Source organism: Rhamphochromis sp. 'chilingali' (assembly GCF_963969265.1).
Source record: "Rhamphochromis sp. 'chilingali' genome assembly, chromosome: 4".
Taxonomy (NCBI): domain Eukaryota; kingdom Metazoa; phylum Chordata; class Actinopteri; order Cichliformes; family Cichlidae; genus Rhamphochromis; species Rhamphochromis sp. 'chilingali'.
The window spans coordinates 11,107,541-11,163,419 of record NC_137948.1 but is presented as its reverse complement, the minus strand read 5'-3'; the positions used below and the strand labels follow the sequence as shown (position 1 = coordinate 11,163,419).

Below are 55,879 nucleotides of genomic sequence, written 5' to 3'. Positions count from 1 at the left end.
AAATCTCATATTATTGCTCATATTATTGTTTTGCCTCTTTTGAACCCAAATATTCACCAGTATGTAAAAATAATCACACAAGTGGTCTGATCAAAACGTGTTGAGTAACTTTACAGGACATATTTGGCTGGGCTTCATGGATTTATTTTTTTTTACAGTAACAATCTGACATATTTAATATAGTGGATATGATATCCTCTATTTTAGGATTTCACTGACAGGGAAAGAAAAGAAAGCAAAATATATCCTGCCTTTACCCTCAGAACAAATGTAATTCTCTGTGCCACATTAACCATTAAAAGAAGGGCAGAGCATCGTTAATGATCCTCCACAGTGGTTATCATTTAAAGGCGGTGGCATTTATATAATGGTCAGTTGATGCTGTGGGGTTCAAAGTATGCTAAAAACAAACAAAAAAGGAAAAAAATAACTTAATACCAATATATATCCAAAAGCAGCCTGGATTTAGCAGGGGTTTTTTGGTTTTCATTCTCTTAAATTCATGTGTAAATTCTGACCATAAGCACATTTTTCCATATTTTTTATTTTTTGCATTTCTATTCATCCATCCATTATTTTTCCCTTATCCAGTTATATGTGTCCTCCAGTCTGAAGTATGCCGTTTACACTAATAGTTCAAGTTCAAGTTCAAAGTTTATTCGCCACATGCAGTGGAATGAACCCGCATATTGTGATATGCAATTGAACATAATGAAATAGAGCACATTTTACATACAAACATGTTGGACTCCTTACAGTTTGCCTGAAGGGCAAAGAGGGGAGTGAAGTATACTCCTGCTGCTCTATTAAATCTGTTATGTATTGCACACAGACTCCTACCTAATTTTAATGTGTGTTTTTTTTTTTTTTTTTTAGCAAAGTGTGTTGGCTCACTGCATTTTTTTTTAAACAGAAACAAAAGAGTCTTGGCTAATGAAACTAAGGGCTGTGTGTGGGCACCACTTTTGTTTGATTTATGGTCTAACAGCAGCCGGATCAATCAGATATCAATATTTTCAATAATCAATAATTTTCATTTTACTTTTTCATAAGATTTAATTCAGGCTATTTATCTGGCATAATGTGTCTTTGTTTTGCACACCAGGACTTCTGGTAATCAGAGTTTCGTTTGTTCAGTAATAACGAAAGTAGGCCACAGGGTAGATTGTGCACAGACAAACAGCAGCTTTGTAAACTCACACAAGGACTTTTCTATTTAATTATTAAGCCTAACCCTCTATACATCAACTGAGTGATTATTTGTATTTGTCAAAGCAAATAAACCAAATATTACCTACTTTTGGTTGTAAGCTTAGTGACTTGTGCTAAAAAAAAAAAACAAAGCAAAAAATATAGGATAGGAATATATAGGAGATAGGAAAATATAGAGGCAAGGCAAGGCAAGTTTATTTATATAGCACAATTCAACAACAAGGTGATTCAAAGTGCTTTACAGAGACATTAAAAAACAAAAACAATAAAAAGAATGATTTAAAATTGATTAAAAAAACAGTAGATAAAATCAGTAGTTAAAATATAAGTTTTGAAATTTAAGCTTAAAAGTGTGGATTTGGAGCTTTATTCAAATGCAGCTGAGAATAGGTGAGTCTTCAACCTGGATTCAAATAAACTGAGTGTTTCAGCTGATCTGAGGCTTTCTGGGAGTTTGTTCCAGATATAAGGAGCATAAAAGCTGAATGCAGCTTCTCCGTGTCTGGTTAAAAAACTGGATCAGATGACCTGAGGGATCTGGAAGGTTCATACTGGGTCAGGAGGTCACTGATGTATTTTGGTCCTAAACCATTCAGAGCTTTATAGACCAGCATCAGAACTTTAAAGTCTATCCTCTGACGGACAGGCAGCCAGTGTAAAGACCTCAGAGCTGGACTGATGTGGTCCACTTTTTTGGTCTTAGTGAGGACTCGAGCAGCAGAGTTCTGAATGAGCTGTAGATGTCTGACTGATTTTTTAGGTAGACCTGTAAAGATGCTGTTACAGTAGCCAAGCCTACTAAAGATGAATGCATGGACTAGTTTTTCCAGGTTCTGTTGAGGTCCTGAGGGGAAAAAAGCAAAAAAAAGGGGGAGTGTGTTTCTGATTGGTGCAGAGAGGACATGTGACCAGGCTCATTTGAATACGACAGGTGAGTGGGGCAGAATACTTTCAGTATGCTTCGAACACGTCGACATCTGTCTCTCAGACTATGAGCATTCTCGGTTTCCGGGAGCGTGTTACTTTGAACAGGGTGCCACTACAACGTTGATCGTCTCACCTGGATACCCATTAACCGGCAGGTAAATACCAAATTTCATCCTTGGCCTATGAACGCAGCTGTAACCCCAACGGTCTGAGCTTCCTCGTGAGGCTGCACGCGCTCCTTCATTCCTTTGGCTGTAAGCGGTTTCACCTGTCACAGTTCAGAGAAACAGCGGGCTCACCTGAGCCGGAAGGACACCGGTTAAACAGGTGTTTCGGGATCTGTGACATCCCGCCCTGGGCAGAGACATACGTCAGCCCGTGGCAATGTTAAACTTTGGTGGGTGTGTCAGTGTCTGTTGGTCTAAGTGGTTTATGGGGAGCAGACTTTTTACACTTTGCAGACTGAGGTTTAAGATTGGGAGTTGTTCGGCATCTCCTGTCTATACATATATGGACATTTATGGTGAGTTCGGGACATTTTCTTAACTACCTTTTCAGTGTGTAATGCTTAATCTTCCACGGATTTTTTTTTAGAATAGTTTTTTGTAGCCTAGTGTCCCAGTCTGGTATGATTAAGGATTTTCTATGAGGGCCATAGATCCAATTACAGCAAAGTCCATACACTGGATTTGCTCATTGATGCTTTAAAAGTGCGAGTGAGAACTAGGTTAGGCCCAATTTGACCTATTTTTATATTCCGAATAATAGGTTTATTATCACGTAACAAAACCAAAGAAGGCAAACATTCCTCACATTTGAGAACCTGGAAACAATGAAAGCGCAATAAAAAATTCAGTTCCTGTTGTTAATATTGGCCACTACTAACACAGTATTGTTAGTAGAATAGCACTCTAAATTAATAAGCTGGTTGCACAGTATTCTGGGAAGAAAAAGCAAATCTAAATTGCTTCCCTTTCTGCTAACTTTCAGTGGCTGAGGTCCTTGTTTGCATAGTGGTAATAATACACTCCCAAGGAATGTAGTGGAAGTCAGTACAATGGCATTCCTGTAACATGAAGTTTGCGGGGGGTTTTGGCTTGTAAACCACACATTTTGGTGTGTGTCTGTATGTCATAATTATACCTCAAGTTGATCAAGTAGTTTTGTATTAGACTAAATTGGTTAAACAGCAATGCTTTAGTGTATGTTTTTTTTTTCTTGATTAGTTTATTAGTTTATTAGTATTTCAAAATCATGCGATTCTTGCCATGAAAATATAATCGCAAACATGAGCTCATCCAACACTTTGTGATAAGCTCTTTCTTTTGGTATTCCAAGTGGTTATGGAATGAAAGAGGAAGATTTCCTTGAAAGGTATGTGCCTGTCATGTCACACAGGTTTTCTGGCTGCGGTGTTTTAAATTGAAGTACATTTGAGACTAAGTATCTCTCTCTTTCCTCCCACAATCTAAAGACATGCAGTTAGGTTCACTGATGATTTTACATTGCCTGTAAGTGTGAATGTGAGTGTGGATGATTTTGTCTTCTTGTGTTAGCCCTGCGACAGATTAGTGACCTGTCCAGGGTGTACTCTGCCTCTCACCCTATGGTAGCTGGGATAGGCTCCAGCACTCCAGCTACCTTGAATTGGATTCAGGCATTCAGCAGGTTGGATGGATGTGCTGCAGCTTGGGATTTTTTTGTAAACAGTTTAAACCCTTCTTACAATTTGTTTTTCAGGCAAATAATGACTTGTGATCACAAACTCGTAAATACAAAGTGTTAAACATGACAGTCTCTTCTATTTTACATATATGTTTTAAATGTATCTGATCTGCCACAACAGTAAAAGTCCTGATGTGTAAAGTGGAACAATAATGTCTTTGCAGTGTGGGGCACAGCTGGGAAGGCCTTGGGTCCTGGCACTTATGTAAATGTTATGTTTACTTATAGCATCCACCAAAGCATTGGCACAGATCAAGCACTCTCCAATGTCCTGGTGCACAGGACACATGACCCAAAAGACACAGTATTAAGGAGGTGTCTTTAATGTTACGGCTGAATGATATATATATATATAATTTTTTAATGCTCCACAGTTACATGGTGCAAATGTAAGAACAGATCCTGCAGACCTGAATGATCCTTTCTACTCTACTGGGAGGTGAGCTCATTTTAAACACTCTCAACTTATTTTTCAACTGACCCAATATGCGGTTTTCCTCTCAGCTGATCATTAATCATACAGTCTAAATTAACATTTTCACTTTTGTTTGTTTCTGGTTAAAGAAACAAAAAACAAACAAAAAAAAACTGTTGTGCATCCCCACTAGGGTGCCTGAATTCAGTAACTGAGGTAACTGCCCTCCAGTGCGCAAATGTGAAACACTTGTTGGAACAACTGACCCTTAGAGGTTGTAACAACTTCTTTCATGTTGATGTTATAAATTACGTATTGATGACTTTAAAAGTTTGTGATTTCTCTCCTCAGCATGGCCACGGAGGTGTCGATCTCACCCATGGTGCCAGTGTTTGTCTCCACCGTGCTGTCCCTGCTCAGCTTGACTACGCTGTTGCTACTTTGCGTCATTAGGAAAAAAAGAAGCATGGAGGGAACATACAAGCCCAGTGCGGTGGAGAAGAAACAGTCAAGGTCAGCGGGTTGTGAAAAACCTGGCTTGCCCCTACCATTGCCCAAAGAAGAACGTCTGATATGAGTCCTCACATACTTTGTCACTTTGTAAGGCTATGAACTTATAACTGATAGCTTCCTGTGATCCTGTGCTTAGAGATCATCATGTTTTGCAGCAGCAGTTTGTAAGTAAACTAAACACTATTTGTGCTGCAGCTTCTAATAGCCAGTGACAACAAAAGACTGATCAGACCTCTAAATTTATTCTATCATTTGTTTCACTGCACGAAGAGAAGAGAGAGGTTTGTGCATTGCAATGTAAACAAGTCACTCCCTTTTATTCCGCCACATGAGCAAGGAACATGAGTTAAATAACACTTTGTATTTGTACGCAGGTTAGTATTTTTTCTGTGCGGCCTGTTCTGTGTATTTATATATAAAAATGTATATTTTTACACGTTTTTTGCATTTATAAGAAATATTGATTTAAAAGATTGACTGTGATGCACTTTCATATAACTTAGGAAAAGCTCAACTTAATCTAAAACAAATCAAAATGCATGTTTCACAAGGTGTTATGTAAATAAACTGCAATGTGCACACCAAGTATTCCTGCTTGTTGCCCATCGTCTTGGAGCGTTGAAGCAGTTTTTAAAGTATTTATTTTATTCAAGTTCAGGTTATTCAGATCGTAAGTGAAATGGTCGCAAAATGTAAATACCCAGAATGCGTCAGTTTTTATTAAAGAATCTGATGGATAGCATGCCTTTTCCACACAAATCCCAGCAGGCAACAGGAAAAACATTTTTCATGCATTTTTCTTACTTTCTTCTTATTTATTTCAGCCATGCTGTCTTAATTCTAAGTAATTAACCATTTCACCAAGTATAAAATATACAAGCAATAAAATGTGTTTACATACTAAGAAAACAGCCAGTTTGTAAGAGTGTGGCAGTATTGTTTTTGTTATTGTAGAGAGACGGCCTTTAAAAAGTCCAAAACTACTTAAAATGGGAACATTGTTCTTTTTTTCATTACTTTGTGTTTGTATACACTGCAGCTTGTTATATTCATAAATACTAATGCACAAAATGTTCATCTGAAACTTATCCCCAAGTGCAACATTCACCCTCATTTGAGTAACATTTGCTACAATTTACAGAGGTCAGCCTTTAAATAACACTACATTGTTGACTTTTATTTCATAATTTATATTTTCAGTAAAACCAAATGGGCTTGGGATTAAGAGTAACGGAGAGGCAGGGGAAATGCAGAGAGAAACCAAATGTATCAATTTAATTGGATTTTAAGTAACAAAAACTAGAATGTAACCAGCATTGTTTAAGCTTCAAATCTCTTCTTCAGTTCTGACACTTTGACTGGAGGTCGTTCTTCCTCTTCAGCTTCCTCCGTGCGGTTGTTTGTTTCTGATGTATTTGAGTCACATGGCATTTGTGCATTCTCCCTGTTTCTGAACACAGTGCAAGGTTTCCCAGGTTCAGTGAAGGCCTTAACCCTGGACTTTACCTGGAAGCTTTGGGTGGATCCTTGAGACTGAAAGCGTGCTGCAGCAGATAGCACTTTAGGAGGAGAGGGGGTCTGCTTCACCTCTTGCTCCAGTTTTTCTGTAGCTACTTCAATCTTTTTTTCTTGAACTGATGTAGGGTTAGGGTCAACAGCAGGAATCTGAGGCCCAGGAGAGACTGTAGTATCTGGAACGGCCTCCTTCCCTTGATTTTGCTCTTCTTCAACAGAGTTGGGATGTTTAGGATTTGGGTTTATAAGTTTGCTTAAAGATCCTCTTACCACCTCATTTTTCTCCAGTTGGCTCTCTTTTTCTTCTTCTCTTGCTTTTGGACTTTCATGTGTTTCTCTTTCCATCTCAGGTTCTGCAATTACCTCCTCTGTCTGATTTTGCTCATCCTCTTTGTTTTCTTTTAAGCCTTCATCGCTCTTGGCACATATTTCATTAACCGGGTCCTCCCATAAACTTACACCCTCTCCCGGATCTTGTTTCTCTATATTTTCCTCTAACTTTACTTCCTTAAACTTATTTTGATCATCAGTTTCCTCTGCTTGATTCCCATTTATTGCTCCTGTCACTTCTTCCTGTTTTTCTCCGTCCTGCCTCTGTCCATTTTTTGGCTCTTCTGTTTTGTTTTCTGACTGCATATTCATATTCTCCAACCCTTCCTCCTCTGGTACACTAGTGTCCATGCATGGCCAGTCAGTGTCTGCTGTCAGGTCTGATAACTCCTCTGTTGTTTCCAGATTCCAGCTGTGCAAGCTGCCACTGCCACTGATGGACAGAGACAAGCTCTCTTGGCTTGGATTGGTTGGAACACGCTGGAAAACACAGACAGATCAGAAATTGCATTCACTTGTGTGTGTGTTAGGGACACGTGTACCCGTTTTCTTACCCGTGTGATAAAGTCATGGCTGTCTGGCCCAAACAGATCCAGGCTGCGGGTGCCGTACAGCAGGCCACGGTCATGGGAGCTACGAGAGCTCAGTGTATCAAAGATCTCCCCAAGAAGATCCATCTCTTCTTCATCACACAGCAGTGCATCTTCCTCCTCCTCATCTTCTTCTTCTTCATCCTTCTGGAGCTCAGAGTCAGGCTCAGTCCTGGACCCAGACATAGCTCTGAAATGATAGCAACAAACAAAACGGTATGAACAAAAATTCTCCACTGTAAAGACACAGTATATTATCCAAATGATAATTAGTGCCCGATGCTCTTCTAACATATTCTTGGAGTTCTACACAGTTTTCTTTCCACATGCTGTTTGATAAACTCTTCTCCGCAGTTTATTATTTAGGTCTTCAGAGAGTTGCTTAGATATGAAGGCTTGGTTTTGACTATGTGAATTGATGGATTGTCCATAAACCACATGTCTTTCTAAACCCTTCCTAACCTGTAAAATTGAATGTTAAACTTAGAGTTTTACAAACATCTAAAATGTAATTAAAACATACAATTCACATCAAAACACATGTGTGGATTGTAAAAGTCTGAATGTTAATGTAATAATATTTAGTTATTTATACACTTGTTTTTACTTGCAGAGTACAGCTTTAAGGACTTGATATTTCCATTTAGGGCTGGGCGATATGGCCTAAAATCCATATCACGGTATAATTTGAAGCATGTGTGGTAACGATATATATCGCGATATATTCTTTTCTTCTGTATAACGTATTTTACACACTATAAGGTTCACTTAAAATCCTTTAATTTTCTCAAAAATCGACAGTGTGCCTTATGTCAGAATTCTGGTTGTGCTTACTGACCGTGAACTGATTTTATGTAGTACACGGCGCGCAGAAATCTGTCAAAAACGTTTTAGTACGACTTTGGTAAGCTATGAAGGTGCACCGCTTGATGGATTGTTGGAGTATTACGGCTACCGTAGTCAGGAGCCTCGCGGAGTAATCTGGGCCCTACACTGCGGCATCACTGAGAGTTAAAAACTGTCTATATTCTTTCATCTTAAATCAAATGATCAGCTGCTGCTTTACCAGGTGTAACAATTAAGTTTAACATCCAGGCATCCATGAAAACAGAATGTATTAAATTTAACGGAGTTAGAAGTTAGCAGGACATTAGCTCGCTAGCTCCGACCTAAACATGATATGACATGTTCTGACTGAGAGATTTCTGGAGAAATTCAAACGTACAGCTCTGCTATCACTTCCAACATAAATGAAGACAGAAAACTAAACAGCAGTGATGTTTGTAGGTTTACTGAAGTCGGACTAGCTGGTATGTATGGTGGTATGGATGTGCTACGTGATCGCTAGCAAAACAGCTATGTTAGCATAACATTAGCACAGTGAAGCTGACGGATGGCCGCTAATGTTTTTCCACTCGATAAAAGTTAACGTGAGGGTTTCTGATGGTTAGGGACAAATGCAATTGCATGGCAGGATGATATAAACGGACCAAACTTCAGTCAGGAGAACAATTGAGATAATCCATGCACAATACGAGGTTAGTCATTAATATACTGCAACAACATTGGAATAGAGCAGCTGCGAGAGAATTCAGCAGTAATGAATCAATGGTAGGGAAGTGGAGGAAGCACAGTTTTTGGCTTTCCCCATATTCCAAAAGTGCTTTGTCTCTTTGCTATTACTGCCGCCAGGCATAATTTGCAGATGATGTTGTTTGCAGCGGCTGCAATGCTTTTGACCAAAACAGGCGCAGCTTGATGACACCATCAACATGCGCTATCGCGGTAGAGCGATATAGTCAAAATCTCTATCGTTGGCCAAATTTATATCATTTCTACCATATACCATTTATACCGCCCACCCCTATTTCCATTTTATTTATTTAAAGTCAAAAAATTGGCAAAAGGGAAGGAGTCTGAATCCTGTTTGATCTGGTTTTATCCGTTTTTGTTTTAAACCCTAATCTGAAAAGCAGTTGGTGAATGGTACATTCACTCTATTACTTTGTGTTCCTGTCATGTTCTCCTTAAACCTCTCACTGTCTCAGTGGTGTCCAAAAATGGTGTGTGTTTCATAAATAACTGGGAAACATTCTGGAGAAATCCTGGTCTTGTGTGGAGAACTCCATCCCATCCGTCTCTCCTAGACTTTTCAAAAGTAGACTGGGAGGCAGAGCTTTCAGCTATCCCTCTTCTACAGAACCAGCTCCCAGTTTGGAGACAGCACACAGATTATTTATTAGGCTGCTGGGGGACATCCTGTGATACACTGAGCGTTTCTTTTTTACTCACTTTTTTTTTTTTAAATTACTCCTTTATAAACAGGACTACTGTATTTAATCATTGGTAATTATTGCACTCTGTCTTTTTCTCTCATAGTGTTTCTTTTATGCTGCCCCTACCTGACTTCCTGGGAGGTTTCTTCCTGTTAAAAGGGAGTTTTTCTTTCCCACTATTGCCATTTGGCAAGGAGCTGTGTGGTTGCTGGGGTTTCTTATTAATATTGTAGATTCTTTACCTTACAATATAAAGTGCCAAGAGACAACTGTTGTTGTGAATTTGCACTACATAAATTGAACTGAACAAGTACAGCTACATTTAGTACAGCTAGGCAGTTAATACAATGCTGGCTTAAGCTGTAACAGCCTCAGTGTATTCTAAAACACTCTGTAGATGAGTGAATATATTTCATCACAGCTTACCCATCCCATGTATCTTCACTGTCTTTCATGATGTCCTTGTCTCTAGGAGTCTTAGATTTATGAGCAGGTCGACGGGGACGTGACTGACATGATGGAACAACAAAGCAAAGGTTTGGTAATACAATTTTTCCACAAGAAAACCATTCAGATGTTATAAGAATAATATAAAACAATACAGAAGCAAATGAGGTCACAGGGTTATATTTATATTATATCTTGACTGGCCACTTTATTAGGTTCACCTTGCTAGTACTGGGTTAGACTCCTTTTTGCTTTCATAACTTCAACAAGGTGCTGTAAACATTCCTCAGAGAATTTGGTCTGTATTGACATGATAATATCCTGCAGTTACTGCAGATCTGTTGGCTGCACACAAGTGCTGGAAATCCATCTCACTACATCCCTGAGATCCTCTATTGGATTGAGATCTGGTGACTGTGCAGGCAATTTTAGCCTGAACTGTTGAAAAAAGGCAGGATGGATCCATGCTTCATGGTGTTTATGCGCAATTCTGACCTTACCATCCAAATGTTGCAGTAGAAATGAAGACTCATCAGATTAGTCAAGGCCTTTCCAATCATCTCTTTCCCAATTTTGGTGAGTCTGTAAATTGTAGCCTCAGTTTCCTGTTCTTAACTGACAGGAATAATACCGTGTGGTCATGTTCTGCTGTAAGATTTTTTTTTTAATCTGCTTTAATGTTTAATGTATTGTTATTTCAGACATGCTTTTCTGCATACCTTGGGTGTAATAAAAGGTTATTTGAATAATGGCTGCCCTCCTCTCAGCTTTAAGCAATGTGGCGATGTGACAACAACAAGCAATTTTTACGTGGAGCATTGTGACTCTCTAAATATTTTCTCTTTGTCAGACCATTAAAACTGGACAGACAGCTGTGTGGTTTCTGAAACACTGGGGTACCCATCTGACACCAATCTACGCCATCTATAAAGCCACTTAAACCATCTTCCTCTTCTATTCTCATCCTGGGTTTAAACTTCAGCTGGTCATCTTGATCACTTTTACATGCCTAAATGCAATGAGGTGTACCTAATAAAGCCAGTGAGTGTAGATATCTAGATTTTAAAAGAGTGATTTTTTTTTTTTTTTTTTTTTTTTTTTTCAGATGTGGGTTTGGTGCATGAGATTAAATTGTGGTATCTCACCCTCCCGAAGTGCTGTGTGATTGGTAGGCGGTTCTGCAGGCAGTCAGATTGGGCACGGCGGTGTGATACTGATCCACCTCTCTGAAGGGTGTGCTCTTCATCATTAACCTACATCAAACACAAAACAAAAGTTTATTAAAAACACAGTATAATTTTTATCCATCAAAGCATTTGCCCACATGAACATGCGCTCACCTTATGTATCAGCAGGTTTTTCAGACCTGACTTGGCAAGAACTTTGGCCTAGAAGAGATAAGCAGATAAACAGATTAGTAGCAGACCTACAGCAGCGCAACATAATCATAGTATTAGTTCAGAATAATAATTTAAAAAAAAAAAACACCTCAACACTGTACTCACTCTCATGTTTGCTTTGGACTTCATGTTGAGGATGAGAGCACCTCCTCCTTTCTGTCAAAAGTACAAATGCAAGAATTTTTGCCAAGATGATGCCAAATGCATTAGTGTTTCTTTGAAGATTAAGTGAACTTACCTTTAAATTACCAACTAACTGTTGATAGGATTTACCTCTTCCTACATAAAGAAATAATTTCATAAGCAAGCAATGAAAAAAATGGACATACACATGCACAACCACACAGGTAAAGATACAGATACACACCTGCTGTGGATTCACACTTTATAATCTCCTCCTCAAAGAGATCATCTGGTTCATTTTTATTATTCAGAATATCCAGACGAGCATCGATGAACTGAAAAAACGAACAAATATACAGCATCAATAAAACAGCTCACTCATTTATAGTGACATGAAGATGCTTGGCCTGACTTCACGCCAAATTCAAAATCTTTTTTGTTAATTATGTAAAAAATAATGATTATTATTATTTTTAAAAAATAGTAATCTGTTTAGCATAACACAATCTATCAAATTACACATCTCTATCAATGGCTGTTATACAATCACCTCGAACATTTTCTAAATCTCTGTCCAACCACTGCTCAGCTACTATTACAATTGCATTAAGTGTACAGCAGAGGGCAGTGTTTACCTGTTTGAAGCACTGCAAATGAACAGCACTCTGAAGAAACTGCTTCATACTCGGAGATTTGTGATCTGAAAACAGGTTTTCGCAGAAACATATTTCTCCTTCCTGCAATAAGCAACACATAGAGACGGCCATGAACAACAAAAGAAGAATTACTCCTAAAAATAAATACTGATATAACAGATGTGCAGAGCTGCAGAATACTTAGAGAATTTAAATTAAACATGTTGGGAAATGTGGAAATAAAAGTGCCTAAATTGATTTTCTAAATACATATATAAATACCGATATGTATTTCATGTATGACAGACCTCATTAGGCTGCAGTGCATCCCTGTAGCCTCCAAAGAGCAGAGCCTGAGCCTTCAGGAAGGCCTGAGAAACACCACATCCAGGTGACACCGCTTGGCGCTTCAAACACATCTTCAATCCGGACATCTGGACACATACAGCATCTGTATTTATATCTGTAATATGTTTATTAATATATATGCGCTCAGGGGCTTAAAAACTATTTGAGCAACTCGACAATCTTGCATGGTGTAAATTTTGTTCTTTTAGCACAGTTTCTGGGCCCAGTATGTCCCTGCTCAGAGATAAAACTTTGTGATTTTCCAGTACCCAAGGCAGTCTAAAAAGCACTGATTGGTCCAACTGTAATGTATACTGTGAATTAAATGTATTTAAACCATAACTAGTAAACTATGTTTATTAGTGGTCTTATTTGTCTCATGTTCTTCACATGTAAACACTATTTCAAATGTGTTAAGAGGACTCTTGTTTCCTTTTTATAGGTTTTGAGCCTAGTTTTCATCATAACACCTGTCCCCTAAGTAGCATCATTATATTCTATTGTCATTTTTACCACTAAAAGGGAGGTGAAATCAAGAGAATATGCTGGGGAATTGTCCAAACCTGCCCGTCCTTACTTTAGTACATAACGTGAGTTAGTTCGCTTCAGAAATGTTTAAAATAGTTGGATGGGATATCAAACGTGTGCAATTATATCTATCTCTCGCTGTGCTTTGATACCAGTTTCCCATAAAAAAATTGACAGTGATGTTTCCTGCTTTATTCGCTTGCTTATTACAGTTCACCATTGTGAACAGTGTTGTCGGCCACTGAGTCCCCCCCAAAAAATATAACCGCTGACATGAAAGCCTAATTTCTGCTATTCAGTACTGAAGAAATTTCAACTTACAAAATTATGCTAAATTGTAAAATGCTTAGCTATGTCCCTAATGAAACCTCGGTAACTTTGTGAAAAACATAAAAGTTTCTGTTTTTCACTTTTTCAGATTTTAGTATAGAAATTTCAGTTTTTAAGATTACAGCTTAAAACAAAAATGTCTGGGCAATAAGCTACCAGAACTTTTAATGTGATTTTATTTCTTTCACTTTAAGTCTGAAGAGTCGTGCCGACAGATTTCCTTTTTTTTCTTCATCGTGGAAAAACAAAGTTAAATATGTAATTGACACTGACAGAAAGGGGAGTTTCATTGATCTAGCTCGCTTAAGATCAAAGTAGGCTATATGCGGTCCACCATGTAAAATGAGTTTCACACCCCTGAAATAGTCCAGTGTTTGATTTCAGCCAGGATGCTGCCTGATTGTCAGATTTTGTAGCAGGCAAATCAAGTTTACCAGACAGTCATCTAAGCTATTCTCACATGGGTCCAGTTGAAGATTATGAATGTTGAAGATCAAAGTAGCGTGTAGGGCTGCAGTGAATGGGCGAAAATAGTTAGTGAAATCACACTTTCCTGCTTAAAATAAAAAAGTGTGGAAACAAAAGAAGCAGCTTATGCATCATCACACAAACTAAGACTATTTATTACCACATCTGAAGGTATCCTTTTATGGTCATCAAAAGGGGTTTCCAGGGTGTTAGTATCCACATTCAGAATAACAACTTCCTCCAACCCACGACTCCTCACCCTCTGTCAGACAGACAGTAACAGATTAGGCTTCAATATCTCAAGACAAATCTGACAGATTTGGAGGATTTGAGTTTAGCAGTGGCTTTATATTGAAGTATAAGGTCAGCAGTTTACCTCAGATAGACTGCTGTGGACTCCTATCAGGTAAGGCATGGGTGCACTGTGACCATTAAAAAACAAATATCAATTAAACAGCTGTGGGCAGGAAGGCAGATTTGTAGATAGATAGGTAGGCAGTTAAACACGTAAACAGACAAATCTCACCAGCAGTAGTCCAGTAAGTGCGGTGGCAGGACAGGTATGAAGATGTGTTGCCAGTACATGGGGTATAGCACAGCACTGAGTGCATGCACACAGGATGTCAGCTAAACGCACAAAATGGAGAAAAGCTTTAGCACACAAATCTTCCTGTGTGGTTTGACACATGCCAAAAATAGTGGTCAAGGTATGACTACAAAACTATAGATTCAAACATGTTCTAGCTGCTCTACGTCTGACTTCCAGTTACATGGATTCAGCAGATACTAGTGTTGCTACTGACTTTAATGGCAGCTGACCAAACATAGTTGTACAATCATAAAGGGAAAGCACAGCCCCTCTCCATCCTAAGCTTTAACATATCAGAACATTAAACATAACCTGATGAACATCAACAAGCAACATGACCTGCCATTATTTATTTACAACAAACTAAGCTTAAACGTAGAAGCATTGTGTGAAAAACTATGTATGTTGTTAAATTAAGGGTTAAGTAGCCTGCAGATGTTGCTTCATCATCAACAAAATCAGAAGTTTGGGCAGTTTGTTGGAGTGGAGTATTTAAGTGTGTATTAATACAATGCCAAAAAACATAAGACATCATCAATGATCATAGTGAGGCAGCTATTACTGCCCATGAGCTTGGGGAGACTTATGTGGCCATTTCCAAACAATTTGACATCCATTACTCAACAATGAGACACGAGAAATGAAAAATATTATTCACAAGTGGAAAACACTTAAGACAACTCCCAGTCTTCCCGTGAGTTAAAGAAAATTTACTCCATGATAAGACGATGCTACAATCCCAACAACTGGTCTAAGACTTTACACGCCTCAGGTAACATGTTATGTTAAGTTCATGGCAGAACAATTTGAAGTATGGCTTGTTTGGAAGGGTTGCCAGGACAATGCCTCGCCTCTGTAAAAAGAACATGACGGCATGAGTGCAAAACTGCACCTAAACAAACCACAAGACTTCTGAAACAATGTCCTTTGGACAGAGTAGACATAACTGGAGATGTTTGGCCACAACACTGCATACCAACCCAAACACAAACACATTATAGCAACTATCAAGCACAGAGATAAAATTGATGATTAGAGCTTTTTTGCAGCTGCAGGGCATGGGAACTTTGCGGTCACTGAGAGGACAAAATTAGCCAAAACTGGGTTATGGAACCGAACAACAGTACATGCGCAGTAGAATGGATAAAAAATAAAAGAGTGAAGGTGTTGTCATGGCCCAATCAAACTCCAGCACAAATTTTAATTAACTGAAGCAATGTTGTATAGAAGTCTGGGCCAAAACTCCTCCACAATCATGTGAGAGACTGACAAAGTCATACATAAAATAATTCCTTCAAGTTATTGCTGACAAAAGTGGTTAAACAATCTCTTGAATCACTGAGTATAGTTCGTTTTTCACACACGCTGCTTCTGCATTTTGGCATTTAATATCCTCTTGAGATCCGACCTACTCATCATGTCCTCTGTAGTGGACAAAAACAGTTCAACTGAAAGATACTTTTGTTTCCTCGGTTCTCTGGAGGATATGGCATGTGTTTTTGTTCGTCTGAGCTGGTAATTATATCATTTTAAGACCTGATAAGGCCTAGTTACTTTTCATTATGCTTGATGTGTGAAAATTAATTCATGTTAGTCATGTACCATGGATGGATGGGTTAGGGGGATGGGAGTTCTCTTTTATACCACAAAGTTGATGTAAATACATTTAAAGTAAAGCAATGGATAAAAGAGAATTGTGTAATTTACAGTGCTGAGTTTGCTGGCAAAGATGAGGATGCGTCTCTCAAACAGCATACTGGCATACAGCTGAAGCAGGTTCCCCACGTCTACTGCCACAATCAACTCGGTCAAGTTCCTCTGGTGTATAAAACAAGAAACAGATAGAAATATTAGCTTGAAGTGGGGAAAGGCGTGTTCACATAATCCATCACTGCTTGTTGAAATTTAAAATTTAGCCTTAAATTTTTAACCTAACCATGCTTACGTTTTCAGGTATGGAAGGGAGACTTCTGGGGTCTGGAGCGATGAAGTATGGAACCTGCCAAAACATATGAAATAAAACATTGCTCATACTTTATCAACACTATCAGTAATCCTTGAGATAATATCTCTGAAATTTTTGGGAAGTGTTTTTGCATTTAGCAACACGGTTTAGTATGCTGATTAGTGTCTTCCACATCATATATGCACACATCAAAGGTTATAGACATATAATTTAGTATTTCATTCCAAAATTCCCTCTACAGCAATCAATTACACATGCACACACAGTTATGTTAGCTAAAAAATAATCACTGACTGTATATAAAAGATGGATGTAGCTTCATGGTCTTAAAAATGAAGCCAGTGGGGGGAGGGTGGGGGCAGCGGACAATGGCACATCTGGCTGCAAAATGAAATCATTTATGTAGGATTCTTTTTGAAAGTCATTCTGTTACTTACTCAATGCATGACCTCAGAGAACATGTTTCTAATAGGTTTGTGGCCACAATCACCAGTTTCACATCATCTTTAATAGTTTTAGGTTTAGTTGCATTTTGTATTTGTCAGGAACTTTGCACAAACTTACTGACCTCACATGCCATTACCATATTTAGTTACTACCTATGTTCCACTTGCAGTCCCTAGGCAAGTAAACAATATTTAACAGGCTATAAGATACAAGTATATGTCTGAGATGCACGATACAAGCAATATAATCAAGTATACACAGCAAGCCTTAAAACTCTCCTCCCCCAACCCAACCACCCATAAAGCAGGCACATACAGCACTGATTAAGCATATAAATGCAAATACATATCTGAGGCTGATACAAAGCATCATAATCAAATATAAATCCTAAAGTCACCTAGGAATCCAATATAATAATAAAAATAATCAGCATATGGTTTGGCATTTGGCTAGTATTTGACAAGACACTATTTTACAAGCGTGGAGATTCTCATAGGGTGTTGTTGAAAAACTAGGACACTGATGAAAAATGATTAGCCTGAAGTTTCACAACAGAAGTCAACAAACCAATGGTTTGTTGGTTTGCGACAGCACGGTGTTTTTGTCCATCCTTTATATACAGCCTCTGACTCAACTCAAATCTCAACTCTTGAAATCCTTCATGAGATTTAAACTTAATTTTGTTGCTCTTTAAGATTAGCATTTTTCTGCAAAAGCAATGTATTTAAATTGACTTAACTCAACTAACATTTAGAACTACATAAAAAAATGCTACTAATGTAACACCTGCTTTTTCCATTGTAATCATAAGAGTTTCCCCATCAACCAGGACTGAAACTTTCTAAATATATTCTCCATTGCAAATGCAAAGGAATTGCACAAGGTGAGTAAATGTGTTTTTCAGGTAACCAATTTATTTTGGAATGAAACTCAAAAAAGCACAAACATTCATAAAATAAAACCTGTTACAGCTTTCGGCCACACAGAGGCATTTCTTATAAGACAAAACAGTTGTTGGGGTCAGTAACATAATGGCATGTTTATGGCTTTTGGATTAATAAACAAATTGTTCCAAAGGCTATAAGGAATGCCAGATATTAGTGCATGTTGTGCATGCTTTGGTTTAAACACAAGGTTTTAGTCTGCAGCTGTAGCCACCAAGCACAGACAACTGTAGTTTTCCAGCAGGAGTTAGTCTGTATCTACAAAGCTGTGATTCCAGACCACATGAACTCCTGTGGGACTCACCCCCTTTTGTCTCTCTGAGTGTCCAACAGGATGGGACACTTCTGTGCTGACCAAAACCTGCTCTCCCTCAGAAAAAAACAACAACACACTAACCACTGACAGAAAACAGCAGTATAGTTTTGTGTGACTCCAAGTTCTTGTTGGCTAATTAGAGACTTACCATCTGCAGGGTGACGGATCCAGCAGCCAGTGGAAGGGGCTGGTTGTAGAGTGATGCCAAAAGAACTTTCATTTCACTGGTCTGTTGAAGAGATGAAGTGGTCATGTTAAGCATACTGAAATAGATGCTACATGGACACAGATGGACGAAGCCTCTTGCTTGGAAATGTGAAGCTAATGTAGAACTGCTTTAAACCTGCATTCTTTTATTTGATACAGAATTATTCAAGAATCCTGTGAGAGTCGAATACAATACAGCAAGTATATTTGCTACGTGTAACTATGTTGTAGTTGACAAGTTACTACCATAAGAGTATTCACTGTCCTTGGTTTCTCAGTCAAATCCTTGTGTAGGAAAATGGAAATGGACAAAACGCTCAGCTATTAGTCTCAATATACGATCTTACAAACCAACAAATGCTTTGTCCATCTTTTATTAACAGTTTAACTGCGGTTAAGAGACAAGTGGGAGAAGATAAATATTACACATGAGAATCTTACCTGCCCTTTTGAGAGATAGTCAGCCAAGTTGTTGAGTAGTTTGTAAAACACTTCAAACCATGGAAGATAGCTGTAATAACATTGATAAAAATAACACAACCACAACACTTTTTAACAACGGTATCCTGAAAATGAAAGTAATGCAAATAGAATTGGTGTTAAAATATTTTTAACACATGTTGAAATGTACCTTAGAATGCAAAGGCAGGTATGTGTGCTGTTGGTGAGACGGCAAAAGCCAAAGCGTTGACATCCCTCAAGGTCAGTTAGAACAAAAGTAAAGTGCTGCACAGCCACCCCATCTCTCACTCTGAGTAGACAAATGTAGAGAGAAGACAACATATGAAACACAAATGATACAGAAATGCAGTCTGAAGTAAACCAACAAGTTTATTCTACTCACCTTTGTATATCATACGGGAAGCAGAACCTGGGCAATGTTTGACAGGACTCCTAGAAAGTGGGAAACAATTTTGAAACAGGACAAATAATCTAGATGCATACTGTGATCTCTGTCAGGGTGCATAGCAGAAAGTAATCTAACTACAGCTTGGCCACACAAGTGGAGCACTTTAATTCATTAAATTTCAATTTGGAAGTGCTTTTGTTGTTGTAAAGATTTAAAAAAAAATTGTGGGGCATGAACCTTTTTTGTGCTTGTTTTCAGGCCTGAGTGGGGGAGGGGGGCATGCCATCGAAGTTTAGAGGACCAGTAAGTTAACAAGCACATACAATGTTATGTTATGATATGATTTTAAGGTGTTCCCCTATTGTAGATGAGAATGTCAGTAAGCTGATGTTTCAGGAATTTAACTGAAACAAGAAGTAAAGCTTCATATTGAACAACTTAAAACACTGGTTCTCACTTTGTGTAAAAAAAACCCCCACAAACAAAACAAAGGCTATTTTTTTTTATTTAAAGCATAAATATTATTACGTTTGTTCACAAGGGCAGGAAAACACAAGCTACCTCATCATTGAAGTCTTCTGGAAACTGAAACAGCAGTCCAGGATCTGTAACATTAAAATAAGTGAGTGGACAAATACTAATGCTAATTCTACATTTAAAATGTATTTAGAAGTTATTTTGTAGCAGCCTTTTAAAAGTTTAGAAAATAACTATGATGAAAATAAAGAAAATAATGAGGTAAAAGTAGTGGCAAATGATTCCAAATGTATAAATATAATGCTTTTTAAACATTATTTAGCATTTAAGGTCTTCTGCACATGCTCAGCTGCTCAGTCAGAGGGATCACTACACCATCTTTCTATGTAGTTCATGTTTGACTACACAGGCTGTGTGGGTTTTTTTGATCACATGACAGGAAGCATGAACAATTCTCAGTGCAAGCAGAAACACCTTTATAAAGACTAGCGGTGACGTTTTAATGATTTTATAATACATAAATAAAAAACATCTTTTATTTTTGAAGCCAAGTGCTTGAAATTCAAATCGGTGCTGTGTGTCATGTAGGAAAATGACAAAAGGTAGGTTTATACAGTTACAGAAAATAATGGAAGAGCAATTTTAATCAACTTGTCCAGTGCTGACAAATCACTCTGCGTAGCTAAGTTGCTCTGCAACAGATGATAAACCACAGAGGCCTCACCTTTGTCTCTGGCTACAGGGCAAGTTGCTTCAAAGAACCAGTAGAAGGTTCGCTCAGGGTTTTGTCTGACAGGAAAGAGATTTAAGAGCAATGACACAAATTTATTCTTAAAACCCATTAACCACCAAATATAGTCATATACATGTTGAGACAGTGCTTCGAATTGACACCACGTCTAGCATAAATTTTCTCAAAACGAAGAAGATTCTGAGCATAAACAAAAATAAACCAGGTGTAATGTTGAGAACAAATCAACAGCCAAGTAATACAAACGAGTCATATGTGTGAACGAAAGAGGAACTTTTCTCTTTGCTGTGAACAAGAACAAATGTACCGTGAAGCATATGGCAACAGATAGAAGGCGACAGAACTGCTACAGGAAACTTCCTGTGCAGTTGCGAGAGGAAGTAATAGAAACCGCAAGAACAGACTGACGGGCATACTGATGGTGATGGAAGTCGACACACAAAAATGACATAATTACTTACTTCAGTCTGGAGCCCATACTGTCCAAATGCGACTGTGTCCATGTGTGGCATCCAAGAGGAGAGAGGTCTTCAGCAGGTGTACTAGTTGACAACCATACCTCTGATGTAACAGTGACAGAGACTGCAACAGTAACAGCAGCCTGCTCAATCAGCACTGGAATGACAGAACACTTCCTGATCTATGTCAGTATGTGTGGTTTTCGTGTGTGAATGACGTCTGCTATAAGACCACCTATCAAAATTCAGGCCATTTATAGACACTTGGCTTAAAATTCCTTTATCTTTTAATGTTTTTTGTTCTTCATGCATTTTAAATGCAAATTTGACTTTTAACAAAAACCACATATTCACATTAGCAGCTGCAAAAGTAAAGAACTTACAAAAAACTTTGGGAAATTTGCATATTTAAGTTTTTAAAATGGATAAGTCTTTACTTTAACATTAGAACAGTTGCCAGGAACCTGTTGATAAATCACTCTGTATTAAACCTTTCCCCGAGTGCCAACGTAATGGCAGCCTTTACTGAGGAACTGAAAGGTGCTGGTTTCACTTTAGTATAAATCATATAGCCGACATAGAAAGCTAAATATGTTTCTTGATACTGCTCACATAAGCAGGAATTAGAACTGAACACCATAACAAAATACTGAAGTAGTGAGGCGACAATAACACATGCACATCCTGCTCAGACAAGAACCACACTCACAAATGTCATACTGCCTCCTTGTGTTGCTGCAGCCACACTGCCTAAATCTGTTGTAGGGCTCCATTTTGATTTACTTCCTGTGACATCGAGGCTGAAAGTTAAAATCAAGTTCTTTCTCTTCCAGACTGAAGTATTATTTTAATAATAGTGTATCAGAGTGAACTTGTGTGAATGTGTGTGTGTGTGAATGGGTGGATGACTGGGTGTGTAAAGCGCTTTGGGGTCCTTAGGGACTATGTAAAGCGCTATACAAATACAGGCCATTTACCAACTTCAAATGTGAGAGAAAAAAGTAAATACACAAATGGATATTTTTCCCACAAATGTATTTTAATCAATGTCAAATTACACAAGTCATAATATTTGAATGAAGTGAATGTGTTCCAGGTATGCAATTGTTTAACCGATGATAATTAACAAACACTAAGCAAAACAAACCCTCCAAAATAAAAACAATTTAACAAATAACCCACAAGCACACATCTGTGTTAGCTACCTCTAAAAGAGCACTGTGTTTACATGTTTAAAGTGTGAGTCCTACTCTGGCAGGAAAGGGGGACAGGGGTCAAGAGATATGAGGAGAAGAGGCAGACAGAAACGGGAAGAACTAAGAAAATACAGGAACAAGAAAACTGGGAAAGGACAGTGCTCTAGGAAAAGAAAAAGAGAGCAGAGTAGGACCGGAATGAGCGGATGGATGGTTGGATGGAGTCATGAGTGCAGATGAGAAACAATGAGTGACTTCAGCCTTAGGCCACCTCCTCCTCTCCCTCCTCCTCAAACTCTCCCTCCTCGGCTGTAGCATCCTGGTACTGCTGGTACTCGGACACCAAGTCGTTCATGTTGCTCTCCGCTTCAGTGAACTCCATCTCATCCATACCCTCGCCAGTGTACCAGTGGAGGAAGGCCTTGCGGCGGAACATGGCCGTGAACTGCTCAGAGATGCGTTTGAACAGCTCCTGGATAGCAGTGCTGTTGCCGATAAAGGTCGCGGCCATCTTGAGGCCACGGGGCGGGATGTCGCACACGGCTGTCTTGACGTTGTTGGGGATCCACTCCACGAAGTAGCTGCTGTTTTTATTCTGCACATTCAGCATCTGCTCATCCACCTCCTTCATGGACATGCGCCCTCGGAACACAGCGGCCACGGTGAGGTAGCGGCCGTGGCGTGGGTCGCAGGCGGCCATCATGTTCTTGGCATCGAACATCTGCTGAGTGAGTTCGGGCACAGAGAGGGCTCTGTACTGCTGGCTACCCCTGCTGGTGAGGGGAGCAAAGCCGGGCATGAAGAAGTGCAGACGAGGGAAGGGAACCATGTTGACAGCCAGCTTGCGGAGGTCAGCGTTGAGCTGACCGGGGAAACGAAGGCAAGTCGTGACCCCACTCATGGTGGCGGAGACCAGGTGGTTAAGGTCTCCGTAAGTGGGAGTGGTGAGCTTGAGGGTGCGGAAGCAGATGTCATACAGGGCCTCGTTGTCAATGCAGTAAGTCTCGTCTGTGTTTTCAACCAGCTGGTGGACAGACAGTGTGGCGTTGTAGGGCTCCACCACTGTGTCTGACACCTGGAGACAGAAAAGGCAAAGATCAGGAAAACCAAAGGGAGACAAACGGATGCCAGCAAAGATGGTTTGCATAATCACTCTACCTTAGGAGAGGGCACCACACTGAAGGTGTTCATGATACGATCTGGATACTCCTCACGGATCTTGCTGATTAGCAGAGTTCCCATACCAGAGCCAGTACCGCCACCCAGAGAGTGTGTGAGCTGGAAGCCCTGAAGGCAGTCGCAGCTCTCAGCCTCCTTCCTCACCACATCCAGAACAGAGTCCACCAGCTCGGCTCCCTCCGTGTAGTGGCCCTTCGCCCAGTTATTACCCGCTCCACTCTGACCTGGAAGGAACAAGTTCATTGTGATCGGCTGAGCTAGGGTTTGTTTGTCTAGAAGTATATTTAGCTATCAAAATGTCAAAGTTTGTTATTTAAACTGTTTACTTGTCAAAGCCAGTACTTCAGCTATCATTATATTCTGTATAATCAATAAGGCATGTAATTATGTGTGTTTTTGTGTGTGTCTGTGTGGTTTATCCCATACCAAAGACAAAGTTGTCTGGCCTGAAGATCTGTCCGAAAGGCCCAGAGCGGACAGAGTCCATAGTGCCTGGTTCCAGATCTACTAAGATGGCCCTCGGCACATATTTTCCACCTGCAATACAAAGTCACGTGTTAAAAATGGTCAAATATAGACCATTCGAAAGCAAAGATCGACACATACAGTGAATAGCTGCCTTTCAAAAGTTCCAACCTGAAGCTTCATTGTAGTAGACGTTGATTCTATCCAGCTGCAGGTCACTGTCTCCGTGGTAGGTTCCTGTTGGGTCGATGCCATGCTCATCACTGATCACCTCCCAGAACTGCAGACAGGTCGATTAGAGACAGACAAGCCAGACAGCAGTTAAATGCGTGCTGTGGCAGTGTCGAGACATTCAAATGCCGACAGCTAAATTCAACGCTATTTATATCCTGCTGTACTTGTTAAACCATAGAAGCTCAACCACGTGATTAATTGCTTAGAAGATTGACAACAAATTTAATCAAAGGGCAAATATTAAAGAGTAAATATTTCCTAAGGTGTGACGTGTGCTGCTTTTGCTCTGTTCTGATGGTATTTGGGAATAATGAATTGAAAAATTAGAAAAAAAAAATCAGAATTAAAATCATTATCCTTGTTAGTATTTTTATCAATCCAACCTCAGAATCTTGTGTAATACATTTCTCAAGCCATCTTACATCTTTGGTTCACAGACACCTTTAAAGGACAGGTTTAAAAGATGGGTAATACAATATCAGCCTAAAGCGCTACTTATTATTATAATTAAATATGATTGCATATGTGGAAAAAAAAATTGCACGGCAGCACGTCTGCCGGTGTTCCTGTCAATTCGCTGTCTGAGCCACACCCCTCTCAGTGTGTCCCCCCCCCCCCCAACACACACACACACACACACACACACACGATTGCTGTCAGTTCATTCATTAAATTCCCGAATAATGATTTGTCAGCCTAAATCAATATATTCTCACACACAGATAAGCTTCATCCAGCATGCTGTGTTACACCGATAACACCCCGTGGTCCCCGTTTATGTGCTGTCGTTCATTTAAAAGTGCATCAAGTGACAATAATGGGGACGTCTCGACTTGCCACCGCCCATCCTGAGGGATGCTTTTGTACGCTTATTCAAGACTTTCCACCCCACTATGTTGACCTATTTAGTATTTCCTGTGAGCAGCATGACCTCTTGCTTGGATACACGTCAGCAGCAGCAAGGATAAACTTGTGTTTCGTTACATAAAACCGACTACAGTTAACAGGTAGACGACATGCCAACAAGGATCCGTTTGTTTTTCTCACCTTGGCTCCAATCTGGTTCCCGCACTGCCCGGCCTGCAGGTGCACAATCTCACGCATTTTGTCGCTGCGGTGTGGGGTGTCTCACAGAGAGCTGCTGCTGGAGAAACAGGGGGAAGCTTGCGGTGGGCTCCGGATTTGCAATTGAACAGTCCTGGCCCTCCAGGATCAGTCGGCAGTCTGGCTGAATGGCGGAGGAGCTGTGGCTGCGGTTTAAGCTCCTCGTCCCCTCCCTCCGTCCGCGGCTGCGCCGTTCCTCCGGTGCTGCAGCATGACGTCATCTCCATGACAACGGGAACCGGGCACAGCCGGAAAATTTGGCTTGCCTGTGCTGGCTGGTTAGCTGGAAGTTGAAAAACGAGGATAATACACCGTTTGTTGTTTCGGTGGCATGCCTGTGAGAGATAACACTGCACAGAATAAACTACAGAGATTGAGTCCTAAAGATCGAGTCAAATGTTAAAGGCCGACACCAAGGGTAAAGTCTAGGTTAGCTTGCATCATGTAAAAGGAATAATGAATTAAATGTAGCCTGAGAGTGATCAAAACGTAGATGAAAATGGGTAAGATGGGTGACAAATACAGTTTTGCATGTTGCACTGCTTGTTTAGCACAACTGAGCAACAGTGTGTGTTTGTCTGTGTGTTAGCATTCAGTACCAATTTCCTGGGTAATAAAGAATAACGGTGCTCAGAGATCTACTTGCTGGGACTTGCAGAAAGAGTTCAGCTGCACTGAGCCAAGATCAAGTCATAAGCTCTTTTGTGGCTCACAATCCATAATCCAGTAAACTCTCCCTCTGACCCCCAACCTTTTGCTCTCTTTAAAAACTTCAGGGGCTTTAACTAGTTAAATGGTCTCTGATTTTGCTCTTATAGGTCACTAGTTAACTTGTCAATAACTTGAAAATGTCAGTGTGTCAGCATTAGCAGCACATCCTGAGGGTCAGCTACTTTTCAATATAATATATTACTGTAGTCACATTGGATTATGATTTAATTTACAGGGTGTATTGTGTCATAGTAAATTAAGTGAATAAATTATAACATAAAGGTTGAAAAAAATCTCGATAATTGTGCACAGGGTTTTAAGTCAGACATGAAGAAACTGAGCACTTAACCTATGTTGGATAACAGGCCACCAATCACAAAACACAAGTTTGCCAGCATTTTCAGATATGGCCTTATGCATAGCCCCATTCACCATCCATTCAACGTTGATTTATTCAATGGGATGATCCTGGCTCTTGGTTAAGCTAATCGAGGTTTGGTTCTTCAAAGGCACAAGAGAATTAGGTTACCAAAACAGAACTCAGTCACCTGAGATAATTGCATGCTGTTGTGATCACTGAGTGAAGTACACCAAAAATGCAACCATAAAAGTACAGACCGTTGCTGCAGTAATTCACGTTTCATTGTTTTTAACGCTTTTTTTTCACTTCAGCTATTTGTAAATCCATTCCTCTCCATGGTTGGCCGATTGACCACTAACGGCACAACCAGGAGTAGTCCACAGACTGGCTGTACCACATACTTTTATTTCTGCCTCCACTGATAGCAAACACTATACGTAGACAAGCAGCTTGCGACTCCCTGTGGACTTCCTTTCCGCTCCCCCACTCAAGCACAAAATCGAACATAAGCCTTTTGCAGCATAACTAAGGTATGTTTCCGGCTCATCTGATCCTAACAAAATGTCAAGCTTCATTGAGGCCTTTATGAAGCCACAGTATCCAGAGTCATACACCATGAGGATCAATATGTTGGCACCTAGCACTGTACAGTAAATACCACCATCACCACCACCATCACCACCATCTACAGTAAATACTGTCTTCAGTCCCTGGATAGGAAAAAATCTGTTAAGTTTAAATGTAATTAAGAAATGGTAAGATAAAAGATGTTTTTCGGGAACTATTGTTAAATGTTCAGTTTCTATGCCATACGTCAGGACAAGATCAAGAATGCGATTAAAACTTAGTACATATATATGATATAATCTTATCCTATATATTCAGAGATGGTACCAGTGCATCGCATTTATCCTGTTTGTGTCATATCAAAAGTCTGTGATTGCATTTCTTTTGTTCGTACTGCAGCTATGTTATCGAAGTGCACCAATCAAAATACATTCTTTGTGCAAGAATGAAACAGTTTTTATATTAGATGCTTAACTTCTTCCTTTAATCTTGTGTAAATAAACTTTCTCCAGAGTAGGTTAGACCATATGAATATGCAGTTGTCACAACCAATCTGTAATAGCCAAACCCATGGCCACACTTTAAAGTCGGTAACTTCTATGTATTTTTATTTTTTTATTTGAACACAATAACACACTTAAGTTTCAATAAGTTTATTGTTTGGTTTGGATACATTTCTTCTTCGAAATGAGCCAGCTGAAGTGGTTCAGGCATCTGACAAGGATGCCTCCTGGGTGAGGTGTTCCGGGCATGTCCCACCGGGAGGAGGCCCCGGGGCAGACCCAGGAAACACTGGAGAAATTATATCTCTCGGCTGGCCTGGGAATGCCTTGGTGTTCCCCCGGATAAGCTGGAGGAGGTGGCTGGGGAGATCGAGGTCTGGGCTTCTCTGCTTAGACTGCTGACCCCACGACCAAGAAGATGGATGGATGGACATTTCTTCTATTTGTAAGCGTGCACATTTAGTTTACTTATGTATTCATAATAGTTCATTACTTTGTTTGTTTGTTTTTATTTCTTACCTGCCATGATCCCTGGGAGTTGTCAGACAAAAGGCAGTGGCTTGGGTTTGAAGCTGTTAAATACAAGAGGGCTAGTTGGACCGTACCACCACTTCCTGCTGAGGGGGAGAATGTGTGCTTTCTTTAATTAAAAACAAAGTATTTGTACTTAATTAAATATTTGAGATTAGGGTTCAGTAGTTTTGATTGTCTTCTTTAGTGTTTAGTTTATTAACAAACCAGACTGTACTGCATCTTTTGTTGTTTGCGATTGTGTTTTGTGTAGTTACCCCTCGTGTGTCATAGTGGTCTGATCAGACATTATATATATATATATATATATATCCCTGTGTGTCATTTCTTGTATAGGTCAGTTGTGTTTGTTTGGGCAGTCATTTGGTTTGTTAAGTTCAGTTTTTGCCTGAGTTTAGTTTCGTTTCTTTGACCTCTTATATGAGTTCAACATTTATTACTTTTGTAAATATAATTTTTGGGGTTAAATAAATGAAAACCCTAATTTTCTAATAATTCCTGACTCCTCCTGCTTTTTCAGCTCGGTCCATCACAGAATCCAACAACTACTGTGAAGAATCAAATAATTCAGGATCATGCTACATCACATCTGTTCGATCTTATTAAAATGTACAATGAACAGGCATCAGATTTGGAAATCCAAAATATGTTTTCACTTCCAAGAAATAAATGAATAAATAAAAATGAAAAAAGTTGATTTATGGTTATTTCATGCACACGAAAATAATCCCTCAGAGATGAAGGAAGTAAAGCTCCAATAAAATTTTTTTGAACTTCTTACACAATGTCTCAGCAAACACTATATTGTGAATGTCATACTAACATTGGGCTGAACTTTAAATGATGTTGCCACTGAAGTTCAATAAAAGCACTATCATTTTGAAACTTCTGTGGATGCTTTTGGCATGCCACATTGTCATTGCTAGAAGTAGCTGTAAGAAGATGGCCGTAAGGAGATACTGCACACATGGCTGGCTTCATTATTCACACGCATTCAGTCCATGACTGATGGTCTTAAGGGCTCATGGTTTGCCAAGAAAACATTTTCCACACCATTACACCACTACCAAGCAGCCTGACTGTTGACACAAGGACACATGAGGTCATGTTGTTGATGCCAAATTTGAGTCATACCCATCTGTAGCCTGAGCAGAAGGAAAACGTCATCAGACCATAGTATATTTTTTTCATCTGCCTTGTTTGGATGGACATGTGCCACTACAGCCTTAGAGCCTTGGTTCCTGGAACACAGGACTTAAACCTGAAATCTTAAGACTTCTGGTGTTGTTTGCTTATTTGAGGTTGAATATGTTAGATGTGCATTTTTTCTGTAGTTGCTGTAGTCATTATACGGGTTGTGAGCATCTCTGTCAACACAAATGTTTAACAATCATACCACAGTCAAAGCTCACATGAGATGGCATGATGAGACCATTAACCCCTGTTCTCATCACTAAGGCTACAAAGCTTTTATTTTCCTTCCCTCCTCTCTGTACATCTTAGCTTCTCCAATAAGAGATGGAAGCGGAAGTGTTGATGAAGAGATCCAGACAGAATTCAACAACATCAACAACATGATAAATCTTTTCTCCTTAATTTAAACATGATGTTTGGCACAGCGCCATCACCTGTGGATTTTCTTTGTTTTTGTTATAGCCTAATGCTGAATGCAGGACTGTCCATGACAACTAGGCCACAATATGAGGAGAATGTGCAGATATATGTACATCTTTTTATTTTACAATGTAGGGGAGAAGTTTGATCATGCAGCTGATAAACTTAACTAAAAATAAGTTACACATACAAAATACATTTAGTCCTGTTTGCATAATGATCAGTGATGTGCAACACTGCAAATTTTAGTAATGATCCAATACCAAGTAAATACAGTATTGCTGAGACTGATACAGATACTGTTAAACTGTAAAGGCAACTTAAGGAAAGCAGTGTCATGACTTATGAGAAGAAAGAGGCTGAGACATTTTTTCATAGTGCACGTTTGAGGTATATTCATTTATTAATATTGTTAGATATGCTAGAATCTACTTTTCATCTGTAATCCATGGCAGCTCAAAATCAGAGACAGCAGGTTAGAAAACTACAGTTTAAAAAAACAAAATCAAAATGAACAACAGATTGACTCAGTTGTCAAACTCAAAGAGTCAGAGGACGGTATCCATGTAGTGGAAGACATTGTGCATCTGTAGGCTGCCAACCCAGTCAACATTTAGAAATGGTACCTGTGTTTTTTAATTAATAAACAAATACATCATACATTTCTAATATGCCCATTTAGGTGGGCTGAGCCAAAACCTGTTCATAGTTAGAGCTGGTCAGGCTCATTATAGGAACTTAGGTATTCATTAATGTAACACACAGAGATTGGTTTCCTAGTCACGGGCAGGAGGACAGATGAGATGAAAGGGTAATTAAAAAAAGCTCTAACTAAAACTCTTGACTTATATTTGCATGATGTCATGCATTGTATTGTTGCCAAGAGTGATGAGATACTAGGCCTTCTTCATAGCAGACTTGTAACACTAGACACAGTTCAGGTGTATTAATGTTTCTGCATTCCAAGCAGTGCAGGTTCTTGTGTTTGCATGTGCTGTTATGAACTGGAATATCTAGTGGAACTGAGCCATCATTAATTCCATTTGGTTATGTCGTGTTGTGGCATTTGAAACTGTGAAAATGGTATACTGAACGAAGACGAAGGTTTACATGTGCCTAGAATATGGTGAGTGCACATAGCTTTCACAGTACATTGCACTGTCCTGTTCTGATGGATTTCCTCTTTTCTTCTAAAAGTTTTCTGGTTTGAATGTCATTTGTACAAAAAGTATGGAATCATTTTATAAAATTACTCCTAAGTGTATTGTATTCATTGTTTGATGTTTCTCCCTGCAGTAGAATTCCTAAGAAACATTACATGACGTCAGTGTCTTCAGTGGCAGCTTTGGGGCTGAACATTTGTCCATCATTAGGAAGCAGCTTGTTTTGTTTGTGCTGTTGCCCATAGAGACAGGAAGTTAGAAAACAGAGACTGGAAGGAAATAGAAGCTGTATGAGATACTCTGCAAAAGGAATGCATTCCTCAACCTTTTGTTTTTCCAACAGTCATAGTTTTCTAAAGAAAATGCTGAATGTGAATGAGGTGGTGAAATCTGGTGAGAAATGGCACTTAGAATCAATTGTGATAAGCTGCATGAAGACTGGGTTCAAGATACTATTGGGAAACGCATGAGAATATAAATATTATGGCTAGTTTGGTTGTTGTAGGTCCTTTTGTGCTTCACATTGTCTGTCTTTCCCTCAGATGACCTTCAGCTACATGATTCTCACTGGTCAATAACATTTCAGTTACCCGTCAGTGAGGCAACCAAAGCCAGGAACACACTGAAACAAAGCCAACAGACTAACAAATAACATCAGCCTGGATCATTGGTTAGCTTTGATTACATGGTTTAATCTAACCTTTGGTCTAACCTTGTTTGTCTGGGTTTATTAGAGTTTGTGAAAACAGCTGCTTGCAGTTTCTAGAAAAAGGGTTGTATACTATAACTGCAGAGATAGTGCTCATTCATTGGGTTTCATATGTGAGCCTGTCCAGATTGTTACTGGATCAGATGTTAATATAAAATTAATGATTACTATATATCATGTTACCTTTTGCATGTTTTTTGTAACACACCTGAAAGTAGTCAGGCGATTAGAGGATCATCAGGGGGTCCTTTTGTCCCTCTGTAGGGGTTACTCCCACTAGGTTTATATCTGGGACTCTCCACCATTTGACCTTAGAACTGAAGAAGCTTCTCGGATGAGAGGTGAAACGTCTTCAAGCAGCTTAAAGAAGTCCAGACGCTTTTCTGTGCAAGCTCCTTTGACTACGATGACCTGGATGACTGAGAACCTTCACAGACACCTGAAAGTACTGTTATCCTCTTTTTCTTTTTTTGCCAACCTACAATGCACTCCATTCAATGTTTCTGATGTCCTTTTATTGCCATTATTATTATTGCCCAAAGGTGATGCTAGATTATTAATTAAATTGTTAACAGTTAGGTTTACTGCAGTCTTAACGGTCTAGGTTGGTTTTCAACTTAGCTAAGAAAGGCAGCTACTCCAGTCTTACAGTGTTCCCTGTTTTACAAACTACAGAAAAGGTTTTAGGATGCAACAATACCAATTTTCCAAAATATAATATTTTTAGAAACTGCACACAGTATACTTCATATACAGTAGGCAATCTAAAGAAATTGAAAAATATGTTGAGGATTTCTTTTAATGCTCATCTTGACCTTCATTTTGCGCTCAACTACTGCAAATCTGTAAAGTTTCGTGAGTATTTCTATAGTTTCTCTTTCAGTTTGAAAAGATCTGTCCAGAGATATACAGCTACACACCTTTGTAGCAATTCCTGCTGTGAGTTTTCAGGACCAGGTTTTGCTGTGATGATACACACCCACGGAGGCAGGCATACAGAGTGTTGACTGTTTGTATTGTTCATAGCTTAAGATGGCAAAATACAAAGTGTGTTTATAATGGTTGTACAGTGGGGCAAAAAAGTATTTAGTCAGCCACCGATTGTGCAAGTTCCCCCACTTAAAATGATGACAGAGGTCAGTAATTTGCACCAGAGGTACACTTCAACTGTGAGAGACAGAATGTGAAAAAAAAATCCATGAATCCACATGGTAGGATTTGTAAAGAATTTATTCGTAAATCAGGGTGGAAAATAAGTATTTGGTCACCTCAAACAAGGAAAATCTCTGGCTCTCACAGACCTGTAACGTCTTCTGTAAGAAGCTTTTCTGTCCCCCACTCGTTACCTGTATGAATGGCACCTGTTTGAACTCATCATCTGTATAAAAGACACCTGTCCACAGCCTCAAACAGTCAGACTCCAAACTCCGCCATGGCCAAGACCAAAGAGCTTTCGAAGGACACCAGGAAAAGTATTGTAGACCTGCACCAGACTGGGAAGAGTGAATCTACAATAGGCAAGCAGCTTGGTGTGAAAAAATCAACTGTGGGAGCAATCATCAGAAAATGGAAGACATACAAGACCACTGATAATCTCCCTCGATCTGAGGCTCCACGCAGGATCTCATCCCGTGGGGTCAAAATGATCATGAGAACGGTGAGCAAAGATCCCAGAACCACACGGGGGGACCTGGTGAATGACCTGCAGAGAGCTGGGACCAAAGTAACAAAGGTCACCATCAGTAACACACTACAACGGCAGGGAATCAAATCCCGCAGTGCCAGACGTGTTCCGCTGCTGAAGCCAGTGCATGTCCAGGCCCGTCTGAAGTTTGCCAGAGAGCACATGGATGATACAGCAGAGGATTGGGAGAATGTCATGTGGTCAGATGAAACCAAAGTAGAACTTTTTGGTATAAACTCAACTCGTCGTGTTTGGAGGAAGAAGAATACTGAGTTGCATCCCAAGAACACCATACCTACTGTGAAGCATGGGGGTGGAAACATCATGCTATGGGGCTGTTTTTCTGCCAAGGGGACAGGACGACTGATCCGTGTTAAGGACAGAATGAATGGGGCCATGTATCGTGAGATTTTGAGCCAAAACCTCCTTCCATCAGTGAGAACTTTGAAGATGAAACGAGGCTGGGTCTTCCAACATGACAATGATCCAAAACACACCGCCCGGGCAACAAAGGAGTGGCTCCGTAAGAAGCATTTGAAAGTCCTGGAGTGGCCTAGCCAGTCTCCAGACCTCAACCCCATAGAAAATCTGTGGCGGGAGTTGAAAGTCCGTGTTGCTCGGCGACAGCCCCAAAACATCACTGGTCTCGAGAAGATCTGCATGGAGGAATGGGCCAAAATACCAGCTACTGTGTGTGCAAACCTGGTAAAGACCTATAGTAAACGTTTGACCTCTGTTATTGCCAACAAAGGTTATGTTACAAAGTATTGAGTTGTATTTTTGTTATTGACCAAATACTTATTTTCCACCCTGATTTACGAATAAATTCTTTACAAATCCTACCATGTGGATTCATGGATTTTTTTTTTCACATTCTGTCTCTCACAGTTGAAGTGTACCTCTGGTGCAAATTACTGACCTCTGTCATCATTTTAAGTGGGGGAACTTGCACAATCGGTGGCTGACTAAATACTTTTTTGCCCCACTGTATCTGGCTGTAGTATTAACAGTCATCCACAAAGGGGCGGTAGATATCTTATAATGGTCAGCTAAAAGCTTTTTTTTTTTTTTTTTTTTTCCCCTCCATTATGAGATCCTAAACTCTTGGGCTGATTAAATTATGGTGAAAAATGTAGCCTCTGGTTAACTGAGTCTTATCTCTTCTTACATTGTTTCTTTTTTAAATATACCATTATTTTTGTAGCATTGGCTGCCTAAGGAGAGAAGCAGCACATTAAGAGACTAACACTAAACACATACGCTCACTCTCTCTCTCACACACACTCACTCTCTCTCTCACACACACGCACACACACACACACACACACACACACACACACACACACACACACACACACACACAGTTAGAGGGAGAGATCATCCTGCCTCTGTAAATGCCTCCTCGTATACTGAAAGCATTCCAACACACATACATCACCTCAGGTCACAATTGTCTTTCTCTCTTAGTCTCACCGTTCACTTCGCAGCTGTTGCCATCATCAACAGCATCTCCTCCACATCTATCTGGCCTACCAGCCATTCTCTCCCACAGCGCACTGGTCAAATCCCACATTTGAAACTAAATCCCAGACCTTTTAATCCTTCTAATGGCTCATGAATTTAATTGTTTAAATATGGTACACTGAAATGAACACTTGACCAGCCACTCCTTTTTTGATGCATGAGCTGGTGGATATATTACCTCTCGTTAATGAGAGTCATAAAAGCTAGTCTGTCGGAAACACCTAGATAACTGAAGAGGGCATTCAGCTCTAAGGACACACACTCACACATATATACGCACACAAAATGTGCGCATACATACACACTAAGACAAAATAGAGAAGATCACCTGATTTCTTGGTATAAATTGGATTGGGTAAAAAAAAAATCTGCTATTTATCTAAATAAGATAAAATAGATAAGAATATGGTAACTGGTTTTGGCTTTTTGTTTCTCACCACTTACTCTAGCTATTTCGTAGTATTCCTTCAGATTACATCCACAAAAATACAAACAAAAGAAAATAGAAAAAACTCTGAAGGTGACCCAGTGTGCTTTTGCTTTTTTCTGTTACCCTATTACAGTGATTGGATGTTGGTACTGTATTGAACATGGACAAATTTTCAAATAATGGGTAATCATATCAGCAAGTAATCTATATGAGGCTAACGTTTAGGTTTTGGATTGGTCTGAACTCTCAGTTGGAGCCATACGATAACAGGGAGAGCAGCTACCTTTAATATGGTGATCTCAGGGACAGCTCTGGCTATGAGTACATTAGCTTCATCTATCTGCTCTTCCAGCCTTCTGTTTGGGAGTGGCAGTCAATGAGAAGACTCTTAAAAGAAAAGGAGCTAATACAGGTAGAAAATGTTTGTTCTAAAGCCATTTTGAGTCACTACCATTGACTACTTCAGTTGGACTTTTATGACCTAACATTTTAGAAAACAAATTAGAGTTATTTTTTTGAAACTAATAAAGCCTGACTGACTTTGGTGAGAGACAGCTAATACTGAGGCAGGCAATCATTCACACTTAGATTAACTTCTATGGTAAACTTCCGAATTATGGATTAAATAGAGAGATCCCACAAACAGAGAAATTGCCCCAGCTGGCGAGTAGATTCTTACCCAGAAACTTCTTGCTAACAGTGCTAACCAATGAAAATATGTGAAATTTGACAAAATATGTGAAATGTAACAATATGACCTAAATCCTAAATTAAAAAGGCATATTGCTTTGGAATATACATTGTCGGAATATTTCATAAAATAACATTTTATTACATAAACTATAACAAAACATCTCAGCAACATTCTCAGGATGTTACAGTCAAAACATTACGTTTTAGTTTTATGTGGAAACATTCCCTTCTATTTTTTTTTTTTTTTTTTCTAAATTTTCTTCTATCTCTCCTCCGGGGAACCCCCCGACGCCCTAAGCCTGTCCCTACCCCCACACCAATCACAACAGTGAAGGCGGGACCAAACTATGAACCCCCACCCCCACTAGGCGATGGAGCTGATCAAAGGAGCCCAGAGCAATTGATCTGATGTGGTGGCAGAGGCTGTATCAAGACTAATGTAATCTAATAGATAATTTCTATATTGGTTAGAATTAAGATTGTTTTTATTTTTCCAGTTCATGAGGACTGTTTTCTTGGCTATGCATAGGGCAGTGAAAACCATATGGGCTATATTCTTTTCTGAAGTGACATTATCTAAGCTGCCCAACAAACACACTAAGGAGGAAGTTGGAATGTTACATTTCAGACACTTTGATAAGTCTTCACATATCTCACGCCAAAACTTCTGCACTGGTGGACAGAACCAAAGAGCGTGAATGTAATTGTCTGGTGTATTGCCTTGACAGTGTGAGCAGTTGTTGGAAGATGTAAAGCCCATCTTGAACATCCGATGACCTGTATAGTGCACTCTATGTAGTATTTTGTATTGTATTAATTGCAGACTGGGATTTTTAATCAATTTAAAGGTTTTTAAGCATACCTGAGACCAGAAGTTTTGGTCTAAACTGACTAATAAATCTGCTTCCCACTTTGCAATAGGAAGGAATATTGATTCATCTAATTTAGAAAGTGTTCTGTATATTTTAGATAATAATTTGGGGGATTTAAGAGTAAGGAAATGTGCCGCACAAATGTGCCGCACTTGGTGGTGTTTGTAATTCAACTTGACTGAGGTTAAATTTCTTTTTTACTATGGATTTAATTTGTTGATATTCTAAAAATCTTTTCTTGTTGATCCCATATTGTGCAACTAGTCTGTGAAATGGAATAAATTCTGTTCCCTTTAATATATGTTCTAAGTATTTAATTCCTTTACAACTCCATTCTGGGAAATTAATCATATTATTGTTTTGTAATATGTCAGGGTTATTCCAGATAGGTGTACATTTGCATGGGATTAATGAAGACTCCGTTATTTTTAGAAACTCCCACCATGCTCTCAGAGAGAAGCTGATGTTGATACTTTTAAAGCATTCATGTCTTTTGATGTTTGAGCTAATAAATGGTAGGTCTGAAATCTCTAGATCCTTGCATAGTGCCTGTTCAACATTCCCTTCTAGCTGGAAACCATTTGGTGCTCTACCAAGATAAATACGGATTTTTTCAATTTGACTTATTTATTCTATTTCAAGGGTTCAACTGAAAATTGGAATAATAAGACCCTTTAAAAAAGGAAATAAAAAGTGCATGGCATGAACAATATCTTCATAATATTTGTCAGCTAATGATTTTTTTCCCCCTTTTTTTCTTCTCTTTTGGCTTGGATTCTGACTCATAGACCACATTAGGTAATATGATGATATGCAATACACATGGACTATCACAGAGATTACTGTTTTAATATTCCCAGGTTTTGTAGGCAATGATGGAAAAATCAATGACTCCTTCAGAGCAAGTATTTTACATCAATGCTATGATGCCATTTGTTTCTTCAGCATTGAGGTCAATGTATGAGTCAGAAACAAACTCTTCAGTCTATTTTATCTTAAAATATCAGAAACCAATACTGCATTATCTGGTCATTTTGTACTAGTCATCTAAATAATCAAGTCATATGTTTTGGCTACAGTGGATCTGTTTAAAATACAATTATCTGATTTCTGATGTATTTGCTCTCAATTTTTAAATTTCAAGTCCTAACAGATGAGAAAACGACACGCTGGAAACTCTTATTTTTTCATTAGTGGATTATGGGTTCAGTCCAAGTCTTATGTCTTACAGTACTTGACTTTTCATAAACCATCATTATGTAAATAAAAAGTATCCTTGAGTGTGTTTAAAGCCCAACGTGTGTTTCAAATATAGCTCACTTTAAATGGTGATATTGTGTGGCACTATACAAACCAAGGGAAAAAAGGAAGAGAGGAGATCTATGAAACTGTCAATCATGTGACAAAAGTGACAAAGCTGCTCGTTAGCACACACATGCATCAAGATGTTAACTGGTTCCCTACCAAATTCATCCTCTGTTACTCGCAATAACCATAACAACAAAGAAAAAGACAGGTAGTAATTCAAACAGCTTGACGTAAAATTTTCACCTGATGAGACTGCCTTTTTTCCTGTTCTACTCCAGAAGGCTTTTTTAACTGTTAAAATAACTTCCATATGTTCTTGTAATTGGTATTTGTTATAAATAATTGCTTTTGTTGTGTTGTTGTTTTTTTAAGGCGGGGTAGCTGGTGTGATTCCTTCACATTTTTAAATTCAGTCAGTTCAGTCAAAATAGTCATTTTAAATTCTCCATTTGATTGGATTAGTGGACAAGTGCAGCACATGAAAGATCCACCTAGGGGGTTATACACAGTTTACACAGTTATTTATAGGTTTTTAACATAAATCGATTAGACACTTTTCTGACTGTAGTATTTTTTTTTTTCCCAATCAGACTCAAGCCACTTTTCACATTCACACATGAACTACAGCTCTGAAGCCAAAAGAGGAGCAGAAGACAAATGTAGGATTGATGTCAATCCTTTATATTTTACATCCAAAGAGCTAAAGGTCTTTCTCTGTTATTAAACCAATGTTTTTAGAAACATTTTCAAAACAAAAGGAGTGCACAATAAGTCCACCATATATCAGAATCTGGATGGCGTCTTGAGTGGGAACAGATTCTTTTTTCAACAATACAATGCTTCCAAACAAACTTCCGATGCAGTAAAAGTCTACCCAGATTAAAAAAACACAAGGAAACACTATCAGTCATGAATTGGTCTCCCCGGAGACTGGATATCAATGTTATTCAAAAGTGTGGGATCATATTGACAGAGAATGAAACAAAAGGCATTCAACATCGAAAGAAGAGTCTAGTAACGTACTTAGAGAAGCCTGGAGACCTATTCCTGAAAACTACTTGAATACAGATTGCTTATCAGAGGTCAGTTTGTGCTTCAGCATAAATGTGCTCATTAAAATTGTAAAAAACTTTTGCATAAATACTACATATCCATGTTTCAGTATTTCAATAACTTAAATGAAGAGGGGACGCTCAAGACTTAAGCACAACAATCTGTGTCCTGACTTGATTCTCCCACCATGTTTTGTACTTCATGCAGTAGGGCTGGCTCATTTGTCCTTGAACCATGGCTTATTTATTGGTGCTATATCATCAGACTGCTGGGGGAGATCCTATGATGCACTGGACAGCTCATCTCTACATCCTTTTTTTCACTCTTTATTCATTTATATGCCCCTATTTCATGCCATTAACCTTCTGTGCTTTTTCTTTTCGCTTCACCTTATTATCTTTTCCCTCATCCTCCAACCACTTGTGGCAGATGATTGACAAATGGTTTGACTCCCTGAGCCTAGTTCTGCCAGAGGTGTCTCCTTGTTAAAAGAGACTTTGTTTTCTTTTTTCAAAGAGTGGCCAAGTGGTAGGCCATAGTGGTTGGAGGATTAAGCTTGGGTGGGCTTTGATTGTGTATTGAGATGTAATGTTTTATGTTTGTAGAGTTACATAGTGTACAGCTGCTGAAAGTAGTGAATAAGATGCTATTGAGGTGGGGGCCTCCAGGCACATGTGAAGCACATTGGTATATTATCATAATTGCAGCCATTAGGAAGTAAAAACCTACAAAATTAACATCCAACTAAACAACCCAAAAGCAAATAGATGGAATTAATTGTATGATGAAGAATGTTTTAAGGGAAAGTTTATGTCTATACGGAATACAAACACTTTCTCTTGTTTACTGGTTTTTTCCCCCCGTCTCTTTTGTCTTAAAGAGAAGAAACAAATGAATTTTACTCAGGGTATATCACTGAGAAAAATGTGTTGTGCCCATGAGCGAGTGTGCAGCCAGATCTGTGCTCACGTAATTCATTTTTCCAAAGCTCAGATTTCAAAATGGCATGTTTCTCTTATTTATGCACAAGCACATAAATTATTCAGTGGGTTTTCGATAGCCTGCAGCATTAAACCTGATGGCTAATAGAAACACCAAACTAAAAACAAACAAACAACAACAACAAAAACAAACTAAAAAAATATCTTCATAGCGGTCTGTTGCTTTAAATAAAAAAGAATAAAAAAAAACAAAACGTACATTTGTAATCTGCTTTAGATCGCTCAATGTCTGCTGTTGAAATGCCAAATTCGTCTGCAGTCTCTGTGTACTTGTTTGATGTGTATTCATTCTCTTCTCTTTCAGGTGTTTCACTGAAAGTGAAAAAGTACACGAAAGAGCAAAAAACAAATGCATAGTGTTTCTTCCTCAACCTTCTCCTCCTCTCATATTTGTGTTTTAATGATTTCTGTAGACACAGCTTTTATTACGAACAGTCAGACAGACAAAAGAATAGACAGAGAGGACAAAACACTGAAAATATGAAGATGGCATGCTGTGAATACCAAGGGAATCATTTTACACAGCTAATCCCAGCCACCTCAAATGCATCATGACTGACTTGACTGGCATGAATATTATATGTTTCAGTAACATAATGTGTGATACATTATGTTTCTTTAACACATGAAAAATTTGGTCATGCTCCTAAGTGTATATGTGTGTTTGGGAGGGGCCGCTACAGCAGCATGAGCTGTATAAGGTCACTGGTACCAAACGGAGAGAGCATATAACCCCAGTTTTAGCTTCTTTACACTCGCTTCCTGTCTCCTACAGGATCCAATTTAAACTTTTACTTTTTGTTTTTAAGTCACTTAATGCCCGAGCCCCTCCTTACCTGTCTGAGCTCCTCTCTGCCTATGCTCCAGTAAAAAACACGAGGTCTAGCTCAAAACTAATGCTGTCCATCCCACGGACTAATCTCAAATGCCGTGGTGATATTTCCTTCTCTGTGGCAGGTCCCAGACTTTGGAATAGTCTGGGATCTGCACAAACACTTGAGCAATTTAAATCATTACTAAAGACACATTTCTATGCCCTGGCTTTTAACACACTATGACCCAAGCATTTTGGTCTAATTTGAACTAGTTTAGTTATTGTTTTAATTCTTTTATTGTCCTATTATTGTTTTTTATTGTTATTATTATATTACATTGTTGCTTTTTAATACCATTTTTATATTGTTAAGCACTTTGTGCAGCATCGGCTGTTTGAAATGTGCTATATAAATAAATTTGACCTTGACCTTGACCATGTATGCGTTCTGAAATTGAATAAATGTGTTTTTCCAAATGTCAAGTTTCTCATGTCCTTCCTGAATAAACATAAGTAAAAGCATAAAAGCATAAGCAAAAATTATCAGCAAGTATGCTTTTTATTACAAAAGTGTATCATTATCAGTGTTGGTTAAGTTACTTGAAAAAAGTAATCAGTAACTAATTACTGATTACTTCCCCAAAAAGTAATCCCGTTACTTTACTGATTACTTATTTTCAAAAATAATTAATTACTTAGTTACTTAGTTACTTTTTAAAAACACAATTTACAACCTGAAGAGGTGATAAAGCGATAGATCTTTCAGCCCAATTCTACTTTTTCTGCATAACCCATCATACAAAATGTAATCAAATGGAAAAGTCTCTTTTTTTAACTTGTTTTATTAGTTTTAATCTTTTAACTTTATGCATCAAGCAAAAATTTAATTATATGCAACATTCTCTGACTTGAATAAATTAGTTTAACATTTAAACCTATTTTCTGCACATTCCAGCACATAAAATAAAGTATTTTTTGTGTTTACACTCACTCTTTCAAATAGATGCAAGTAAAACACAGCAGAAAATAAATAAAGTCAAAGACTCAGCGGTCCTGTTGCTCTATTTTACCTGTAAAGCAGGACTGCGGTAGGCGGAGGTTTGCCCTGGTGCAGGTGTGCCGCGGTCAGTGGAAGAATCCACGAGTTTCTCTGTGAGTTTCCCATTACGTCGTTGCGCACTCGGTGCTTGCTTGGAAGTTTAGGGTTTTTTTTCGCTGTAAAAAGAAGTTTTCTTCCCACGCACAACGGACTCTAATGTTTTTGTCACTTTTTATGGAATCAAACTCAAAGTAAGGTCAGTACTTCCACGCTTTAAACGCTGCACGCTCATACTCTCTCCCACAATCGATATATGATCAATTGTTGATCTGCACACAGCTGTTGTCTCTAACGGCGTACTCGCTTACATCACTGTCGTGAGACGTTCTCGCAAAAAAATCACGGTTTTAGTAACGCAGTAACGCAGCGTTACTACGGGAAAGTAACGGTAATCTAATTACCGTTTTTGCAATAGTAATCCCTTACTTTACTCGTTACTTGAAAAAGTAATCAGATTACAGTAACGCTGCTGCCCATCTCTGATCATTATACTTACATTGGGCAACATGGATTTTATCTGTTGGTGTTTTCAGCCTGCAGAAATAGATTTTGCTGAAGGGAAGGACCTTGTCACTCCCCCAGAATACATTTGCAATGATTTATTGGGAAATAAAGAGTAAATATCTGCAGGTGGACGTTGGGATGGTTGTGGTGCAGAGCAAGAGCAACACTGTCAAAACACAAGGAAAGACAGAAACTATTGCAGAGTGAACTGTGTCGCCTCTATAAACAAATCAAGCTGACTGGCTGAACTTTTTTACAAGTTACTTTTGTATCAATTAAAAAAAAATCTTTCAAACGGATGCTTTTTTCTTTTTGAGCACAATGTCTTCAAGTAAATCATCTGTCGTCTTCATTATCAGATACTTTCAACATCTCTCTATTTAACTTCTGCTTATCAAAGATACAGTCACTTTGATTTTCAGTTGTTATGTGGCCACAATTACAGATACTGCTGAAAGAACGCTGTTGACATTAAATCAGATTTTTATCAGGACTACTTGGGAGCTTTACATTTCATGGATTTAGCTGAATAATATCAGCATTTAGGTTTGATGAGGATACAAATTCAAAAGGAAAATTGAAAGAACAAATGTGACTGAGCCATGGAAATTGTTTTGCCCCAAAAAGTCAAGTCTATGTCAAGTCCAGCCTCTAAAGTTGTGTTCACAGATACCCTGTGATATTCTGGAATATAATGTAATAATATGTATAATATAAGTTTATATTACAATAAGTAATATACAGTATGGGTGGTAGTTTATCTCGATGGTTGAGCAGGTATGTAAATACCTCAGGTTCAAGTCTAACTAATTTCTCCCCTACACTCTCCCCTGTTTCCTTTTTTTTTTCTTTACTGCCAATCTGTCAATAAAGAGGGAAAAAAGACCATAGATAAAGAAACAATAAAGTACTAATATACAATATAAGGTACTGTTGGGTAGTACTGATTCTTGTTAGTACTGTTGCATCCAGTATTTCAGCATGGACTGATGATGAACTGAACATGACTCTACTTTCTATTACTTGTCTATTAATACCACCAATTTCTGTTTTTGTTTTTTTTTTTTAACTTATTGCATGTTTTCCATTTTATCCTTATTTTCCTTTTAGCTATCATTTTTATTTAGGGATTACTGCCAGAAAACCTTTCTAGGGAATGGCTGACACTGTTAATTATCCATTTTAAAGAAAGATTTCTTCCAGAAACTGGTTCATTCAGATTTAGCTCACTGGCTGAGCTTTATTTTTCATATTCTGGTTTTTGTTTAGCTAGTTTTTTAATAGTTTCTTCTTTTAGTCTAATGCCTTGCTAACTTTAGATGTAGTTTTGATAAAATATAATTTTGATTGCATGCAATTAGGTTGCAATTTTAGACTTTAGACAGCATCCTCCAAACACCCACACTCAAAAGTGGGTTTAGCATCAGTATGAAATAAAACTTGGAAAAAGAGAATAAGTTAATGAAACAAAAATGTTTTATTAAGATTTATGTGGCTATTTCACAGTGGTTCTTTCTCATATGTAGGACAGCAGGAAATCGTACCCTTGAGACACATTTTCACTGCTGGGAGCTTTGTGTGGTTTAGGCAAGCGAGCTGTCTGGATATACTAAACAAAACAGCAGATATTAGCATCATCGATGATATCAATCATCAGACTAATTTTAATTTAGTTTTGTAATCTAATATTTGGCTAGTTTTGTTATTTATTAAAATAATATAATGTGGTAATAATGTGATATATTTCAAATGAAAAGTAACAAGTGGTGTGGTGAAATGGTCCAATTAGCATCACTAAAAAGGTCATAGACAACAGATAAAAATCAGTGAATCAGTATTACAAACAGTTCAAAATTTAGATAACAGAACATACTGCACACATAATGCATTAGTGTAATTAAAGAAATGAAGGTGTTATTTAAATAATCTGAGTATTAGCTATCTCTGCTGAAGATGACTAACAGCAGGTTGTGTACCTCTAAAGTTTACAAATTTACAACCCCAGCTCTTTATTTGTATTCAGTGACAATGCAGCAGATAAACATTCAAAGCGTGTAAGACTGTTGTCAAAGCCTGCTGCTAAATTTTCCATTTTCTCTGAAAGATATTTTTCAACAGAAGAACAAACAAAAGAGATGAGGAGTGAGTGCGTCGGCGGATGCGTTCATGGGTCACACTGGGCGAGAGAGAAATTAAGACAAAGACCCAGGATCAGAGGTGTGACACAAAATTCCAGCAGATATTCAAGCCTCCACTGTGGTCTTGTTTTAATACGCCAACGTATTCAAACACGCAATATTGCACACAAGAGCATACCAATGCAGAGGTCCTAATTACACAAGATCTAAAATTAAAGCTGCCCTTTAATCAAAACCCTGCTTTCTGTTTGTAATGAGCATGATTTCACCTTTCATGCAGAGAGGAGGTGGAGTGAGATCAGAGGAAAGAAAAAGAATAGATTAGAATATATGATCACTAATCTATAGATAAAGTAGAACTAAAACATTCAAGTGAGGTTGGCTAGCACAGTGAAGGAACGAGAGGCACAATAGAGATGATGAAGAGGAGGATACAGGTGTGAACACATAGTCCAGCTGAACTTTTCATCTGCCTCTCGATGAGGGGGTGCAAACAGAAAGAGCTGCAGGCTTCCTCTTTTCTCCTCAGTGCGCTCAGTTCCCTTTGGACACTGGGTACTGAGAAACCGAGGCGAGAAAAAATAGACATTAAGGGAGAGAGTAGCAGAAGTAATCAAGTGAAACAGAGAGGGGATGATGGAATGAAGAGGAGGAAGAGGGATGGCTTCTATCCCACAGGAGCTTTGGGTAATAAAACTCGCCTGCACGCTCTGTTTATCTCTTAATTAATTCATGTTGGTTTGGCTCATTGGTGTTTTTTATTTCTCTACAGATTTTTGTTCTCTTTATTAGTCGCTGCTAACCTTGGAGCTGTACACTTACAGAAATCTTAATTTTCACACTTACATCTTTCTAAAGGGCTACACAAACACAGACAAAGCATGTACAACAAATAATCAGAATAAATGATAATAAACCACTGATTTTTGGTTTGGTTTTATTCAGCTGTGAAGCGCTTTGTAACTGTGTGTTTTAAAAAAGTGGCATACAAATAAAGCTAAAAGAAAATACTAATAATTAAAGTCCAGTCAGTCTCACTGTACGGAAGTGCGGAAGAGTCCTGTGGACACTGAAGACCCCTAAAAGATTGTTTACTGCAGTAACACTGCTTAATTAGTGTTTACACATGATGAGGACCCTCATTTTTCTCTGCACATACACATGGTGAGAAGCTCCCACTCCTACACTACTGTGATTAACAACACCTTCTTATTGCATAGTTACAGTAATGAACTTTAAATCTTTGCCGTCTCAGGTGCAGGTGTTATACTCGGGTGGATGGGTATATATTAATTATTCATGCTTTCTCATATACCTGAGATTCGAATGGAAACTGCATTAACATTAGCATTTTGTGCAGGTGTTCAAATGCATGCCATCCACAGGCAAAGACCAAAGCACACAAATACACTATGGATCTCACTTGAATGAACAGCAAAACGTTTTGGTAAAATTCTTTTTATTTCGATGCCGAACACAGGAATACTCATATTTCAGTTGTCCAAGGTATATAGAAAATCAAGGAAAATCTGAATAGATGGATTCCAAGCATTCATTGTTGTGTCAGGATTGAGATTAACTTGTGTTATGTGTCATGCTCTGGCTCATGTTATACTAGGAACAGTGACTAAAGTTAAAATTCCATTTAGAATTATGAAAAATGCATCAACAAATACAGTCAAAGAATGTATATCACATGTATAGTAATTCAATATATGACTCAAACAGAAAGAGTAACTCTTCCTCTCTTAAATTGAGCTTTTTGGAGTCAGCAAGAACAATCCATTAACAGTTATAAAAAACAATATTAGTGTAGACCTGCAGTGCATTCACTCCCCACTACAAAGATAAATGCACATTTGAGAGCTTACTGGTGTGAAACCATAGAAACTAGTCTAAAGAGAAATAAAGAGATATGGTCAAATGAGTCATCTCCTACTTTTGGCAACTGGCCATGTGCATTTGTAGTGTACACTAGAAGAAGAGTACAGGTCTGAATGCACTGAGAGGTTCCACTGGCTCTGGATAGTTAGATACCCTTGTTTACATTGCTGCCGATCAATACAAAATGTATTGCCCTCATCCATAGGGCACAAGGGGTCACTAAGTAGTTTAATAATAATGGGAGTGATATCCTAGCAAACATTTCGGCATAGATTTACTGTTGGCTTACGGTCCATTTTAGATTTCAATATTGGATGGATAAAAAGTCCTAAAATGCAACTTGTGCTTACATCCTTGGCTTCATCTTACCCTCTCAACATTTTTATGTTTTACTTCCAAAAAGCAGTACACAGAGATGTCAGGCATAGAGCAAATGTTGCAGGTTGCAAGCAAGGGAGTATGCAAGCACAAGGCAAGTGTTGAACAATAAGCGTGCTAGTCAAAGACCCGGTGGCTGCACCTCTGGAAGGGGTCACATCCACAGACTCAGATTTAGAACGCTGACAGAAGAAGAAAGGAAGGTGGCGGGCCAATATCAAAGGCATGCAACAAACCACTTTCTCAGTTTAGTAAGTTTATGTATCACCAAATATTAACTGCACTAATTAACACATTATGCATATCTTCCAATAACAGTGTGTGTTTAAATAAAAGTCTGGTTGCAATCTAATGTTTGAGCAGGAGAAAATCTTTTGTTTATAGGCCTGTGTCACGACGAGTTGCACCGGTATGTTTTTTGAAACAGGACCCAAAAGCAGTTGTGGACAAAGAGTTGCAGGTTTAAACAAAAGCAATCCTTTACTTGGATGATGGCAGGAGTTAAACATGTAACCCTAAGCAAACTAAAAAACACTAAACAAACGCTATGAAGCTCTATGACTGTGAGTATAACAATGACTAAGACAATGGTGGGGATAACAGACTAGACTTGTAGTCAAGACCGCCTAATCCGAGACCAAGACAAGACCGAGACCAGAGGGTATCGAGACCAAGACAAGACCAAGACCAAGTTGAGACGAGACCGAGACCGAGTCGAGACGAGACCAAGACCAAGACCAAGACCGAGACAAAAAAAGTCTTTAAACTGCAGCCAGATGCTGCTTCGTTTACGGGTGTCAGGCATATTTATGTGTTTTTGCTTTCGCACAGCCCTCCTCACCACTGTCTACTGTCTCACTCACTTACTGAGAGTACAGACGGATGCTCCACTTGACTGTCGCGTCTCTCACCCTCTCTGTTTTTCACATAATGATATTATCCTATATCCTCGCATGTGATTGGCCACAATATAGAGTGATTGGAGCATAACTGAGCCACTTTGTGAGAGCTGAGCAGCGAAAGGAAATTAAGTGAGGGTAGAAATGACTGAAAGATTATTATGGTCTGTTTTGAGTTTTGTTCAAAAAAGAATGACTTCATACATATACATATATATATATATATATATATATATATACATATACATATACATATATATATATATATATATATATTTATTAGGGGTGGAACGATACACAAAATTCACGGTTCGGTTCGATACTTTGGTGTCACGGTTCGATATTTTTTCGATACAAAAAAATGTTCATGCATTTTTAATTTGTCATTTATTAAAATTATAAATATATATTTTAACTCAAAAGTACAGTTTTTAAATTTAACCCTAACCCTTGTGCGTGTTTTTTATTGTGACAGCGAATGCGCACCTGCGGACCACTTATGTGCAGCCCTGGTTATTTAGCTCATCATATCGCAGCCACAGAAATTCTTTTGTCCATGAAACCATAAAGCTGCACTTTCTTTTTGCCTCATAGTCTGATTTGTCATAACTTCTCCGTTTTGTGGTAAGCTTTTCTTTGGCTGTCACTTCTTCACCCTGACCTGTCTTATTTGGCTCAGCAGAACTAAAATGCTTTTACACGCTCACTCACATAAGCTCAGCGATTCTCTGCGCGATCAACCTCTCACATGTGTAAGCTGCGGGAGATTTCACTTGTCATGTTTGCATAGTAAGCTAACGATTGATAAGACGATGTCAGAGGAATTGGTGCACAAATTATCATCACTCACAGATCAGTGCTGTCGCTCTCTATACACAGTTCGCACGATTGCAAAGTGAAAGCAAAAAAACAAGCGCAAATTCAAACGCGACTTCAATATGTCACATATTGACAGTGGCTCACCGATGCCAATGACATAATTATCCAGCTACATTTCTGAAAGAATGCAAAAGCATTGACATATATTTTTCCTACAATAGCCCGACGGGCAGGGAAGAGAAAGATTTTGGTAGCCCGACTGAAAAAAATCGCTAGCTCCAGGACGTCGGGCTAGCGATATTGCAAGCCCTGTATCTGATTGAGGAATCACTCATCTTTTGAAAAGAGAGTTTATTACAGAGAAATGGCTCTTTCCAAAATAAAAGCTATACTATCCGCTTCTTCTGGGCTATATTCTCAGCAGCATAAGGAGAATCATGTGCTAACAGCTGTCTAAATGACTCGGCTAAAGTTAGTAGCATGCTTGCTTTTTTTTGTCTGCTTCCACTTGTCTTTGCACTAGGATGATGTCGGCGTAAATGTGCAGTCATATTCGTTGTGTTCCCACTAGTGCTTTCAGGTTAATCTCGTTGAAATGACCTTAACGCCACAACACGGCAAATCTCCGTTAACGAGCTACCGCCGATCGCTCCGTGCATGGGGCTAGACGGCCAACACGTTAACGAGCTAACTGCGCTAACACACTAGTTCACACCAATGTAACTGAGCATTGCATGGCACATCCAACATACTGTTTTACTTTAGTCCATGACTCGCTTACCTTCAGGGTCATACGTCACATGAAAACCAAAATAATTCCAAACGCCAGATCTGAATGAGGTTCAATTTGCCTGTTGCAAGTAGAGCTTAACTTCTGTCTCGCTAGCTTGCCCTGCGCTCTTCCTTCTGACTATGCTGTCTGTGTTGAGCGCTCAGTGGATCTGCGCTCGACAGTGCAGCCTAGGCGGAGTAGTCGAACACAGATTCACTGAGCGCTCAACACAGACAGCATCGTCAGAAGGAAAATTGATAAAATAAATTACAAATGTTGTATTGTTCGATACATATGCGTACCGAACCGAAAGCACTGTATCGAACGGTTCAATATCGATACGAATATCGTTGCACCCCTAATTTTATATTTATTTATATATATATATATATATATATATATATATATAGTTTTTTAATTAAGCAGCAAGGCAGAACAAAGTCGGGCCTGTATCAAGACACAGGGACTGAACCCCAATTCAACCAGACCCAGAACTGATCCGGAATTAAAACAGGACTACAACAGTAACCAAGAGAGAACCGGAATCAGAACTAGATGATAGTAGCACTAAAAAAATCATCATAGACCTGCACTACACTTATTTAATTCTACCAAAGTACAATATTTAGATTGAGAAAAGTTTATATAATTATTTAGCCTTGTTGTGCAAACAAGCCTGCACAACTTAATAAATATGAATTTGAAAAGTAACAAATGGTATCTAAAAAGAAACACTAGGTACGAGATACATGTTCTGATGAGTTTTGGCAAACAACCATTTACATATTTACATTATTAGTTCAGTACGAATGATTTGCTTTGGTACCTGGTCAAACTTAAGCTCTCCTCTGTCTGCAGCAAACTCGCAGGCAGCAGCTTCTCCCCCCTCGCTCACATGGGTGCTGTGCTCAGTCGCCTAGTGCCTGAGCTCGGATCATACCAAAATTAGGGGGAATTTACGACGGTGCGCTCTGTGCTTCGTGTGTTGTTTTTGTTTTATACAGTTGTCAGTCAGGCATCTAACTAACAAATTACACTCCAAAAGACCCCATGCTTCTGAAAAAATGACCCGGGCTTAAGCCCAGTAAGCCACCCCCCTGCTCCGCTGATGGTTGACTCCAAATCTCCCGAACACTATGTCGATTTGAGAACGCAAGACCGAAACAGCGAGACCAAGACCGAGACCAAGACAAGACAAAAGTCTGTCGAGACCAAGACCACTTAAAAGTGGTCTCGAGACATCCAACTCTATAACAGATGACCTGACAATGACATTCAGAAAACTGAGGACTTAAATACACACATGAGGCGATCAGGGGAAGTGGAGACACATGAGGAAACGGCTGATTTGGATATACATAATGATGCACAGGAAAGAGTAAATCACATGCAGTGAACAAAGAACAGACTCTTTCAAAATAAAACAGGAAACACAGAGACATAGACATGAAACGAACTAGACAACAAGAGCCACACAGACATGACACATAACGGGTAGGTGCACGAACCAGGGAGACCGAGTACAGGGGAAGATGACAGAAACGACAACATGAACTTGACAACATAAGACACACAGACATAAACACATGAAGGGCAAGGGAGACTTAACACAAGGGTAATATAATAACAAATGAGCTAGAATAACTTAATGAACCTAAACAAACAATAAACATCAAAATAGACTAAAACTCAAAACACTGGGTCGCACGACCCAGGACCATGACAGGCCTGAATATAAGGAGAGAAAACTACTCACTATTTAATTATCACGGGAAAAACGTTTCAGTAAGAAAAAATATTTACATTTTCTGCAAGTTATGCAGCACATATTAACTCCTTATATATTTAATAACAAAAATATATGATATTTTGTGCATATCTCCCTTTGAACTGCTACTATGCACTTCTTTTATGTATAAATATAAAAACATATATAGATTTGTTTTCTGAAAACGGTGTCACTGTCTGTTTATATGATAGACCTGTTCATGCAGGTTTCACTCCAGCAGAGATATTGCTGTTGGAGTGTTTGTAGTCCGAATGCAAACATTCAATACGTCTCAGCTGTAGGGATGGGTATTGATAAGATTTTCACGATTCCGATTCCATTTTTGATTCTGTTTAATGATTCGATTCTTTATAGATTCTCGTATCGATTCTTTTTTTTTTTTTTTTTTTTTAAAGGAGAACACTAAGGTCGATTAGCTTAGAACTTGTTTTATATCTTCTCTTTGAACAAGGTAGACATTTAGGAGTAACATGGCCTTACAAACCCAACAGTGAGATCTTAAGAGATCCAGCCTACGGCTCTTCAATGGGGTTACATTTACAAAAAAATTGTAAATGTAAAATAATAAAATAAATATTCGTCTGTAGCAATAACAAAGTATAACATAAATTGTTCTGTGGCAATTACACAAGAATCTCCAGTAATGTCCCTGCCTACAATTAAACACATTCACTTACCGAAAATCGGGGGCAACTGCTGTGGCAAATGGGTTCAAGCCTTTGACCACAAACTCAGTCACTGCTCGGTGACATTCGTCTATCCTGGCCTGAAAGGATAGACGAATGTAGACTGCAGCGAGAACTGGCAGCATCTGAGCCATACTCTGTCTGTCTCTCTCATCACGGTCACCTAAATGCACAGTAATGGCAGGTTTTGTAATAAGGCAGATCGCGCTAACATAATATGCACTGTTAGTTGATTATTTACCTGCCGCATTAACGGGAGAGGACGTGCAAACGTTACCGCTGCTGCTGGGTTGAGATTCACGAGTCCGGAGCAGAATTAAAAACACGACATTCATTTAAGTTCATCGCGTGTTTTGTGAGGAAATGCTTTTGCATATTCGTAGTGTTTCCTCCCTTAAACGAAGTAACTACTTTGCAAGTATTGCAAGTTGCCCTGTTGTCATCCGTTCTCGTAAAGTATAATCAAACTTTTGAGCGTTTGAGCCGCTTAGGTGCTGTGTTTCCTGCCAGGTAAATGACGCTCCGCAACGTGGTGACGTCATTCGGGGCGACTGGAATCGATAAGGGAATCGTTTGCAAAAATGGCAAACAATTCCAAGGAATTGAAACAGTGGGAACCGGTTCTCAACAAGAACCAGTTTTCGATACCCATCCCTACTCAGCTGGAGGCACAAAGTCAAGGGGCAGCACAAAAGCAGTTAATGCTAGAAGAAAATATAGGATATAAATAACACACACACACACACACACACACACACACACACACACACACACACACACACACGCACGCATTATTTTACTTATCAAATATGTTGATAACTTGTCTTAGAAAAGCACAGGGATTTGTGCTACTTCTAAAGCTAATTTTGTACCCTCAAGGCAGAGCCAAGCTAGCTCTTTTTCCATATTTTAAACATCATACTAAGTATAGTAATTTCTGAGTACAGCATTTTGCATGTTGTTCTGCATATTGTTGAAATAATTATTAGATTTTTATATTTATTTGATCCAGCAGAATCCAGATATTTCTTCAAACTCAGTTCTGTTCATGGACTGTGATTCTGTTTCTTGCTGTTACTCTTCAAAATTCAAATCATAATTGTGCAGAATTTGACTTTGCATCACAAATTATAGAATTTGCTTAATCCACAAAATATGCTGCGATGATAAACCATGAAACAGGAAGCAAAAATTCTGAACAAACATATAAAGTTTACTAGACTTGTTGGGAGTTTCCACTGTTTACAATAAGCCCCCAAACTGAACTTTAACTACATCATGTCTTAGCTTAACCCTGACCCTTGACATGCACAGATGCACACATAAACAGACTAATGGGGTAATTGATAATAGGGCTAAACTGCTTGTCATTAATAAGACATTGAACAAACACTGCACAGTCTCTGTGGACAGATTGTTCCTAAAATGTGCCACTGTTTATACAGACCACAGCATGAGAGAGGAGATAAGCACAGTGATTTAACACAGCAGAGGCCTGCATGGGTCCTAGCCCCATCTGAGATCTACTGTAGTTTAATTTATAACTCATCATCAAAACAGGCGCACCATGGTTATTAAAATAAACAAAAACTAGATTAAAACTAACTAAATGATGCATCGAGTTACAAAACCAAAATCAAAATGTTCTCTGGATGAAAATGAATTGTTGAAACCAGAGGCTCGAGGACAATGGCTTGACTGCTTTGAGCGGATAGGAAGACGACAGAAACACGCAAAAGAGCATCTCTGAATGCACAACACGTCAAACCTTCAAGCTGCTTCTGATGGTTGCTCGCAGCATGATTTGAGCATCATGTCACGAAGCCCAGATCATGTGACGCAAGGTTTCTTGAACATGACATTGAGTTCACTGTACTCCTCATAATTCACAGATATGAATCCAATAAAGTGTCTTTGGAATGTGGTGGAATAGGAGAGTCACATCACTGATGTGCAAACTTAATGCACATATTTTTTGTAATGCTATCATATAAATATGAACAAAATTCTCTGAGGAATGTTTCCAGCATTTTGTTAAATCTTAGAATTAAGCAAATTTGTCCCGAGGGCAGAAGTGTGAACAGTCCGTGTTGGGGGGTGTGTGGGGTCTTTGGGGATGGACTCTGCAATGGTAGATGCTCTGCAGAGAGGGCAGCAGGGTCCTGATGATCTTCTCCACAGGTGTTATCACTCTCTGCAGGTGTTTGGTCCATAGCAGTAGTGCTGCTGTACCATGCAGTGATGCAGCTGGTCAGTGTGCTCTCCACAATGCAGCTGAAGAATTTGCTGAGGATCTTGGCCGACATACCGAATTTCCTCAGCCTCCTCAGGAAATACAGCTGCTGCTGAGCCTTCTTGACCAGCTGTGTGGTGTTCAGTGTCCAGATGAGGTCCTCAGTGATGTAGACGCCCAGGTGTCCAAAGCTGCTCACCCTTTCCACTTCAAGCCCCGGATAAACAGCGGCTGGTGAGGCTTCCTCTTCTTCCTTGTGTCCATCATCTCTTTTGTCTTATCAGTGTTGAGGGTGAGGTTGTTGTCCTCCCACCATGACACCAGACCGGCCACCTCTGCTGTAAGCCACTTCATCCCCTCCAGTGATGCGACCAATCACTGCAGTGTCATCCGTGAACTTTAGTATGGTGTTTTCCCTACTGGAGGCAACACAGTCGTGGGTATCTACTTAGATACTTAAATTCAGAGTCTATTCAAGTACACAGTTAACAGGAAGATGTTCAGCTCTTTTACTCAGACAGTGTAACACATGAAAACAAGAGTTAGTTTGACAGAAGAGTACAGCATCAGGATGAGGAAAATTCATTTTACTGGTGAAAAGTGAAGCAATGGCTCTTTTTTGGCAGATGAGCCGACAAGTTATGAGTGGTTATCAAAGTCTGAGCCAAGAGTGGAACGAATCAGCATCTACCCTTGTCTTCTCCATTTGCTATTATATATATTAAGAGCTGTGAGGCGGCACGGTGGTTAGCACTGTTGCCGCACAGCAAGAAGGTCCTGAGTTCAATTCCACCATTAGGCCGGGGTCTTTCTGTGTGGAGTTTGCATGTTCTCCCCGTGTTTGCGTGAGTTCCCTCCGGGTACTCCGGCTTCCTCCCACCGTCCAAAGACATGCAACTTGTGGGGATAGGTTAATTGGATAATCCAAATTGCCACTAGGTGTGAATGTGCGAGTGAATGTGAGTGTGAATGGTTGTCTGTCCCTGTGTGTTAGCCCTGCGACAGACTGGCGACCTGTCCAGGGTGTACCCTGCCTCTCGCCCTATGACAGCTGGGATAGGCTCCAGCGCCCCCCGCGACCCTGAAAAGGATAAGCGGAAGCGAATGGATGGATGGATGGAAGAGCTGTGAGGCATCGACAGAGCAGTTTATTCAAGGTCAGTCTCACTTCTTATTTAAGGGCCCTGGAAGAGGGGTAATAACCACATAGAAAACTCTCCATTTCAAAATTCAAGCTGCAAAATACTCTCTGAAATGATAAAACTGGATATATTTTCAGGAAAAAGTGTTGAGAGGGTAAAACCTCTATGAGATAAAACTATTTTTCTGCAAAAGAAACACATTTATTTGGTGTTCATGGTTGGACTGTCACATTTCTTAAACCTTTACTGCATGACTCAGTTGAAACCTATCAAACTTAAGAAATGTTCTATGAGTTGGACGTATTCAAAAAGAAAACAGCACAACATTAATTTAGAAGAGATCACAGGTTTTCTGTATTAGATACACCCACATACAATATAATACAATACAGTTTTATTTATATAGCACGTTTAAAAATCCGGAGGCACACCAAAGTGCTTCACAGTAATAAGGAGAAACAACATAAGTCAATAACAGGGTACAGATCAGCACTAGCACAGACAGAATGGAGGCACTAATAGACCAAAAGAGTTAAATAAAACAGGTATCAAACCTCAATACAGAAGGAAGGTCAGGTCATGAATACAAAACATCTAGTAAGAAGATAAAAACAGCAGTAAGATTAATAATAAAATAATACATTTAATAAAATGTTTTTATTGCACTTCTTTACATCCTCACACATCTATGCGTGGCATCTGTTTTTGAAAACTATTTGTAAGCTAAAGCTGTTTGGGTCCTTGACAAAAAGAGAAAACAATCAGATCATTTGTTTCCTATAAAACGAAAATGTCCTATCTTTAATTACACCTACATACTATATATCTGCATTTTGTATTACTGTAAAAAGTGAGAAAAGGAAGAGTGAGGTCCAATTGAGAGCAGGATAAAAAACAGAAAGGGATGCCAAGGAATACTACAACTCTATAGTAGTTAAGAACACATTTACAATAACAACAAGCCCAGGGCCTCAAAAAATAACAAAAACTAGCAGTCCAACTGCATGGGTGTAACATTATTAAGGCAAACACT

The 55,879-nt window shown here is 38.9% G+C and overlaps 3 protein-coding genes and 1 long non-coding RNA gene across 5 annotated transcripts; 1 reads left to right on the top strand and 3 right to left on the bottom strand.

Moving 5' to 3' along the window:
- Positions 1-4,851: 4,851 nt before the first annotated feature.
- dennd1c (DENN domain containing 1C) lies at positions 4,852-20,928 on the bottom strand. Its single transcript, XM_080880573.1, has 23 exons — positions 20,791-20,928; positions 20,303-20,367; positions 19,663-19,706; positions 19,096-19,145; positions 18,883-19,002; positions 18,693-18,762; positions 18,193-18,273; positions 18,033-18,098; positions 16,317-16,370; positions 16,079-16,189; positions 14,309-14,409; positions 14,159-14,204; positions 13,943-14,044; positions 12,417-12,542; positions 12,109-12,210; positions 11,718-11,808; positions 11,589-11,629; positions 11,456-11,506; positions 11,291-11,338; positions 11,096-11,203; positions 9,930-10,012; positions 7,192-7,417; positions 4,852-7,117 (listed from the first exon to the last, which is right to left on the bottom strand). Exons 1-23 carry the CDS (start codon positions 20,805-20,807, stop codon positions 6,113-6,115), a joined length of 2,808 nt encoding a protein of 935 aa, XP_080736699.1. The 5' UTR covers positions 20,808-20,928; the 3' UTR covers positions 4,852-6,112.
- On the top strand, positions 7,307-11,046 carry LOC308395657. The gene is made up of 3 exons (XR_013971426.1): positions 7,307-7,443; positions 9,976-10,039; positions 10,801-11,046. It is a non-coding gene; the product is annotated as an uncharacterized lncRNA (long non-coding RNA).
- Positions 20,929-21,805: 877 nt separating the features above from the next.
- Positions 21,806-25,115, bottom strand: LOC308394754 (tubulin beta-4B chain-like). Its single transcript, XM_080879234.1, has 5 exons — positions 24,909-25,115; positions 23,799-23,907; positions 23,589-23,699; positions 23,142-23,386; positions 21,806-23,058 (listed from the first exon to the last, which is right to left on the bottom strand). The coding sequence occupies exons 1-5, from the start codon at positions 24,963-24,965 to the stop codon at positions 22,246-22,248; spliced, it is 1,335 nt and encodes a 444-aa protein (XP_080735360.1). The 5' UTR covers positions 24,966-25,115; the 3' UTR covers positions 21,806-22,245.
- On the bottom strand, positions 25,110-51,968 carry LOC308394755 (uncharacterized protein). 2 transcript variants are annotated; one of them, XM_080879236.1, is made up of 3 exons: positions 51,713-51,968; positions 51,463-51,634; positions 25,110-25,248 (listed from the first exon to the last, which is right to left on the bottom strand). In XM_080879236.1, the coding sequence occupies exons 1-3, from the start codon at positions 51,804-51,806 to the stop codon at positions 25,245-25,247; spliced, it is 270 nt and encodes an 89-aa protein (XP_080735362.1). In that variant the 5' UTR covers positions 51,807-51,968; the 3' UTR covers positions 25,110-25,244. The 2 variants fall into 2 exon arrangements, with proteins under 2 accessions (XP_080735362.1, XP_080735361.1); XM_080879235.1 differs by having other exon boundaries at positions 25,172-25,300.
- Positions 51,969-55,879: the final 3,911 nt, after the last annotated feature.

Excerpts from the sequence above, each read along its gene's own strand:
- dennd1c (XM_080880573.1), bottom strand. Across the intron at positions 19,003-19,095 it reads TTCCCGTATGATATACAAAG|AGTGAGAGATGGGGTGGCTG; the intron begins GTGAGTAGAATA and ends TTGTCTACTCAG. Across the intron at positions 18,763-18,882 it reads ACCTGCCTTTGCATTCTAAG|CTATCTTCCATGGTTTGAAG; the intron begins GTACATTTCAAC and ends ATGTTATTACAG.
- LOC308394754 (XM_080879234.1), bottom strand. The coding sequence starts at position 24,965 with ATGCGTGAGATTGTGCACCTGCAGGCCGGGCAGTGCGGGAACCAGATT. Across the intron at positions 23,700-23,798 it reads CTACTACAATGAAGCTTCAG|GTGGAAAATATGTGCCGAGG; the intron begins GTTGGAACTTTT and ends TTTGTATTGCAG. Across the intron at positions 23,059-23,141 it reads GTGTGGTGCCCTCTCCTAAG|GTGTCAGACACAGTGGTGGA; the intron begins GTAGAGTGATTA and ends TTCTGTCTCCAG.
- LOC308394755 (XM_080879235.1), bottom strand. The coding sequence starts at position 51,806 with ATGAATGTCGTGTTTTTAATTCTGCTCCGGACTCGTGAATCTCAACCC. Across the intron at positions 51,635-51,712 it reads CTCTCCCGTTAATGCGGCAG|GTGACCGTGATGAGAGAGAC; the intron begins GTAAATAATCAA and ends CTGTGCATTTAG. Across the intron at positions 25,301-51,462 it reads GCAGTTGCCCCCGATTTTCG|GCATGCCACCGAAACAACAA; the intron begins GTAAGTGAATGT and ends TATCTCTCACAG.